The sequence below is a fragment of the Ruditapes philippinarum genome, unplaced genomic scaffold (genome assembly GCF_026571515.1).
Source record: "Ruditapes philippinarum isolate M1 unplaced genomic scaffold, ASM2657151v2 ctg421_1_1_1_1, whole genome shotgun sequence".
Classification (NCBI taxonomy): domain Eukaryota; kingdom Metazoa; phylum Mollusca; class Bivalvia; order Venerida; family Veneridae; genus Ruditapes; species Ruditapes philippinarum.
In genome coordinates this window covers 533,197-605,285 of record NW_026858341.1, presented here as the reverse complement: position 1 = coordinate 605,285, position 72,089 = coordinate 533,197, and the positions used below count along the sequence as shown (strand labels likewise).

The window sequence follows — 72,089 nt, the reverse complement described above, 5'->3', positions numbered from 1 at the left end:
ATACCAGTTATGTTGTGGTTCACAATGTGATGTTAAATGCCAATTACCGAATCATTTGTCATCGTAGTTTCACATAATAAGTATCAGTTATAATTTTTATATATAAGTCCCTGGGTAGGAGGCAATATTGAACCAAGGGACATGATTCATATCAGTTTTGTAAAGGTCAACCAGGCAATGCTACATGCAAATATCTAAGGATCTATACATTGTAGTTTCACACAGTGGAACTGAAATGTGTCTTCATATATAAGTCTATATAATAAAGTAATCCACTGAGTGTAGCAAGTTTGTTTCGCGGGAACCCTGAACCTGTGTTCTGTACACCGTCTCATTATGAGTAATATTTCTCCCAAAATGTTTTAAGTTATTTCTATCGGTTCAACAGATATAGTGCGGACACAGAATTTGGAATGGATACAGAAAAATTGGTCAAACTTGCGCTCTGCACATTACTCATCATGATAAATATTGCTGTAGTTTCCATTTCCGTCCACCTATTCTGAAGATACAGACCGGACACGAAAACTATTAACAGATGGGCGAACAGATTACCTGGCGCATAACATTATTTGAGCATACAAAAACACACGCGTTAATATTTCGTCACCCATCAGTAAAAAAAATGAAACTAATGAAATGCAAAAATGTGAATGCTAGTTATTGATTAGCTGAGTGAAAATTCGAAATGATCCTGAAGCCAAGCATTGCTTAAGAGAGCAAATCTTAATCATAATGAAGTTTAAACATTGAAACCCTTTACTCTTTGGTGACGGTGTGTATGAAGGAATATATTATTGATACATAAATTGCCGTATACCATATAAATCTAATAGTGTCTGTATTCTACCGTACAGTACACAGGGTTTAATCAAAACATACATGGCATGAAAGTTTAATTTTAGTTTGATGTCCTTAATATGAATACAAACACTTTGATTTCAGATATTGTCCCCATTTTAGTCCTCCTCTATTGACTGTCCGTTAGTCGACACCGTCCGTAAAATTAAAATAGGACAGTTATTGGTCAGTGAAAGGAGACCTTTTCCCAACCATTTAAGCTTTAGTATACACGAATAGATAGTGTTAATCAACCAATTGTCAAAACTCGACTGAACTGATTTACACATGTATTGTATCAATTAAAGCTTACACAATCATATCACATATGAGTTCGTGCAAAACGTGGTTAAACGCGAGAGATTGGCCTAGTTGCATTCATTTTTGTATCGTCAGATGATTAATAAACATGTTATATGATTTCAACAAACTAAGTTATGGATAATATTAAGACACGTTTATTTATTTGCAATGTGGGCATGCAATATCACATCGTAGCTTTCTTTTTGATAAAGGAACTACAAAAGCATTTTCTAGATCACTGCGATTCTCAAAAAGTGTGTTGTCTTCAGGAATAGGCATATTTTTCCAATTTACATCCTGTGAAGAATGACTCATAGCCAGTTCTTCATGCGATACACATTGGAGTTCAAGATCATCGTTCAAGCTTCTGCGTAATATTCTTATCCACAGTCCACATTGATAGCGATACTTGATAAACCAACCTACTCCATTTTCCAGTCTTAATGTTTCAATCTTATAAGTCTTAGAGAAGAATGGTATTGATAGTTTTGTCAGACAGAAACAGTTAGTATCATTGTAGATAATAAAGCCATTGTCAGACGGACAAATTTCGTACTCTTTTTTCTGCAACGTTAATAAGCGGTCCATCTTATAATTCAATACGTCATACAGTATCACATGAACGAAATTGTCTGATTTTGTTAGCATAGCCAAAACAGAACGATTATTCATACACATTTGAGTTACAATTTCATTCCGAAAAGAAAACACTGGTTGCGTTTCTACATCTTCTTCCGAAGTGTTTCCAATGAATAAGCTTGTGACATTTCTTGTGTAACTGGATGATGATGATCCTGCACTTGGTTCTACAATATCTTTTGTTCCTGGTAAATGTACGACGCATAAGGCATAGTCCCCATTCTCGTTTGAACTGATTTCGCGACAGACTTGTGTCTGCAAGACGGCATTTATAATATCTTGACATTCCCTTTCGTCACCGGAAGAAAAGTTATCCCGTACATCTTGGTGAATATCACAATGAACAAAGATTTGTACAGTTATTTGTACTACTGCAACTACAATATCGTTGCTTAAGTTAACATGAGCGATCTCTACATCGACAATATCTTCATCTTTATCTGTAAAATAGTCAAGTTCTAGTTGAAGCCTATATGTACGTATCTCATCAGATTCTAAGTCAACAGTTGTCATAATATCTTTACTAGAATAAACTTCCTCCATACACACTTCAGGGTTATCATTTCTTACACCGATAATTTCCTCACGATATCGGTATCTGTCGAAATATCTAGAATGTAATCTATACCAACGGCTTTCCTGAAGATCTAAGCAGGCAAAATAAGATTCCCCAGATGCCATTATCAGCACACGTTTTCTGAAATAATCTTGCTTCGATTGACAAACTCTGTTTTCTAAATCGATCAGACTATTAAAAGTAGCATTATTCTTTGCCTTTTCCAAAACATTAATGGATACTTCCTTTAGATCAATTGTGTCTATTACTTGACTGACACTTATTTTCATCGACTCTTTAGGATGCTTATTCGCCCATTTTATAAGAAATCCCAACTTTACGTCCATGTCTACGTACGAAAATCTTTTATCCCTGAAAAAGTACTCCACTGTTTCAAAGGAAAGGTCAACTGCCTCATCAAGGAGAAACGTCTCTGGTATATGACTTTCTATGTATTTTTTGCAAGTCTTTATATCAAAATCAAACTTTGTAGACAATTTGATGACATGCATACAATTTACTTTAGAATAATCTATTTGTTCCAGCCAATCTATGCAGGCATGTTTTAGGCTTGGTATTATTAGGTATTCTGCTAATTCCAGAAGGTCCCCTATATTACTGATAGTAAACGCAGGGACTTTTCCGTACAAGAACATAATTGCCATCTCCACAACATCAGGGGACGTGTCAATCATTATCTCAAGTTTGGTATCCTGTATTCTGCCATGTTTCTCAAGAACATTGCCTAGAAATTAAAAATACATCTTATTAAAATTATCATACTTTTGATAGACAAAAAAGAATGTTTCAAATAAGGTTTTTTTTGCCTAGATTCAAGTCACTGTAAATATTATTCTAATGTATAGTGTTACCTGTCTTGGCGTTGCCAATTTGTATGTCTACTATGGTCTGAAACAGTAGACTTGCTGTAAGCACACATCTATGAAATCTCTTCTTCTGAAATTTTAAATCAGTTAAAGAATTTAGCATTAACACTAAACACTTCTATACCATTTTAAATATTTGGTATTTTCTGACAATATCATTTCACAAAAACAAAAAATTTAGAATGCAGACTTAAAGATTATGAGTGAGTGTGTGTTTCACTGGGCCATCTCCATTGTCGTCTATGTAGGTTCACAAATCACATTTGCCTTCCATCTTTCCATTTGTTTTGCAAATTAGTAATAATATAAAATTGTAAATAGCATATGTATTTATCTTGATAAAAAGTGTGAAATAAACAACAATTTTCAGACATGTTTATCGTGGTTATATATTTAATTCATATTATAAAAAGAATATTTTTTAAATTATGATATTAAAGTACATTCAATTTATAAAAAGAACAACATTTTATAAACTAACCCAATCTCCACTAATGACTGTGACGTCACAAAATTCGGATTGTTCATCAACCTGGAGAACGAGGAACTCGAAATTTGACTCCGGATCATGTGTCTTTTCAACCTCCATTTTCTTGATAATATATAAATAAAAGTCTAGTAATTATCAGTAATTTCGTTTTTCAGTCCACTTTATTACATTTCACACATGCGCATGCGTAATAGTTCGCCTATGAACACGCATATGCATGCGTAAATGACAAACAATTTAAATAATCGAACATGATGAATAGAAGACATGTATAGAAAGCTTAAAATTATAGTACATAATTATAACCTATATTGTTATTTGAGCAAAGCAAATTATCTAATGACATTAAATTATCTTCTGTAAGTTTTCTGTAAAGAATACCATTATGGTTTACTTACATAGTCAAGTAATATTTATTTATAAATTCTTTTTTAATTCCGTACTTCACGTGAAGATTAGGACCTAAATGTATATTTTAGGTCACATGAAACTACGTAATGTCCAAATATAACTTCAATTTCCACGAAAGGAAGTATGCCCTTTTATCAATCTAAATCACTGATCAACCAATCAATCGTTTGCGAACCTAAATTACAATATTAAAACTTCAATATTAAAATTAAAACTTACGACCCAACAATAATTGATTGATTGAAAACAACTTCTCGGTGGTTATTAAAAATTGCACATATCTTATCTGTAGAGTATATATATTTAAATAATGTCTTCTAAAAATAGACCCAACACATACATGAAACAAGTGTACGTAATGACTATTGATTAGTGATTGTGCCAGAGTTAAAAAGGTGAATAGATATGGGGAGGTTAACATAATACATTAATTGAAATTTTAGTTCTTTGAACGTACGGATTTTCATCAGGTAAATGTTCTTTATGATTTATTTAATAAAAAACTAAAGTATAACATAGTCCTGTAAAATTGCTTTGATATAATTTCATTTTTAGTCATAAAAATTCCTAACTAATACGAATTGTTAACAATTCTATATCCTTATAAATAATGTTACACGTAATTATGTCTCCGTTGTGCATATTGTGGGCACGTTCCGCTTTGCTGCACACATTTGCCGCCAAAGTAGTTATAAATAGGAAAGTCATGGTCATACTGCAAGTGGAATTTCAACGAAACTTCACATAAGTGAAAGGTACCTACCTTAGACTTGCAAAACGCCAGCACGTTCAGCATTGCTGCAAAAGTCGGCCACCAGAGCTTCAAATAGAAAAAATATTGTCTTTCACCGGACAAACTTCTGGCAGGATTTCGATGTAACTTGATGGGAGTGATCATTACAAACCTTTGCTGTGCATACCTTTGCCACGTTTAGCTTTTCTGCAAAAAAATTGCAACTAGAGATTTAAATAGAAAAATCTTGTCCGGCTGTCAAATGTCAAACTGCTTGTGAACTTTCGAAAAATATTTCACAAGATTGATCACTACCTGTCTTTAGCGTGCATATCGCCGGCACGTTCCGGTTCACTGCACTAAATGGTCGCCAGAGTTTAAAATAGCAAAAATAATGTCCGGCTTTTACCGGCCAAACTGTTGGCGGGATTTCAATGCGGGTGACAAAAATCCGGACTAGTTCCAGGTTGTAATTTATGATATTTTAACTTTAAAAAGGCATATGTTACTACAAAATAAAAATAATTATGTTTTTTCTTAAAATAGGAATACAAACTCGTTCGAGTTTTATCTGAACTTAAATTTGAAAATTTTGCATTAATTCAAGGGTATATATCTCACAAAGTAAGCATTTTTTCTGCATTTTATTCATCTGACATTAATTTTAATTGAGTGATTTACTAAAATATCAAGGATAGTTATTAGTCGTTTGATTAAGTCTGCATTAATTGAATGCCACCCTTATTTGTTGATGCTGGTTTTCCTATTTATTACTTAAACTGTTTGAAGGGAACTTTAGCATTGTTTCCACTGATACGTATAATGAAAAGCTAATAGTAAACCAATAGATAGAATATGGTTTTTTAAACTTATAATTTATCTGCTCTTAAATTAAAAAATATAATAAATCATAAAATTTAAGAGCAGGCAAATAACTCAAAATCATGGATAGGAGGACAGGTCCCATACGGTTTACCATGGTTTACTGTTATCATATTCTAAGATACTTTAAATAAATTCTTATATGTAGTTTTCTGCAATATATTTATATGTAATCCGAGCATATTACTTGTGCATGGCGTATTAATATGTGAATAATGTATTAATGGTGCTTAAATATTTTAATAGGAAACTGCGTATCATAAAGAAGGATTAATTCTCATTCCAGTCAGGTTTAGATGGCTTGAAAAAATGGAGAAACATTTTAAACCAAAATCCAAATTCAGATACCTTGTTCAACAAGTTGAGGAACAATCAATGCTGTGTGACTTCACAGTGAACGTTGGATTATGGGTAAATTTTTTATAACAAGAAATGATTAATTGTTTGAAACTTTGCTATGAATTAGTTTATGTCAAATCATTCTGAAAGATATTCATTTTTACATGTTTACCAATTACTTTGATATATTGATATATCTATAGAAGGCACTCACTTTATCTTTATATAAGCAGGTAAAATTTGTTTTACCTTTTCAGACAAAACGATTTCACCGATGCGTGCTGGTCACTAGTCCTTATTTTGACAGAGCAATAAGAGCAAACTTTATGGAAAAGCAAAATGGTAAATAGGTTTAAGTATACTCAAAGAGTGTATAACATTCTTTTCACCTTCATTAATGTCTACAAACTTAATATGTCACTAATATATGAATTAATTTAAACTATAATATAATTCTATTTATTGATTAGAAATAAAAAGTGTTATCTGTTGATGATTGCATGACTTTAGGTGTAGATTTACTGAAAGTCAAGACGAAGGATATACAATCAAAATAATGTGCTTGTCAGTTAGGTATTTTTCTTTCTCTTTTTTAAGTAACAATCTGTAGTCCGTGTCTGTTTTGGCAAATTTATGCCTGTGTGCATCGTTCAAATTCTGTTTCATAAAAGTGTTTCTTTCAGTTTGCAAAGTTTTTTTGCGATTTTCGTTAACTGTTTTTAATATTTCCGATTTCATTTAACTGCGTTTGAAAGTGTGCATTTGTGTCCCCAAGAACGGAAATAACATTTAGCGGGCGTTTAACTAAGTTTAATAAAAAAATTATTATATATATTTTCCATAAATAATTACAGTTTTTTTTTATTTTGGAATAGAGGTAGTTAAATTACAGGATCTACCCTTTGGGGAGCACGGGAATATTGACGGGGGCTTGGTGGTCTCTCCGCATTTCCCACTTTGATCCTGACAATTTTGGCTCAAGAATGAAAGTCAAATTTCTAAATATAAAAGCATTTAATAGATTTAATTATTGAATTAAAGGAATTCATGTTAAACGACATATAAGTTAGTACGATACAGCACCGATCAGTCAGTGTAAGTATAGTCCTTGTCTTGAGAAGACGGATGGTGGTCCTGGAATGTGTGATCCTCCCTTCCGATATGGTTTTCTATTCTACAAAATATCCGTATCGAGATTGCCAGAATTACAATGTCTATCATTTGTTTACAATAGAATTTGTTTCTTTCGTGCTTTGTTTTATCTTTCGATATGACGGAAACGATGTTGACGTTATCATCGTCTATCGAAATAGAATATATTTATTGATATGTTTCAAGCCAGCTATATCATTAAGTGGATATCATTTATCGTCTTTATTTTTGCGTTTGCCTGTTTTATTGTTTGTTACAGTGTACAATGTTAAACATGATGATGAAGATGCGTAAGAAATGATAGCTTTTGTCTTGCACAAAATCTTTGCAAATTATAGACGATAATGGAGGAGTTTTATAACTATATCTTAAAATGAATTTTATTGCAGGTGTGGTGGAAGTGAGTGTTGGTACGTCCAATTCAGTTGAAATGGCCATCATGTATCTATATGGCGTGGTGCCAGATATAAACGTAGACAATGTAGAGCTTCTCCTTCAACAAGCAGAATACTTTATGATTGCAGGTCTTAAAACTTACTGCATTAATTGGCTGTGTTCCTCTGAAATTACAGAAGAAACACACATGTTCGTCTATCAACTATCCTCGGTATACAATTTTGAAGTTCCAAACTGTATGGCTTATATAGAAAGCCATTTGCCCGAAGTTTTGCAAAAACAGGAGGCATTGCAATTTTCAAAGGAATTAATCAAAAGATTTTTTACGGATGAAAGGCTTTCCTATGTAACAATGGACGAAAGGTTATCGTTTCTAATAAAATGGATCAGAGAAAACTCCGATGAGATAAAAACAAATATTATTGAACTATTTGAAACAATTGACATACAAGATGTAACAGATTCTGTGTTGAGGGAAGCATCTTCTGTTAAACTGGTAAACGAAATTTTACTGTCAAAAGATGTTGTAATAACGCCTCATGGAAGTGAATGCAAACGTGATGTACTGATTATGTCTGGCGAGAAAGGTTCTCTTTTGGGCCTTGATCTTCAAAGCGACACTTGGTGTAAATTGATTCCGGAAAACAGCTACGATATCCTTCATAGAAATATTTCTGGCATTAGGAACACAACACCTGAGGTATATTTTACCAAAAGTGACATTGTATATTTTAATGCCGAATGTCACTTGATGCCCATATTTACGACCTTGAATTTAGAAACTCACAACATACACCAGTACAAGTTTGCCCTGAAAGATGAGGACATATGTGACAAAACAATTACAAATGTATGCCTAGCAGATAACACTTTGCTTGTTCTCACCAGGAAAAATGTTCAAATTATAGAAACACTTGCTGATTATATACATATTGATGCAGAGTGTCCCGGACCTTCATCAAGTAACATTGGTATTGAATCATCACGAGCCAGAATAAAGATTATTTCTGATAATGAAGAACCATACTCAGCACTATTTCGTAGCGAGGATCAGAATTTGACTGTCAAAGATACGATTTATACCACGGTTTACATTGGAAACGTCAATATTGGAGATGTAGAAATTGTACCAATATTGTCTTTGAGGAACATTGAAATTTCACAAGCATGCTTAAATAGTACATGTTCTACAGTAGCATTGCTCTCAAAAGAGAACAATTCTGTTTTACTGTTTGATTTTGTAAATTACAAAATGGAAACATTTTGTTTAGAGCAGGATACAGGATATACATTGTCTTCGACAAATAATGGGTTTGTCATATATAACAACGATCGTTGCTATTGTTTGACGCGTACCTACTGGTCACTCACATCTCAAAGTTACCAGATAAAGCTACTTGAGCTTGAATCGAATGGCCAAATGATGGACTATCTTTTCTGTAACGGCTATTGGATCAGATTTTACAACAGTTGGTACTTATTTGATCAAGATATTAGCTATATTCGACATGAAGAACTTCTGGCGAGCACATTCCCCAAAGATTTAAGATGGACAAAGATATCGATACCAGAAGTAAAGGTCATGAAAAATATCTCATCGAGAAATGGACTGTTTGTTGTCCAATTAGCAAAGGAAAAGCTACGATGTCACATCCGATGTCCTCATTGTCAGCTTTCAAAAATACAAAACTGATATTCGGTTCTTGAAATAGTAGGAATAACTAGACAAGCTGAACAGGACTTCGACTGGATTTGAAAATTTTGTTACAGTGCATTAGAAAGTTTTATCATGAGTTAACGATAGATTAGAAATACATGTACTTACTAAAATGCCATAAGCTATTGGGTACCGTTCCTTGACATTTAATACGTCAGGAATTAGTCTGACAAAGCGGATATTCCGTTTCATTTATAGTTGAACAGGAAATTGTATATATATCTAAAAGTGTGCATTTCCATTTCTTCCTCTTTTATTCTTTAATTTTTTAAAGTCATACGACCTTTATAAGAAATATACATGCTTTGCATAAAATATTTATATTCAATGATAGTAATTAATTTACGTTGTTCATCGGAGAAACCGTAATAATCATATTCGTGTTGGTTTTGAAAAAAAAACAAATATTTTTTTGTTTGTTTTATAACGACAAATAAAGCGCTTTAACGCATTTCTTTAGATAATTCAGGAACGTTGTAAATACAGAAGAATGATATTTAAAAAAAACAATTAAATCATTCAATCAAAATAAAACTGTTGTCAGAAATATATGTAAAGGACATTTATATAGTAATTTTAAAGATATCTGTTATTATAAGAGACAGATGTACGATAGAAATATGCCAGTGTCGTTTAATTGGGCTCTTACAGATGTCATGTTTGGTAAAATTATTTTGTTTATAGGAAATACTAAATATTCAAACGTTATTGTAATATAACTTACTTGTTCTGTAAAATATACGTTTGATACACACCAATCAAGAACTACAATCCCCTATTATTTACATAAACCGTAAGTTAACATTTACATACGTTTACATAATCGAGTAATGAAACATTCTGCAAACATCTTTAACGACACTAATGCCATAAATAATTTTATGATAGTGTTAAGTATAATATATGCAAACACACTAAGAAAACATTATCATTATATAAACGTCGTTGAGAAATGTAAGAAGAAACATGATTCGATATTATATATCTATATATGCATGTAGCAGATAATAAATCGTTGTAGAACAATTATAGTATTATTCAATATATTAATATTCATATTCAGTGGATATAAATCTATCAACATTTTCTTTTCAAGAAAGAACAAAAGAATGAACTAACTATTTTTTTTATCAATATTTAAAATACTCATGGAAAATGTGACCATTTTGGGCGAATCCAATTTAAAAGTCAAACTATTCTTTTTTTAATAACAGCGGAGACTTTTGAACAGTTATCAAACACTATTCCTAAAATAGATCAACGCATACATAATCAATTTATCTCACAGTCACGTAAACTGTAAAGATCAATTATACTTTAAAGATACCGGTCACGTATACGAGAAATCGGTGTATTGAACAATCTTTTTTGTGGTAGATTGAATGCATACAGTCAATTCTTTTAACGGGAATGGCATGTTAAACGTTGCAAAATTCAATCAATCTATTTTTGGTCTTTATCCAATATTTTATACTGTATTACGCTAATTTTTATATTCTTTACCATAATATTTATTCTATCCTACTTAAAAGTTGTTCATCATAAAGGTATTTGTGTATTATAATTTTCTATATGTATGTTCTATATTAGAAAATATATATTGTATAATGAAAAATATTTATTGTATACTGAAATTTATTTATTCGATAATTTGAATCATGGGATAGAATCACAATTTTCTAACACTTGGCAAATTAATCCCCGCCTACAGATTAAGCACAAATTTATGATAAAGCATTATCATCCTGAATTAACTAGACAATAGTATAGTGGACTTGATCAGTGTCCCTCTGAATGTCACTTGTAAATATTGCATATGCTCAATCCTCTGTATAAATATATATGTATGTCTAAAAATGGAAATATAATTTAAAGTCTTTAGGACGTACAATCTTATAATAATGGTGTTTCACATGCCTAATAATTTAACAACGATATGAACCTATGTGAGGTTTTCATGTTTGATGACTAAAGGATCATCTTAATGTCCATATACTTTTATATGAAAGATATATGAGAAAATTATATCAAGATTTTTTTTTATAAAAGATGTATGAGGGGATAATGTAAGATGAGCAAGGGATCATCTAGATGTACATATACATAATTTGTTATGAAACATGTATGAGGGGTCACCTCAGATGACCAGGAGGTCTTTGAGATGTAAAAACACTCTTTTTAGACTAGTTCTTTTTTAACATATATGAGGTGATTAGGTGTGATGAGGAGATAAGGTAGTGGAATTTGGTTAATCACTTTGAAAAATATATTCTACTAGATTTACTATGTTGCTTAAGAACTAAAGTTACGAACAGCTTTGTCAAACTATATCATCTTGCACGAACCATTCATACATATTCTGGAAAAACAGAAAATGATCCTCTGCTCATCTAACGTCACTTAATAAGTTCAATATGAAACAAAGTATATGAACAACATTGGGGTCTTCCATGAACCCCTCATACATAATTCTAAAATGAAAAGAACATGTACATCTAGGTAACAACCTGGTCATCTTACTGATTCCCTTATACATGCTATCTAATTTTTGAGTATTTGTACATTTAAATGATCCGCTAGAAATCTCATACATGTTTGAACAGAACTAAAGTATATGTACATTTAAGGATCCCTGATCAGCTTATGTGATTCCCCCATAATTTCTTTTTATAAGACTAGAGTATTGAAACATTTTTATAACCATTTGGTCATTTTAAGTGATTCCCTCATACATATTCCATAATAATTAGAGTTTATGTATATCTAGAAGGATCCCCGGTCATCTTACTAGCTGCATCTTACGTGATCTCTTCATATCTGTTCAAAGAAAGAAAAAACAGTACATGTACATCTAGATCATCTCCTGGCCATCTTACATGATGGCCTTATGCATGTTCCATAATAAATAGAATATATTTATATCTAGAGGAGCCCTAGTCCTCTTACGTGATCCCCACATAATAAATAGGTTATATATACATATAGATTCCTTGATTATTTAAACTGATCCCGAAATATCCTTTTCCATTAAAAAGTCTATGTACATCTAATGGCCCTCTGATAGTCTTGTGTAATCCACTCATACATATGAATAGAGTAAATGTACATCGACATGATCACCAGTCATCGACATCGACATGATTGTGTTACGAGATCCTCTTACAAACTTCAGAGAAAATGAACATCTATATCATCACCTGGTCGTCTTACGTAATCCCCTCATACAATTTCCATAACAAATAGGGCATATGTTTCATCTAGATAGCCTGTCATTTAACCTTGATCCCACACATCAGTTCCGTGATAAAAAAAGAGTTTATATGTATATCTTAATGGTCATCTTACGTAATCAAACAATACATGTTCAATAATAAACATAGAATTTGTCATCAACACGATCCCCTTGTCTTACGTGATCTCCTGATATATTTTCGATAATAAACAAAGTATATGTACATCTAAACTAAATGATACCCTGGTCATCTTACACGGTTCCCTCATACATGTTCCATAATGAATAGAGTATATCTTCATCTAAATGATCCCCTGGTCGCTTAACGAGTATATGTACATAAAGATAATTTCCTGGTCATCTCACATGATAACCTCATACATGGTTCATAATGAATAGAGTATATGTACCTATGTTTTATACCCTGGTCGCCTAACGTGATCCCTTCATACATACTTCATACAAATATGGTAATTGTTCATGATCCTATGGTCGCTTTACGAGCATATGTACATGTAGATAATCTTCGGTCATCTCAAATGATATCCTCGTACATGGTCCATAATGACTATATGTACATATATGTGATACCCTCATGTATGTTCCATAAGAACTAATGTATGTATTTAAATAAAATCTTGGAAATTATTTAGGATCACATATTATGTTCTTTAATATCTACAGTACAAGTACATTTAGATAGATAAGATGACCTGATAGTCAGCTTTGATGATCCCTTCATATATATATATCAGAACAAAAGCAAAGGAAGTTTTTATGATCTCTTTGTCATTTTAAGTGATCTTCTAACATTTTCCTTTGAGAACCAGAAAATTTCTACGTACAGACGATAATATAAGCATTGTGTGATCCCCTCATTCGTGTTTCAGATAACTAGAAACTATTAACATCTTAAATACCCCTGGTCATCTTACGAGATCACCTTATATAATTTACAAATAGATATAGTATGTGTACATCAAAATCATCTAAATGTTTATCTAGATGATCCCCTGCTCATTTGCCGTGACCCCCTCATAATTTTACCATAATAAAATATTAACTTACATCTAGATGATGATCCCCTAGTCATCATACCTAATCCCCTTATATATGTTTTATAAGAATAAGTAAGTTTATACATCTAAAAGACGTCCTTGTCATCTAGGTTGACCCCTCATTTCTGTTCCATAACAACTAACGGATGAGCAGGGTACATTATCCTCTCAAACATCTTCTATAAATCCTATAGAGTATGTCCATGTATATGATCTTTTAGATCTCTAATATGATTCCTCATATATCTTTCATATAAACAAGAGAATATGTACATTTAGATGAGCCTTTGCTCATTTTACATGATATCCTCACAAAGGTTAGTATCGTGGTTATATTATTAGGCATATGACTAAAAAACGTAATTATACGAGTGTATGTCCTGAAAACTTTAAAATCTGTTTCCAATTTTTAGACATACATATAATGCGTTCCTGAATAATAAAGGAAATTCAAGATGTCCTTTTTTCCGGGGGGTCGACCTATAGGCACTTTTTCAGCAACAAATTTACATGCAGGGAGAGAGATAGAGAGAGTGTTGGCTGACATAGGGGAAAAACTCCCCTATCTTTTAAACCTCAGACGAAACGCATTGTACCTGTCCGTTCTGTGGATAATATTCTACTATCGTTTTATATGAGTTTATTTTTTAAGGATAATGTTGGAAACCGTTGTTCAGTGTTATTTGATGATAAGTCATAAAAAAATATTTCTCTTACTTTAAAACGGGTCAATATAACAGCCATTAATTCACATTACAAATGCCTTTTAATAAATTTTAGACGATTAATACTTTTTTCAAAAATATGAAATAGCAGGGTTAAAAACTAACGCAAATATCTGATATTTGTTCGGTACATGTTTTCATACTTTGTTTGAGAATATATAGTAGAGAAACAAAATTCATCCAATATTAATTTACATAAAATTAATAATATAATAATGGGCTATATAGAATACGATTACAAAAGGTAAACGTAAAGGTCTTGTTTATTATAGTGTCACCTCTACTGAAAGGGCCAGCCATTTCTGATTTATGAGACACCTTTAGCTTGAATACCATGTACCTCCCAACTCCTACCACTATCCCAGGCGCCAGGCCTAAATGATTACATTTATCTGTTAAATATTTCCTCTTATTGTTAAGAACAGAAATATGTTTATCAATGACCGTACATGTTTGATTCTTTAGGTAAATCTTATAAAAAGTCGATAAGCATGTTGATCTTAATTTTAATGTTTATACTATCCTAAACATGTGGTGTAAAGTATATTTTAAATTATTTTACATGTATGAATAAAACATTCAGAAATATTGTCGAATTGAAATGCGTATACTTTTGTATGTATCAGCTTTCTTTTACAGCAGTGTAACATATTTTTCCGCATTTCACTAGTGTCGTAACTACTTTCGTCAATATACATATAATAAATAAATAAAAAGAGGGCTGTTAAAGCTGTAATCATTTTAAAACAGAGAAAAAATATATTAAACAGAAAATTATTATTTTCTATACTTACGGTATTTGTTTTCATTATTATCTTTTTTTCATACCACTCGATAATATAAATCAAGTTAAAAGTAGGGAAAAAAAACCTTGATTATATTCTTAAATATCCTTAATAATGCATACCTAAAATGGGAAGATTATTGTTTCCGTTTTTGAACTTTTAGAATTTATCTTTCACTGCAGTGAAACATATTTACGTATTATCACTAGTTTCTTGCCGGACCACATTTTTCTAAAGTCAGCCACTTCACAACATTATAGAAGAAGTCCTTCAAATTCTAAAAAGTCGAACAGGAGAAAATGTATATAATAAACTGAAAATGTTTTTTCTATACAGGATTAATTTGCACATTGTGGCATGAAAGTTTTGATATTTCACTCGTCGTGAAATATCTATATTCATACTAGAATTACTGTATTTATAGCATCACCTATGAATCATCTTTTTCTATATCTATCGTATTTAAATAAAAACAAATGAAAATAATTCTGTCGTCACTTATATATTATTTATTTTTTAGTATGATTCATGTTGAATCTATTGTCCAAGATATGTCTGCTACTTGCTTAAAATAAAATAACAAAAATACATAAGCAGCACTTGATGAAATCTAGGTATGATGTGATATCTTGAACATTGAATTCTTCTATTACATCGGCTTCTTCACATTTAAGATCCTTTATCTGAAAACAAATATTAAAATAACGTTCAATTGTTTTATAGTACAGCCTGGTATTACATTAATCACTTGTTTTATGGATCACACGCCTTTAAATGAAATAAAAAACAATTCCTTCATTTTTGTATGGATTTATAAAATCACTTATGTATATAAATTTTATGCAAAATTAACGCTTTGAATAAATTAATATAAATAAATTTACGCTTTTAATCAATTAAAATAAATTAAATATACAACAAATTGTATATAAATTTCGGGGAAAAAACCCAATCAAGTTTAAGAGTCTACCATTCTAAAGCCATTTGACCAATTTCAATGCAAATTCGATTTTGTACAACTTGAGAGCATCTTATTTGCACATCAAAAGGCCTAAAGCCCTGACCCAAGTAATACGTCCAGGATATTTCCGCGTGGCTTGGTCATTTTTTGCACCGGCGATTTGTTCTTTCTCTATGTAAAGTTCGGGAAAAACATCATTTTGACGAGCCTACCATTAAAAACTATTTGATCAATTCCGTTTCAAATTTAATTCCGTTCTACTTGAGAGGATCTCCTTTGCACACGATAGGGCTTAAAGCCCTAACCCAAGGAACATGTCCAGGAGATTTCCGCATGGCTAGGTCACTTTCAAGCGATTTGCTTTTTCTGTATATAAATTTCGGAAAAAAATACCATCAATTTTACGAGTCTACCGTTCAAATGCCATTTGACCAATTCCAATGCAAATTTGATTTCGTACAAATTGAGAGTGTCTTCTTTGCACATGAAAAGGCCTAAAGCCCTAACCTAAGCAATATGTCCAGGAGATTTCCGCGTGGCTTGGTCATTTTTTGAAAACGGTTATTTGTTCTTTCTCTATGTAAATTTCGGAATAAACATCATATTCACGAGCCTACCATGCAAAAACCGTTAGATCAATTCCGTTGCAAATTTGATTTTGTACAACTTGTGAGGATCTTCTTTGCACATGATAAGGTTTAAAGCCCTAACCCAAGGAACATGTCTATGACATTTCCGCATGGCTAGGTCATTTTTCAGCGATTTGCTTTTTCTGTATATAAATATCGGAAAAAAACATCAATTTTACGAGCCTACCGTTCAAAGGTCATTTGACCAATTCCAATGCAAATTCAATTTTGTCCAACTTGATAGAGTCTTCTTTGCACATGAAAAGGCCTAAAGCCCTAACACAAGTAATATGTCCAGGAGGTTTCCGCGTGGCTTGGTCATTTTTTGCACCGGCTATTTGTTCTTTCTCTATGTAACTTTCGGGAAAAACATCATATTACGAGCCTACCATTCAAAAACCATTTGATCAATTCCGTTGCAAATTTAATTTTGTACATCTTGAGAGGGTTTTCTTTGCACACGATAAGGCTTAAAGCCCTAACCCAAGGAACATGTCCATGAGATTTCCGCATGTCTAGGTCATTTTTCAGCGATTTGCTTTCTCTGTATATAAATTTCGGAAAAAACATCAATTTCACGAGCCTACCGTTCAAAAGTCATTTGACCAATTCCAATGCAAATTCAATTTTGTCCAACTTGATACAGTCTTCTTTGCACATGAAAAGGCCTAAATCCCTAACACAAGTAATATGTCCAGGAGGTTTCCGCGTGGCTTGGTCATTTTTTGCACCGGCTATTTGTTCTTTCTCTATGTAACTTTCGGGAAAAACATCATATTACGAGCCTACCATTCAAAAACCATTTGATCAATTCCGTTGCAAATTTAATTTTGTACATCTTGAGAGGGTCTTCTTTGCACACGATAAGGCTTAAAGCCCTAACCCAAGGAACATGTCCATGAGATTTCCGCATGGCTAGGTCATTTTTCAGCGATTTGCTTTCTCTGTATATAAATTTCGGAAAAAAACATAAATTTTACGAGCCTACCGTTCAAAAGTCATTTGACCAATTCCAATGCAATTTCGATTTTATCCAACTTGAGAGAGTTTTCTTTGCACATGAAAAGGTCTAAAGCCCTAACCCAAGTAATATGTCAGGAGATTTCTGCGTGGCTTGGTCATTTTTTGCACCGGCGAATTGTTCTTTCTCAATGTAAATTTAGGGAAAAACATCATATTCACGAGCCTACCATTCAACAACCTTTTGATCAATTCCGTTGCAAATTTGACTTTTTACAATTTGAGAGGGTCTTCTTTGCACATGATAAGGCTTAAAGCCCTAACCCAAGGAACATGTCCATAAGATTTCCGCATGGCTAGGTCATTTTCCAGCGATTTGCTTTTTCTGTATATAAATTTCGGAAAAAATCATCAATTTTACCAGCCTACCGTTCATAAGCCATTTGACCTTTTCCAATGCAAATTCAATTTTGTCCAACTTGAGAGTGTCTTCTTTGGACAAGAAAATGCCTAAAGCCCTACCCCAAGTAATATGTCCAGGAGATTTCCGGGTGGCTTTTTTTTTGCGTGCCTCTTGCTATCATTTCCTTTTTTTGCTCTGTAAACACAATTTCAAGAGGGTTTTGTCTCCATGATTTTCCATTTGTATCGAAAACAGCAAATTAACGGTCCCAAAACGACCAAGCCATGTGGGAATTGCTCGGACATATTGCTTGGTTTAGGGTTTTGGTCTTCATTTTGTGCATAGAAGACCTTTTTTCATAGTTGTACAGAAACAAATTTGGAACATAATTAGACAAAATCCACCCTTTTGTTACGTAGCGTTTATTGAACGATTCTAAGATGTACTGAATTTCTGAATGGAAATATTATAAACGTGATGTGTCATTTAAACAACATCTAACTATATTACTAATTGAGAGACGACATTCAGTTAACATGTACAAAATAAATCCAGAGACAGAAATTTTTTTTCTAAAGATCTGAAGAACGCGCGAAACGGCAAAACCGAACTGTTGCAGCTATAATTAGTAAAAAATCATTTTTCCATTAAAAAATTGCTAATTCTATGGCCAGTGGTTGTGTTATTTGATAGTTAGATAAGAAAATGATCAACTACATCATCACCTGCACTAGATAACAATGCGTAAACCTTTCAGTCGTTTGCATAAAGTAGTTCTTAGAGTATGTCTTACCGTTGCCATAGTTAAGGATACAGTTGATAAAGTGTCTTCATCGGAACGCTGCAGGACGACACAGACGCATTGGTATAGGACTGGACACAACAAAACTTTCAACTGACATTATTCTCTGTTTTGGTGGATCATATTTTTATTGTGGTCATGTATAGTAATGTTGAAAAGCCCCACAATGTAGTAACAATGTAAATAACAACGTTTTCTTAAATAAAAAAAAACAATATTTCCAATATGAGTTTGTTCTCTTTTATACCTATACTTGTTGTGTTTGTATAACTAAATTCTGGGATTTTATAGTAAACTACATTTAATGCAATATCTGATGATTTGAATTGTGTTGTACCTGACACTACTTTTTATATTGTTTTATTGAAAATTGTATGAAATTAAATTATTTTTAATATATAAAAGATGTGTTTGTCAAACCAATCAAATTATGTTCTTAAAGAACAAAAGATTAATTGCCTTAGTCATAAAGTTGTTGTTTGGAGATTTGTTTTAAAGTTTAATGATGTAAACGTATTAAAAGTGTATACATTAGGGAAAGTCATCGTTAGCATTGCCTTTAGTTTCGTCGCTACAATGAGCGGTGAAGTTCAAAACATTGCTAATATGCTCAAATCATTGCTAAGTATATGTGAATCAAATAGCATGTATAACTGAATGATTTCTTACAGTTATTCGCGTGATTAAATGAACATAGTTAAATTGTTTTGTTGCACAAAAAAGAGTAGTTTACCTTCCAACAAATAACTGCAGTGACGAATTATTTGTATATGATTGACTGCAAGGTATTCGCTTATCGTGTAAAAATGTTTCATGATTTATCATCCTCTCAGAAGAAAGTAGCCTATCAAGGTGTTCGGGTAGATTTGTCTCCGTTACAAATCAATAAATAAAATATATATATTAAATAACCAAAATGTGTTTACTCTTTCACAAACTGTTCCAAGACGGCAGAACCGGAAATGACCAGTATCAACTGTAGCAAGGATCTTGGGAAGAAAAAACTGTCGGTTGATGCTGACTGATGGTCACATGGATATGATTATAGTTATGATTTCATGTTAGTGAAAAGAATTAGTTTGATAAGTCTGTTTTAATACATTACAAGAGAGCATTCTCATTAATATGTTTCACTGTTACATATTATCTTTATCGCTGTTCACATGTTATGCCCTTTCTGAAATACAAATGTATCATTTATAATTGCTGACAACATTTCTCCATTTTTCATCTTAACACTTTACACATACATTGCCACTTATTAGATATTTAAAGGCATATTCAAAATAGACATGCTTGAATCAAAAGAGACGCTCAAATAATCTTGCAAAAACTGTTATCACGGTCCTGCGTGGAAGTCACCAAATTTGGCAGGAAACTTTAACAAAGATATCGTATGTATTGTGAAGTTTAACTTCGTTTTTATTCGATAGCATGTTTTAGCACCTGTGATATAAGTATACTTAGGTATTTCTCCCGAGAATATAAAATAAGTATTTTTGAATAACAAAACTTAGAGTTATCACAAAGAAGAGGATTTAATTAAAATAGATACATAACAACATGATTTTTTTTATAACATCAATATAAGCAATCTTGGTTACGATTTTTATACACAGTTAAGTACAGTTGTTTTGTAATTAATATTAGTTTGAATCTACAGTTTTCGAAGCTTTTGTTTGTATGTTTTTGTTCTGTATGTGGACACAATCAATTTGGTTTCATATTAAATTCCATTCATTGGAAAGAGAATTAAGCAAGTCGGCACTATCATTAAAGTTTGTATAGTTATTACAGTCATCTCCCATTCCCTTGCAAATGAACAAGATGGGGAAAAAGAAGTGAAGCGTATAAATTACGTCCCTTGACAACATTTAGTTTGTTTATTTAGATATCATATATAGCGATATTCACTTTTTAGCTTGATTTGCAACAATTTTCGCGAATTCCTCATAGTTTATTTTATCCATCTTATCCTTGCTGAACGTGATGAGTAACTGAGACAAATTTGCCGCTTTGAAAGACAATTCTTCGTCTGCTTTGATGGCGTCTATTATCTCTTTCTTGGTCAGAAATCCACTCTTGTCTTTATCAATGTTGTTAAAGAGTTCCCGAAGTAATGTTGCAGTCTGGTTGTAGTGAAAAACTTGAAGAAATTCTTCGTAACTGACCTGAAGAACAGAAACGAGGAACAGTTCTACAGTTTGACAAACAATTCAGATAAGGAACGCTATCGCATTTTCAGCAGTTGTATTACCAAGTATATCTATTGAGAAAATGTACATTACTAAATGATAACTTACTCCCTAAAGTGAGTTTAAAGGAATGAGCTGCTCATACTGTTAATTAAAGTTAAACTATATAATAAGCTAATCATTGAGTGAAATATTTTAATCACAGAAATTTATTGGAATCTTTATGATTATTACTGAATATGCCTTACTAGAATACAAAATAGAGACAACTGTGTATCGGGAGCTGCGTTCGCTATTTTGAGAGAAGTGAAGTTGGTACTTCCTTAAAATACTGCAAGTTATTTAACGACACTATAATATTTTCCTATTGTATCCGCCTATATTATGTAGATTTGTAAACATAACATATCTACTTTGTGTAAAGTCAAAACATGTTTATTTTATATTTACAAAGAGACTGTGTGGAAATTATCAATATTTTCTAAACTTTAATTTGAGCATAGAATATCTTTATAATGTTAATTGCAGAAGGAATTGTGGTTGTGTAGATTATGTTTCGTAACATATGCGCCATTTGTCTGGCTTTTAAAACAGTAGTTCAGTATCAGAAATATGCTCTAGTTGCATACCTGTTGATCACCTTTGCCCTTTTCATGTACGAGACTGATGAGCATTTCGGATACTTTTTCGGCGGGAAGGTTTAACCCCGCCTCTTCTGATCCTACTGCTGAAATGACTTCATCACGTGACAGAAAACCACTCCCATCTTTGTCATACTTCTTGAAAGCTCTTCGAAGCACTATTTCCCTTGGAATGTGTAATATTGGATAATTATTGTGAAAAAAGTGTAACCAAAAATATGTATAAAACAGTTTTAAACAATATGATAGAATAACACTGTATTTACCTGAATGTTATATAAAATGCGGTATTCAGTTATAGTAGCATAGTATGCATTCAGTAAAAAAGCTAGTTTTTTTCACGTATTTTAGTATTATAAATTTGTTAATAAGTCTCTTCAATTAAAAAAAGACATTAAACTTATAATAACAAAATAACGTTTAAGTCTTATCTAGGTAAGCATGTTCACCTAAATAAAAATATATATCTAAACATACCATTTACTTACTTTAAACTTGTTTTCGGGGCTTTCTTCACTGCAACCATATATTCATTTCTTGAAATTTTAGCATCTTTATTGGAGTCAGCAAATTTGAATATTGCCTGCAATAAAGTTAACACGTTTTAATAACAGTATATCTACAATATTCCTATATCGATCAAATTGAATTGGATCATATATCAATGAAAGAAATGTAGTCTGCCTTGTACATGCTTTCGAAACATAACAGTAACTACATATATTCAACCCGCTTTCAGAAATAACAGTAATTAAAGGGTATAAAACTGTATCTTATGAATCCTTTTTTTATAAACTATTAAAAAGTGAAGGTTTGTTAGTCTCATAATATTGTGGTAGAAGCTCAAACGAATTATAACATAGATCATCTCTGTTATTTACACACATTGATATTGTACGCAAACCGAATAAAATGTTCCAGAACAAAATAATATGCTGCTATTTTAGGGTTTTATCCATTATCAATATTTTTGTGAATTTGTCATTCCCTCTCGAGGAAATAAACAAACACAATTTCTTTCATATATAGTACAAAGTTTTCTTGTTCAAAATAAAAAATAAATAAGTAAAAAACTTGATAATAAAAAAAATAAAAAAATAAAACAAAACACAATTAAATAAATAAAAATGCAGCAGATGTATGGCTTTATAAATATACTTTAAGCCACCCAGTTGTAAACCTTTCCTACTTCGAATTTGAATAAAACGCATGTCTCATATATATTTTTACCTTGAACTGAAAAGTACAAAAGTTATGTATGAACGGTTTTTTCTTGTTTGGTGATATGTTTTTCACCTAGTTACATACACTGGAACATAGAAGATATATCTTTCTAGATAAGTTGAAGCAGACGCTCGAAACATTAAATACAAAAATAGACTGTAAACTTATTTCGTTTGCGTTCATTATTACAATGATTGTTAATTACCTTGTACTTCAGGGCAGCTTCATTCCTTTACCACATAACAAGTGTATGCCTTCATCAACAAGATATTCTTTCAATATTTATGCAATCTGATTACACACTGATTACATGTAAAACCAAACATATGATCCTGTTATCACATGTTTAGCCTCACTGAAGTATGACTCATTTTCAAAGTTTTGATAAAATTCCTGAATTAACGGTTGCTTAGAAACGAAAGTTTCAGAGGAACGCCACAAACAGGATATCAGTATGATTATTAAATCACTTTTCATAAGTAGCTGTTTGTAATTTATTCATATAATGGCCTACCAAGCGTCTTATATTTATATATTATTGAATATATGGTTAAGAAAAGTATTATCATTCGTGGCAGGAGTTAAAAACGGTTTGATAAAAACTCATTAGATACCATTCCGCTAGTCATTTGAGAATCTGCTTATCGCAGTCATAAACTGATAAGTTGTTGTATCCATAAAATGTTTATTCAATATAAATTATTTTCTTTGCATTTCTTTATGAAAACAATCCTTTACGGCTTTGAAAAAAGAATATAATGACGTGTTATCCAAATGACCGTAAAATCAATCTTTATCCTAACAGTGTTCATTTGCTAATATCTACATGTTAAAAATGCAGGAATGGGGGTGATTGTAGATTGGCACAATGCCAACGCTTCTGATGATTTATTATGTTTAAACAAACATAAAACATGTAATATTTTGTAAATATATAAAGAACAATAAAAAACTATACAGAATCTCTTAACTTAGTAGTGACTACATTTCGTATTAAAAATACTTAATTTTACATAAAAGCGGTTTACCATATCTAAAACTAATTTTTTTAACAAAATGAGAAAATTGTCTAAAATCAAGGAAAAACCTACTTATTCCTTAAAGTTTTTAAGATCCTTTGTTATATAAAAATGCCATCAAGCTGCATTAAAAAATCTAGACACAATTAAATGAAAGCAAATGCAAAAACTACATCCATTTATATATACATATTTTTTTTTTGGCATAGCATCTCATGGCAATGAAATTTACAAAACACGAAGATAGTAAACAACTCACTTTTACGTCTTCTTCCGTGCCTTTAAATCCCGAATTTCGTAACACTTCACTTATTTCAGCAAACGACAAACTTCCATTTTTATCTTTATCTGCCTCGCAGAACTTTTCTTCAAAAGCTGTCAATTGTCTCTTCAGCCAAAAACTTAATTCACCCTCTGCGCTCATGTTTGAAAATATAAATATAGGAACTTTCCCACAGACAATTCTGCAAGCTCTGCCAAAATATGGGAAACGTTAATAACAGGGGAATGAGTTTAAAACTGAGAGGAAACTCTTCGCCTAATTAAAAGACGGATTGTAAAGAGAAATTAGCTGGTGGAAATTACCTGTAGGTATGTTTTAGTGATTATGAATACCTGCAAGAGTCGAAATGATTCAATACTGGATCTTTTATGTGTATAATATATTTTGTATGTGAACATGTGATATAGTTCTCGTGAAATGTCAAGGGTACTAGTAATTTGCTTTTGATTAGGTTACATAAATCTACTGTAAAAGTATAATTTATCAAGATTAGTCTTTAAAAGCGAAAAAACAACAACAAAAAAGAGAAAGAAACAACAACAAAAAACTTGCATCTAAAATTGAGTAATGATTTATAATTATGTTGATTCTAATATTGTTAATAACGTAAAATTGTTTCACTAAAAATAAACAATATATGTTTCGACTTAATTGAAAAAAATAAATTTTTAAAGATAATTTATTGAATACTATTATACTAATGAAATGCTGTTTTATTTCTTTTTATATTTTAAATTTGTATGTTTTTAAAATTTTAGAATTACTATACCAAGTAGTTAATTACCCTTTCTATGAGATATAATATATTTTTCTTTTGATAGAGACCATGTGAATAATTATTGTATATTAGAAATTATGCGTTCTGATTTATGTTTTTTATTTCTATTTTGCAACGTGTTTTTAGTCATGACGTACTACTATATGTGGCTATTTATGACTAAACTTTACAGATAGTACGGACGAAGAGATTACATGAACAGAACATATGAATTAGTCATATCATCAACAGCTGTGTTGCAAACCAATTACTCACACTATAAACTGCACATGGCTCTGTGTAGCTGAAGGATTTATAACTTACTTTAACACAATTTAAATAGTCAATGTCAATCTACAAAAAGATATAAATAGAAAACATAATAATGATAATAATAATGATAATAATAATGGTATAATAATGATAATAATAATAATAATGATAATAATAATAATTAAAAAAAAATAAATTAAATGATAAAACTAGAAAAATGTATAAGTTAGTGTCAAGATAACCTTGCATATTTTTTGGGTACTAATGACTTGTATAGAGATTTTGTAATTTCTTTCAAATATAAATTTAATCTGGAATATAAATAAAGTAATAAAGTATTTGATATATGGTAAAACATTTAAACGTTCTCAACTTTAAATACTGCAGAAGTACTGCATATATTATTTTTGCGTTGAGTTAAATGACCACTGAGAGGAAGAATGAACAACAACAACAACATACTTTTTGTATGCAATACAAATAGATTTACAATAATTCAAAAAGTTTAACATTGACATAATATGCTACGCTTCGGTAAAGGGTTTCATTGTATGGCGTTTATATGATTTAGCACACCGTTAATAATCAGATCCATGGTATTTAACAGGTTGTACTGCAATATAAAGCATGCAGTTTTAAGTTAATGAAAATTTATCATTTCTTGTATACGTGTTACATGTATTGAGGTTTTTTTGTGAATCTTAAGAATGTCAGTAGATGCTTTCGTTATACGGTGTTTTGATGTCTGTATAATAGAAATTGAGTACCAGGTTAATTATTACACATTCTTTGTTATCATACTGAAGATCTTTGATCTTTGGTAGGATCAAAAAACATTACTAGAGGTAAGGTTTGTCAGTTACTATATGTGGTTCAGAATTTTCAATGTATGTCTATCTTTTAATTAATTATTTTTTTTTTATCCTGCCTAACCTATGATATGATGGATTGGTTAATGGCTTATGGGAAACAAATAAAATGACAAAACTAATTTAAAAATAAAATACTATAAAATAAAAATAAAATAAAAAACAATAAATAAATAAATAAATAAATAAATAAAATTGTATACTAGTATATTCCGAATTCCAATCCATCTGTTAAAAACAAATTGTCGACTTTAGCCGTTAATTTTTGGAAGTTTTACAACTTCTGGTAGACTCATATATCAACGGTTGTACATTGCAAATTAGTAGTATGCATATTATGGCTTCTTTTGTAACTGATACTAAAGTTAATAGAATTTAATAATGCAAATGAACTCTGCCTTTCTTTCATTGCATTCCTCGCGTATATAAATCATATTATAATTAAACGACATCATATTTATTAATATTATCTACGTCAAATCAGTGATTAATTATTTAGTATGTGATTTGCATATTTATCTATAAGCTGATTAAAATACTTTTTAGAAACATGATATAAACTGCTATCTTACATCGGTTTATATTGAAATATATATCACTGCCTTCAGATAATATCAAATATGTTAACAATTTGTTACGATAAACATGGTTATTTTCTATCAATGGTTCTAAAGAATATATTTATCAATGCACTTAAAACTAATTATTAACTAGAAACCTTATCTTCAAGTTTAAGCATAGTGAATGTGTGGGAGAGACTTTTAATTTACATATGTTTTTCCCCACTTTTTATAATGAATAATGATGTCTCAATGATAACTGAAGATCTGGTAAATCGCGCATTTTGATTTTGCTATTAACACAATTATATCTATCATTTTGTAAATACATATCTCATTCCTTTTTAATGTACGCCCAAAATATGAAGTAAATATCTAAGTGCAAACAAAGATTTTGTACTGGCTTACATACTTGTGGTTTAATAATAGATAATAAACTTTAGGCGCTTTTTGCAAATAATTAACATTACCCCACCCATCTCCCTCCCCTCTTGGCTGTTGTTTATTTTTGGTCATTCTTATTATATATGTATCATATTCCTAAGATAAGATAAAGTTCTCTTACAATTCTAGCATATGTATGTCAGCTATATTTATAATATTAGACTAAGTGCTTTTACAATAATTTTCTTTACACATTTAAAGGGTAGATATTTCAAATAAATCATTTGTTAGATTTTTTTATTATCACATTTTGTCAATTATTTTCAATTTGCCAAGGGTCAGCTAAATATTTCATAAATACATGACTTTTCTATCTCATAGTGGTGTTCATTATGCGTAGTGAAGTTACATGTACTGCCTGTTGGTCAAATAAAAGGCGGGAAAATAATTCCAATGTGTTTAGAACTTGCAATGTCAACAATCAAACAAGAATATTCAGCTGATACACAACCGAACATTTGTAGGAAGGTACATATAATACATATATTGAACTTTAAATGACAAGAAACACCTACTATTCTTAGCTTAGTTGAAATAGTGTTTGAGGGGTAACATAAAAACATGGTTTGAACTTAAGTCTTAGAGGTATAATCATAATCTATTATGAATATGTTTTATTTTATGGAAACGTTTTGTTCAGTGGTATACGTTTCACAGATTGTATATATATGTGTGATATATTCCATCGTATAAATGACATTGCTCTTGCGTGACAGACACGCCCGCTCAATTTGACAGTCAAAAATATAATCGTTTGACTTTTGTAAAATTATGATTGAAAACAATAAAACTACTAGCCAGCTCATCGTCATTACCACAACCTCCTATTACACAACGGAAAATCTTAAATCCGGCTCGAATAACGCCTCGTTTGATACAGGTTTAAGAGCTGTGTACTCATCTTATAGAATTTAGCATTCAATTTGTATATATGATCTAAAGATAGTTGCAATTATATTGGTTCAAACAGTGGTCAACAGAACGTCAAATTATAAAATCATATTCACTAGCTGAATTCACAACCTATAATTAGAAAAAAAGGCTCATATTAAAAAACCACACAGCAAATACTATCCACTGTGTGTGCGTTAATCATATTCACTGGGTAAAGTATCATATTCACTGGCTGAATTAGATTTGCCATTTCTAAACTAGAATCAGACTCATGAATATCAAATGCCCATACAGCATAAACGATTAAAAATGCTGTATTTTGTCTTTCGTGGCATATTTTCCGATTAAAATTTATTTACTAAAAATAAAAGTTAAAATTATACCCCATTGATAAGTAACTTGATATATTTTTGATATAAGGCTTAATAACTTCTTGAGTTCTCATTAATTATAGGCTGATCATTTAATAAAGCAACTATTGACTAATGCACTATTGAATATGATGTGATGTTTACCTGCAAAATGTCATATTGACCTCGGTTATCACACCATATTCAATGGCTCATTAGTTAATAATTGTATAATAATTTCATAATATATTAAAACCTAGATGCTATTGAATGATTTATTCCCAGGCATTTATAACTGAAATTATAATAAAGTTGAAAAAATCTCATTTCGTCGGTGCATCACAACTGTGTAGTATTGCACTTACTGAGGTTTCTCAAACTGACATATTTTGAATATTCAGTACGCTAGACAACATGTATCTGATAAAATATTACAACAAATTCATGATTGGAAGTAACACAAAGACAAATGCTGAAAGTAAAGGATATAAATTTATTCATTTTTCAAACATTATTGCGATGAATCAACCTATTATAGGTGTTGATGCCGTCTGGGCGAAAACACACTAGACTCTGTGCTTCCGCACCTGTTTATTGCTCTACATTTGAAGACGTTTGACTGAAACTGAGCATGTGGTCCTATTTTCAGCACCTCATGATAATCTCCATGTATTTCTGTGTGAATTCCACTGGTATTCTGTCACAAGTGAAAAAGAAAATGTCTTAATACCATGGTATTCTGTGATAACATATAAATGAATGTACAGGAAATACAAAGTAATTTTAATAAGACACATAATACATCATCTTAACGGCGTTCATCCTGGTTTGAGCAGAACTGTAATTATTGTAATAGTGAAGCCGGAAATTAACTGCTAATTTTCATTGCATTTATTGAATTAAATGTTCTTCACAAATTGAATTGGAAAATAATTAATAAAATCATAGTATATGTAATTTGAGTTATAATATAATATTCAGAGCAGATAACAATTTATGATTGAATCAGCAAACAAAAAAAATATGGGTATGTTTCATTTAATGATAATATTATTGTTATACAGTTACAAATGAAAAGATTTAGGGCTGAGTTAATGAAGACTAGCGGACCAAAAGTTTTGTCAAACCCAGAAACATATATACCCATTAAATTCTTACCAATATCTGCCAATCTATCAACGGTATAGGATTCCCAAATACTTCACAATGTAGCATGGCGATTTGTCCAATCTCCAATGATCCAGTCATAGTTAGATTGACTATTTTTGGTGCTAAGAATATGTAAAAAGGTACAAAACTGAAACTGTGACATCAAGGAGTTTATTAGAGAACAACAGCAAAGAGTTTTTATGAGCGTTAAGCCACAAACTCTATATGTAATACCAACATTCGTAAAATGAAAATAAATGCTTTAATAATAAAATGCTAATTCTAAATATATATAAAAAAAACAATTTAAGTCAAGATAAGACATTTAAGAAATTCAAAGACAACATCTAAATATGTTATATTATTATAAAACTGGTCTTAAAAATGTAACGGATGAAATAGTAAATACCATGATGAAAAAATACTTACGCATGCAGGAAGGATTGTTACAGTAGGATCTGTCATATTCTATTGATTCATTCATACATAAAGACATATTCCCTTGGCTGTTGTCCGTAATACTGCAAGTTCTTGACCTTTTCTTAATTCCACCGTTTGAACAGGAGCCCCAACTGCTCCATTCGGACCAATGTCCAATATCTAATGAAATATCCCCCAAATGGTTACTTAATATAATGAACTCTCCAATAATATTTTTCAACAGTTACTTGTTCTTATATTAGTTTATAAAATATGTTTTACAAATACAATTTGATACTAAGTTGAAATTGTCATTTAATATTGTAACTTGGTCGTTCATTTTGAAGTTCATATGTAAACAGAAACAAGTATAATTATGCAAATATGGACACTGCACCGCACATGTTTTGGTGACTTTGCATGATGTATTCATAATGCTTAGAATACATGGTCGACATATTCATTTTTCAGAACTATAAACTGTTTCACGATTATTTTAAATGAAAATATTCTAACTGATAATTGTCGTTTGTTAAAATGTGTTAATTGTTTAAGCAGCATTCTGATTGCTTGACAAGTATTTTCTTCGACCTCTAGGAAATTATAAATCTTACTTACGGCATCTATTGCAAAATACAGGGCATGCAGTAGCTGAAAGTACTGGATCTGAACACACATTTACATGTTGTTTAGCCATTGCAACACATGCAGTATGGTCAAAGTTCTGACATTCATGACCAGATTGCGTTTCACCATGTACAGCCGTAGAAAACAATATAATAACAATCAGGGTAATGCCTACAGGAGTTGATTGTCATTTTTATAAATAATATATATAACAGTTATTAAATGTTTACGCTTTTTTTATGAAAAGTTTCCGAATTTATGAATGGTGTGGTTTATACTTAGTTTCAATCCCTAAAATACAGTTTATGTACTCGCAAAAGTAAACGTAAAACTCGTTTGTTATATATTTAATCGAAAGTTTTAACAAATATTAATGAAATATACAAAGCAAACACTTGCATTGTAATCTTGCCATCCTGATGACGATTAATGTATGCAAATAAAAGCATTAAACATATACTTCATAATTTGCTTAATAGGAGACTTACTTACGACACAGCATATTAAAATTGAGATAAAATAAACTAGGTTAAAAGTTAGAAAACTGGAACATGGTTTTATCAAAGTCTGATAAGTGATAGTCGGTAAATTAACAATTAGCAAAACATTTGCTCTCTAAGTTTCAATACAAGTGTTAGTGAACTGATTGTAGTTTAGACGGTTTAGACGGTTTGGTTCAAGTTCATTAAACAAAATATAATATAATTATAATTTACTTATTAATTAAAACATTTTAATAGGAATTGATTGAAATATTGACGTACCGATTATCAAATGATTTTAATCAGCAAAATGTATCTGTAGGTTATTGCATAAAAGTGACTTAACATAGCAAAGCATTTTTAGCTGATGATAAACAATAAGTAAACATAACATAATGAGGCATACTATTTGTTAGGCATTTGTTGTTATAACATTCACATCTATATCGTATCACATAAATAAACATATAAAACTATGTTAATCTTATGAATCAAGTAAACTCTAACTCAAGTTTCTTAAATGCAAGTCAAATATGACTTTAACTGCTGGAATGGAATGTTTTGGTGTAAGTTTCATGCTTTTTTGCCGTAGTGTTCTCCTTCCAATTTATGTCGGTTGTTAATCTCGTACATTGGGTCTTGGCAGATATCTGCTAGAATCAGTTGTAAAACATTGGTACTTCTGTAAACGCCGGACAAGAGACCTCGTACATAGAACACAAATACACCATTTCATATCCGAATGAAAGGACTTTTCATATTAAATAAAATGATACACGGGCTGTTATATATAATGCACAGAAAAGAAAGACACAAGATCTGTAAACACGTGTTTAATCTAATGCGCACGCATAGAAAAGAGAGATAAACGATTTGTCACGGATTGTTATATCCAATGCATAGAAATGAAAGATAAGATTTGACAAGAATTGTTATATCTAATGCATAGAACAAAATTTAATGATAATATTTGTCATGGATAATTATATTTAATGCATATAAAAAGATAAGATTTGTCACGGATAGTTATATCTAATGCATAGAAAAGAGATATGAGATGTGTAACGAATTGTTAAATCTAATGCATAGAAAAGAGAGATAAACGATTTGTCACGGATTTTTATATCCAATGCATAGGAAAGAGGGATAAGATTTGCCCCGAATTGTTAAATCTTATGCATCGAAAATAGAGATTTGTAACGAATTGTTAAATCTAATGCATAGAAAAAAGAGATTTAAGATTTGTCACGGAGTGTAAAATCTAATGCAAAGAAAATAGAGGTTTGTCACGAATTGTTAAATATAATGCATAAAAAAGAAAGATAAAAGATTTGTCACGGATTTTTATATCTAATGCATAGAGAAGAGAGATAAGATTTTTTCACGAATTGTTATCACTAATGCATAGACAAGAGCGATAAAAGATTTTTCACTGATTATCAACTTCACAGATAAGAAAGTCACAAGATTTGTCACGGATTATTAAATATAATGCATAAAAATAGAGATTTGTCACGAGTTTTTAAATGTAATGCATAGAAAAAAAAGATAAAAGATTTGTCACGGCATAGAAAAGAGAGATAAGATTTTTTCACGAATTGTTATCACTAATGCATAGACAAGAGCGATAAAAGATTTTTCACTGATCTGATTATCAACTTCACAGATAAGAAAGTCACAAGATTTGTCACGGATTATTAAATCTAATGTACAGAAAAGAAAGATACAAGATTTGTCAATTTGCAGCATATACTCAAAATCACTAATTCCGCGTCATCACTTATTTCACGGTAACGGAATATTTTCATGTGACCAGCGTTAAATTGGTCAGAATTGACAAACGTTATTATAACACTTAAACAATAAAAAATTGTGCAAAATACTTTAAAATCTCTAGATTTTTTTATGAAAAGCAGAACAACATTTTAAGTCCATACAATTTGCTCATACGTCTGAAATCGGTATTTTCTGATTGTTCTTGTTTGTTAAAAATCATGTTTTTAGTTACAAAGTTAAGATAGTTTTAATGTTTATAATTAAGCAATATATCATTTAGAAATGTTCACTTAAACATGGAAAACTATAGTGTAAATCCACTTACCGCGATTTAAATGATGACATACTGTTTTCAAAATGGCCGACATATAGTCTACGTCTGGCCCATTTAAATTGATTTTGACTGTATATATATTATTATTTACTTGTGTCATACAGCAGAAAATCCCTATATGTGACCGCTAATGACCATTTTTGTACCCTAAGTTTCATTTGTTGTTTTCTTTCTTGTTTGAAAGGATTTAGTACCGCGAACTAAGAGGAGCACAGTGTAACATTTGTCAAACGTACACGGTAAAAACCAAAATAAATCATATGGACATTAGCGCACAAAAAAATCTTTGGAAATACGTGTTGAAGACCTAGTTTGTCTACAACTTTTACACATTTTAAAATTGTAAGATTGTTTACATTTTTTGGCAGTCTGTGATTTATCAAAACCTGGACACAATTTTAAGGATCTTACAAAATAAACTTATATATTATAGCATGGTAAATATTTTATCAAGAGGATCTAAAAAGATTGATAAGGTTAACGTCACACCGGCAAAGTATAGGTCATTTGGCGACTTCCAGCTTTACCGGAGGAGGACGACCTCAGGTGCCCTTCCATGCATTATTTAGCTTCCTCACATGAAATAAACCAAAGATCCAGTCAGGATTCGAACCCACAGCGGTAAGGGGCAAGTGATTTGAAGTTAACGACCTTTACCAATCAGCCACGGGATCTAAATAGGAAGAATACTTTTTTTTCAAACTCAATAATTTATTCTAATTTATTTTCACCACTGATGACATCACCTTTTAAATGCACGTCTTACGTTAAACACATGATAGCGTGAATAGTTACTTTAATGATCACTCTAACAAAAACCTAATACATGTACTGATCATGTTTTAAAAGTTTTTTTGCCGTTATATATGTCCAAATATTCTAAAGAAGTTAAATTAATTTATAGGTGTTCAGAATGGTGTCCAGACAAAGATATAATCTTTAACAAATAAATGTATAATTTAGACAAATGGAGACATAAAAATTAAGATGATAATTAAAATAGAGAAAAACAAAAAACACAAAGAACGCAAAAACGGTTAAAATGTACAATGTTGCAGACTCGTTTTGATTGAGTCTGTCCGCGGACAGTTCTGGAAAGTGCAAGGTACCGTTTATGCTCATACACGGGTTTAAGCAGAATTCAGCATTTAAACATCAAAATGGTTATTTTATTTTTTATCTAGAAACATCAGCAGATATGTTCATATGGCGGTTATTGTGGAACCTTCATGGTGGCATGGTCTTGTCATTCCATGAAAAGCTCCCTTTGGTCCCTAAGTAACAAAGTCTTATGGTGACCAACCTATCTATCTCTATTTATTTTTTTTTTTGCTCCAGACCCGCAATTTTACATTATTCATATGACATGTCTTTTATGTAATATATAAAGATTGCTTAAAACTTAATTCATAGTTTTGTTACATTACTAATGTATGATTTAAATAAAACATGATTTATCACAATAAAGTTCTTAATTCCCGGTGAAGTAAAAGTACATATACGAGGATTGTTTAAAAAGAAATTGGACTAAGGCACTACTGTTAACATCCTTTGATTAACTTACACGTTCAAATTTGCTATCACAAGCTACTGGCAAAATGTAATAAGCAATGCCGCTTTAAAACAAAATAGATCACTATAAGAAATTACCACGTAAAATTTTGATGAATCGTTTAAATAATTTGTAAATGCTCTTAGTTCATAACAAAAATACCCCCAAAGCCACTTTTTTTATTTAAGTATTTGAATGTACTCTGGGTTGTTACATTATGGTACAAAGAAAAAACGTAGTTCACTTTAACGGGAATATTCGGTGTGTTTGAGTCACAAAACAACATGCTTCAAGTATCCATCATCAAAATACCACACGTAGTATCTTGTTTCTTTTTATATCCTTTAAACTTGAGAAATGGTAGCTATATCCATACATTAAATATTATATGACACGACCTTAATGCATTACACATTGATATTTACTTATAACTTAAAACGATACATTATACATATTATGTATGGGTGTTTTTAATTTTATACAGGAACTGTTATAATATTGCTCTTTCCCATTTGTAAAATATGAAAATAATTCAACAAGGAAGGGCGACATTCAATGAACGTCATTGTTGTGAATAAGTAGTATTTGTTTTAATTTATTTTATATCATCTTATATCATCTTAGTGTTTATATAATTGTTTCATTTTTTGCCAATTTGCAGTAAACAGATTAGGAATAAAAAATTGAAGGGCATACTAATAAGCATTCAGTATATCGTGTTTTTTCCATACATGAATTATATATAATTGCTCGATTTGAGACGAGATTAAGTATTGCTTTAACTTCCACACTACTAACAAATTTTAAAGTTTTGGGCAAATTGAGTTCCAATGTCAACTTATAGAGGAATGAACGAAATCCGAAAAAAAGTGATGTCTGTTAAAGGTATTCCTGGATTGAGAGTTGTTTTTTACTGACAAATCGGGAGTGGAAATTTTTTTTATCAAGATTTGTTAACCATTTGATGAACCTTTGAATGAGCAAGTTTTCAGACTATCATTGACCCTGCTTTTCTGGAATAATCTTTTTCATTGTTTAAAATGACATCAAAAGGATCGCTAAATGTCACACTAAGTAATAACATGAGACAGTAAAGGTGTTCCATAGAATGCCTTTCAGATTATTTATACGATAATTGCTTATATATGTCGTACAAATGTAGGAAAATGTCTTACATTTCATACAAACTCCTACACATTTATCTAAGTTAAATGACGTGATTAACAGCCATTCTTCCACAAATGAATCATTTTTGGTTCACACAAAATAAAAAAATCTCACTTTAAACAGCGGTTTCTATGGCTTGCTTTAAATGTTCAATACCTTGGACAGATTGTGGGGTAGTTTAGCACACACCACTCGCTTTGTATACTGAAAGCTTTTAAAGTGATTTACTGAAATATGTCGTTACTGAACATATGTTAACCATTGGAATTATTTGGCGATATTCCTCTCGTCATTTTATATTTGGTTAAATCAAATGTCAAATTTTTTAAAGGTATATTGATGTTTAACTTTGGTTTAATATTAAAATATAGACATAAACATAGTTGACCCATAGGTTAATGTTTCCTTGCTGTAAGTACATATGCATAATCATTTTGTAATAAATTCATGTTGTGACATGTATTTACCGTCGAGATTGAAATAAATGTTAATATGACCATATTAATTATTATTATTATTATTATTATTATTATTATTATTATTATTATTATTACATTGTAATTTTATTTGGGGATTAAAATTGTAAAATCTAAATGATATTTGATATCTGACCATTGCAAATATGTCAAGAAAATTTCTTACCATAGACACTGTACAACTCCGTCTTCATTATTTTTTGTAATAGATAAAGTATAAAATTATCGATCCTGTACAAGAAGTAAAATATTTCACATTTTCACAAATCATCGGAAATAAGTTCGGCAATTCTAAAACGATTGACCTTCTGTTTTTGAAATTTGAAATCATAATTATCTAATCGGTTGTTTAAATCGCAACCACAGCTTGAAAACTTGTCTAAGGGTAAATTGAGCTTGCCAAGGAAGACAAAGACAACAAGACCAAGACAATTATTGCGTAAAATTTATGTGTTTTTTTTTTGTATTTTTAAACAATATTTCCAATTAGCCAATAATAGGTGGGGCTGATGTCGGAGCGGAGTATTCACGAGATTCAGATCTCCCACATCTGTTTATTGCTTCACATTTGAACAGATCAGGATGTAACTCGGTAATTGGTCCAATGATCAGGAACTCATTATTATTTCCATTTATTGCCGTTTGTAAGCACATTGGAGCTCTGTTACATGTAATAAGAAGATAGAACATAGATAAATATATGTTACTACGATAACTTTTGATTGTTGCTCTCTATACTTCTGTATTTTTATTTTGTGCTCGAAAATGTACAGTATGTTAAATTATTCAATAAAAAAATAATTCAATGGAATAATGACAAAGCATAGTGACTTTTAACAACTGTCTGTGAAGTTTAAGAAAAAAAATATCTTTCAAATATAATTTAAGTAGTTTAATCTGCAGAAAAGGCACCTTATGTCAACCAACAAAACAAATTCATGGATTAGAATTGACCTAGATAAAACTTTAGTAATAAAACCGTACATTCTAGACGAAGTGGATTGGTCTACAAGGGACATATTTTCTGTAAGTAATAAATATTGACGAAACAAAAGGAAATGAAGGTACGTATATTTTAATATCAAACTTCTTGAAAGAAATTGTTATAATAGTTCTAAATGATTCAGTATGAACAATTTAATATGAAGAATGGTGATAATTATTCTGTTCGAGAACAATTTTTTATCTGCAATATATTAATAACTACCATATGAATACATGTAATATCGGATCTTATCTCATACTTTCCAACAACAATAATATATAATTCATTTGTGGTTTGTTGTTTTGTCTTGATACTTACGAAAAACATACGCATTTAGTGTATTACAGACCTTTCGTTGTAGACCAATTAACATGAAAAGTTACCCGTGCCATCCAGCTAATAGATGGTTTAGGATCCCCTGATACCTCACAATGTAGGATAACCATACCTCCCACTGTCCAAGAGCCACTCAAGGTTAGATTTACAATTTGTGGTGCTAAAATTTGTAAATATGCAGGTTTTTTTTTCTATAGTTTCGCTTAAGTTTATACTATCATAAAATTTCATTTTTATAAAGCGATTTCTAAATAGCAGTGAAGATTGCAACAATCCCGGTGGTACAACAAATTTACTGGTGCCTTATTAAGCAGTATATAAGTAATAGGTGGTAAATTTCAAACAATAAATATGTTTTATACATATTTTACACAAATTTAGTTATACATAATAATTATTCGATCAAAAAGTGATCTATTTTTGACGTTAAAGGGATTCAAATCAGACATTTTGGCATGAAGGTAGTGGAAATATTTTTAGTTGAAATTGGTGAACCATTTGCCGAGGTCTAAACAGTATTCTTTGTGCAAATTGTCAGGTTTTTCTGCAACCTTTTATTTTCCGTATATTCAATATTATTGTGCAAATAGATCCAAAAATGAAAAACGTATTAATTTGACTTAGACAAGCATCTAAAAACAAATCAATTTTACTCAGAGTATATTTCCTTTTTATCTTTTCCCAATTGTCCATTTAATACTCTTTAATAATTTATTTATCAATGTTAAGAATCTTGATGTCTGTTCTTAAGTGTTATTGTTGGCGTCAGTTCCTTTTATACAATCAATGTGAAATATGCATGTTAACTTTACTACAATCAAAATATCCTTAACGAAGGGAGCTGTTTTGTGCCGAGGCAATGAATTGTGTAACACTTAGAATGGTATTTCCAACCAAGATTAAACTTTTATTGAACGAACAGGGAATGAATCTACTTAATTTAACTGGGCAAATACCAATTATTGTACAACTAAATTCAAAATGACATTATTCATATAAATGCCTCGACATAGAACGAAATAACATAAAAAAACATGTAAGCAAAAGGAACAGAAACATTTAAACATAATTTACTTAAAAGAAACAGATATGATGCGAAAAATGTTTAGAACACATATTATGCTATAATTGTTAAGGTATCATAAGAAAATAAAAAGAAAATAGTCAAAGGTCTTCGGACATAAAATTAACGTGTTTCTTTAAATCAATATGGAAGCTTAAAAAATACAAAAATGAACAGGAATACTAACGTGAACAGGGATTGCTACAGGGTGCTCTGTAGTATTCGGTTGATCCATTGATACATGTCGATGCCGATAGATCAAAAGTGTGTGTAATGTTGCAAGTTCTTCTTCTTTCCTTATACCCACCACTCGAACTTGAAGTACAAAATCCCCAATTACTCCACTCTGACCAATGACCACGATCTATAATATAAAATGGTCAGGTTGATACACATAATATAATTTTTCTTTTAAAATTCTAAATATTATCTATCAATTGTGTTTCAATCTTCGATCTGTTCGTTTAATCTAGGTCAAAATATTAAAAAGGTACATTTTTGTACTAATATGACGCAAACAAGGAATGTTAACTTTACTCATAAATGATATTGTATATCATTGAATAAACACATGCTTTACTTAAATGTATAAGTCAATTAAAAAGATGGTCTGTACCAGTTGTAGAAGTGGTTTTTAATGTAGATAAGCGTGACGTCGTGGTCGGTATAGATGATGATGGAAGATTGCATAAATCAGTCAAACAACAGTCAATGTAAACAGATCGGGAATGAATAGACCGCTTTTTCTGACCATCGCAAACCTGGAGAATAATATGTAATCTAGGTACCGCATTTTACAGTGTACAATTTAAGTTCTGCATTACAGTAGCAAAGACCACAAGTTTGTAAATTTTAAAATGTATAATTGATATAGAATTTAAGGCCATTTTATTTTACCTGATACATTTTGTGCAATTGATTAACCCATTACCAGATAAACACGCCTTTTCACGCCTTTTTGTTGTTTTAAATGATGAAAAATCGCCAAGATATTTTGGACTTGTTAGAGGCTAAAAATGACCTCAGGTCGACCATAAGGTAAGGTAATCATTGCAGCTATGTTGATGGAAAAAAATCAACGCACAAAAAGTGCAATTTTGAGATTTCCCCTCGTTGCCATGTTACCAGGAAATTAGACTGAGCATGTTGTTACAAAGGCAATGGTCCAGTCAACATTTGTCCAAAGATTGATTAATATTGAATTTTACATGAATCTGAACTTGTAACGGGAGACTTTTCGATGAAAATAGCTATTTCTTTTTACAAAATACTCATGCAGTTATGGGTTAAGAGGATTTTTCGTGTGAAAAAGTTTTCGTTTGAGTGAAATATGGAATTTATTTTCACGAACCATGATAAAATTTAAAATATATATTTATGAGTCGGATCGGTCCCTTAAGTCTCAAAAATCGATGTAGGTTTTTGCTCCGCCAACTTTCAAATTTATTTTTCACTTTTGTTTCTCACAAATATATATTTAGCCTATATAGCACGATTTGTCATGGATAAAATTAAATAAAGTCATATATTTTTCTGACCAATTTCAAAATATATATTTCTATAATAATCACAAAAATTAGCTGTGATTCAGTGTTAATCTTTTTTCAAGATCTATTTCCGATTTCAAATAATTTGAAAGACTGACCAATTTCTTTTCACAACCAACGTTATAAGTTGTCGATCCGTTAAATGTAGGCTTTATTTCCCTAACCATACACACCTGTAACGAAGCAAAATTAGTTGTGCATTTACCAAATCTAGATGTTTGATTGATATTTCTAATTAGGTAATCAATACTTAAGGTAAAAAATAAGAAGTAGGTGTGATAATTGTTCTGGAGGGTGGCGAAGATTAAGGTTGTCAGGTTTAACCACTTGCCTCTTGACGCTTTGGATCCGGACCCGCCAACGACTATGGAGAGAGTTGTACGTTTGTTAAATTAATTTTCGCTCAGAGTTAAGGGACAGTTCTAGGATAAGCACCCAGTATGTAGCAACTGGTTTTGTCAACATAAAATCGATATTTATTTAAGTACAGTCTAGGTTTTGTTATGTGCTTATATGCTCTGGTACACTCCATTGGTTATAGTTAATAGGTCGATTTCTAGGGGTGATAAAAGATCGCCACTTTTAAAAGATTAAAGAAGTTCTCGTAAGAAAAATTTAGATATATCAAAAACTTGTTACTTTCCAGTTCAACTTCTTTTTTTTCAAGTAAGGCATTTACTTACCTCGTCTGTTTGACACGATACTGTTTTACAAGTGTTGGCATTCGGATTTGAAAATGAGCAATTATAACACGTTAATCTTGTTGCTGAAATACAACAATAGTTATTATGATAAAAATCCTTGTATCACGACATTTTCTGAGTTGGTACACTTGGATAAGCACTTACATTCTCTGCTAAATCCCTGTTATGCTTAATGTTTTCAAATTATTTAATATTTAAAAAGCTATTCATTCAACTGCCATTTAATTTTTTTTATAGATTATCTATTTCTCAACCTTCCGAATCGGTGACTATAACAGTAAAATAAAAGTCATTGCCATTTTCGTAATAATTTCACGTAAAATAATTATTTCTTACGGCATTTGTTACAATAGACTGGGCACGCAGTAGCTGCAAGAACAGGATCTGAACACATTTTGGCATTTTGACTAGCCATCACAACACAGGCGTTATGGTCAATGTCTGAACATTCCTCTTGAGACAGTCTTTCTCCAAAAACAGTAAAAGGCACGAAAAGTAACAACAATGGTCCTAAAGAAAAATACAAAAACAACAACAACAACGAAAGAACAACAAAAACAAAACCAAAAGCAACAAACAAACACACACACGCACGCAAGCACACGCACATGCACACAATTTAAACTTATATTGGCATGACATTCAATTTTGATTAATACATATCAATTTTTTATTTATTTAACAATTTATGTTCAGTTAACTGAAGTATTTAAACGCTTGTTTTTATGTCTTCGAATCGGGATTACAATTTTTTTATATATCAAAATTAAATTTTCAATTTATGTATATAGTATGTATATATTAACATGTATACATGTCACAGCATCATAGTGATCTTTGATTCTTCTTATAAAGACATAATACAAACAATGTAATGTTTTTGAATTCCTATTGTCATGCATATGTTTTGTATTGTTAATTCGTCAGTAATAATCTTAGCGTGAACAATTTGCCCTAAACCCAAATAAACAATGACATGGAAGCTATGCATGTGTGGCAAATTCTTTTTAAAAGAATGATGTATCAAACAAGCATTTATGTCAATATATACAGTGTCTGGTACGTGAAACGGTGCGGGTTTTCCGTGTTACGGTGCTTCCGTCAAATATGGAAGAACGATAAACAACACGTCGACAAAAGTCATTTTATTATCTATGTATCTATACACATGCATGTTATAGTAACAGGAGAATAATTGCGTATGACGTCAAAGTAAATTCACCATAAGATCAATGTGCACCATGCATGTTACGTATGATTTATACTTTTGTATTTTGTATCAATTCTGAAAACTTAATGATACAACTGTAAAAATAATTGTGTGTATTTAAACCGTATACTTTTTTATAACAGGTGTATGCACATTTGCCTAATGTGTGGCCTGCACTGTTTCATTGTATCAGGTAATGTCGGCACCGTTGCTTGGCATCAGCACCGTTGTCGAGTCGAGCCAGAAGGTAGACGGGTATCGACACAAAAATAACGGAGTGGGGAAATGTTGAAATTACACATATATTACATGTTGTGTAATAAACAAGCGTATTAACTTCAATATAAGTGCCTCTTGTACGGAGATTGTCTCAAATATTAACCACGTTTCCATTCATTTATTCATTCGGCATTTATTCACCAACGTGTATAAAAAAAATAATTGAAATAAGTCATACATAAGATATATGGTGAATATATTGATATTATAGGGATTCTATTTTACCTTATATGCAACTATTCTTCCTTTTATTATAAAACGTACTTGTCTAAATACATAGATGATAAAATGACATGTTCTTCCTTGTTGTTTATCGTTCATACATCTTAGATGGAAGAACCTTAACACCGAAGATCCGCACCGGTTCACGTTTACTGATTGATTATTATATTAATTTATTCCTTTAAATAGAATTTGTCAAACATACATTGCTTCCATGCCATTTTGTATTTGTTTTAGGCAAATTATTTGCTGATGATATAACAAGGCAAAACATCTGCTTTGAAATGATTCGGTAAATAAACAAAATGGTTACAATACGCAATAAATTCCAAAATCGTGGTTCACACACTATTACAATATTCATGAAGCCAAGGAATAAAGAAATAAAGTGAAAATCTTACCAAACAGCATATTGGAATCAAAAATAAAAATCTCTCAACTAATGAAAATGATAACAAGTTTTATGCATAGTAAGTGAGATAAGACTAGTTGGTGAGTTGAACATATACGCGGTAAATAAGGACACTTATCTCGTGTCACAAGACAATTTTGTTTCAAAAGCTGTTCTATAAGGCGAGTTATGAATTTAAAAAATGTTGGAAAGCAGTTGAAATATATTAAACTGGCAAGACACAATTAATGCATAAACATTTTCAAGTAATATAATACGATTAGAAGTTGACAATACAACGTTTTATTAACACAACGTTTTATTCTTATATGTTATCTTTATCATGTATCTGCTATAAAAAATATGATCGGTTTAGTATGTAAAAGGTTTGAATTTGTATGTGTTGAAAAATAAATGCTTTAACATTTTTTTTCAAAAGCATTGTGTGTTCACGTACACACTACAAAACACTTCAAAATTTGAATGTATGAAGATGAAATCTGGAATTCGTTACATTGAAATTTTGAAATCAGTATGTTCGTATCGCGAATACATTAAATTGATATTCTGAATTGACAAATTCATGAAGTTTAAATATTCCATCCCGTCTAATGTACGACAAATGTGGTGTAAAGTAAACGTACAATGGCTGCGGTTGAATGGTTTCACACCCCAGCTATGCACAGCAATTACTTGAGAAGGGCCGAACAAAATGCAACCTTGACGAATACCTGATAAGATTTTCGCAAATTATAGCAAAAATCCATTATGTCGTTCTTGTACTTGTACTCGTTATATATTGTGTCGGGACAAGTACGCTTAAGTCAATTCCGTACGGAAATTTAACAGATAAATGTAGCACGTGACTGACACTACGAGTCATATTATATTTATATAAAGACAGTTCTGAAAGTTCACACTCTATCGCCTTCTTGACAAACTTGTTATAACGAAACGAAATTGACCTTGTCGCAGCAGTTAACGAGCGCAGACGGTATGTGATTTTTTATCTTGAATTATAAAAAGAAATAATATCTTTGAAATTATAAAAATGTAGGTTTATTTTGTTTCATTTTCTACTTCAGTAAAGAAGAAACACGATGATAGAAAATAAATGTTTAAATGTGAATTTTCACTGTAGTAAGCGACATCTCGCGAATGATTCTTGTGGCCAAAAGTCGTTTTAAATGATGTAATGCAAAGAAGTTTATTATGTTACTGTTAAATAATTCGAATGGTAAATAACGACGTTAAAGTTGATCCTTATTCATTAAATAATATACACGCTGTTTGATTTGTGAAGTTATGCGAGGTTATACGTTGTTTTTTAGTCAAGATTTGGTTACGGGTCTAATTCTATAAATGATTTATCAACAATCATTAAGAGGCGGCTATTTTTTTAAACCAGAACTACGTCAGCACAGTACTATCCAAATCATTGCGAAAGAAAAAAAAACTCCAGATATCTTCAAAACAAACTTGTTTTCTGCTATATGAATAGATATACAAACTTCACAATGCATTTTGTCCAATGCAATACAGTGTCCCTTTATATGAAAATACATTGTATTAAATTTGAGCCTGGTTCAACGATATTTAATCTCGGTAAACAACCATCATAACATGAGTATTAAGTATTATCACATAAACCGCGGCGCGGGAGTGTAATAGAGCCATTTAATAAAAACGATATTACACTAGACGATATAACACACGTGTAATTACACAGACGTGACTTCATTTGCGCTATAAACATAGCGTTAAAGTGCGCTAATCAATGTGAGCGTTACACTATCAGTGCGTCAAATAAACATGACTCTTGTTAACAGTTTACCATTCTTTTTATATTTGAGATCAATAGAATATTATGTCCGTGTAGATTCAAAACTTAATTTATTGAACTCGTTGAGTAAAACAATAATTTGCTTGCCAGAGGCTCGCATAATATGATTTTATTCAACTCATTCAATAAATTTAGTATTAAACCTACACTCACTCCATATCCTCTATGTATTTCAAACCAAGTAGATGCATTAAGCTCAAATTTAATCTGTTGTATTTGTATTGAATTTAGAAACATATTCAAATGTTGACGTTTAGATCTCGAGCCATGATCTTATCTATTAAATTGTTTTTTACATGTATAATGTATGATGTATCCTGGCTGCACTTCTACTTAATAAACTACCCGTCTGGTATTGCATTATTGAGTTTAGAACGTTTTATGTAAGAAAAAGGCATTAGTTGCGAGTCAAAAATTTGTATACGGATATATATCGTCTTTCCATTCAACAAAATATGAATAAAAATATTTTGCAACAAAACAGTACATTAAAATATGATCCAGAAGTGTAACATAATGTATATGAATGTTTTAAGTATTTTTCAACTTTTATTGGGGACTCGCAAAACAAAGCGGGTCAATTCGCGGTAAATAATGCATCACATGTGTACAAGACTGGGCTAAAATAATCAAAGCAAAATGAAAATTTAAGCACTTAACAAGACACTTTCGTTTTTTGAGATAGTTGATTAGTAGGAGTCATTGTTTAACTCGCTAAATTAAACGTGTAATTTTGCGGCAAATAATGAGTCATATGTGTACAAGACTCGGATTATAATAATCAGAATAAACTGCTATCAACTCATGGTGTTACCTTACATATGTCTTGTTTAATTTTATTACCTACGGCCTTAGGCACCAGTTCAAAACACTACCCCCTCCACCTCGGGCCAACAGTTCGACTGTTCCCAAATCACATAATTATGAAATAACTTATTAATATACACAGCATGGTTTGTCTTCATCTTGTAATAATATACAATTTCAATTATATTTGACACTATCATGGTTATGCTGCAGGCGGCAAATGCTTCAGTCCATGCTACCGATGATATTTGACCGCCGTTTGCATTGTTCCGCACCCAATTGATAAATTTAAATAATGCGTTTTCCAAGTTTGAGAGATTGATAACTCAATTTTAGATATTTAGCATTGAAGGCGTTGTTATATTGCATGACTTAAGATCTCAAGATACCCGGTTTATAATGGAGCCGCGTGTTTTCATCAACAATGAGTAATAAAAGCTTTTGGTCATTTGACTGATCCTGGTAAAAATCATAATTTAGCACTCGCCCCGTTTTAACACATAATGTTTTAAAAAGTTCTAAAGTTAATTAGAATAATTTGCTCATATCATGTAAAAATAAATTATAATAGGTTTACTCAATTTTATCACAATTAAATTTATTGTCGAATATTCTTGATTTTTTGTGTTAAAACAATTTTAGTAGAATCTAACATCATTTAAATACCGAAATGAAATAATAACAAAATCAAATAATAACAAAGGCACGATCATGCTGAAGAAATATTGAATATTATAGCAGAAAATAACTTTGGTCACATACAAAATATTGTTTATCAATTTAAAATAGTTTTGCCCTTCAGATATACATTTTTGTTTATTTTTTGTCCGATTGCCTTCCTTTTAAAACCGTTTTACTTGGCTAGTTAAGCACAGCCATATTAAAAACGAGTTTAACAATGGCCAGGTAATTAGAACAGTATGGAGTATGTATATAATATCACTATCTTATAAAAATCCTTGTTTAGTTACTATTTCATGTGGGCAAGATTTTCTTACATATAGATTGTATTACGATATTGTATCAAAATCTGCAGTCTGTGGTTATTTCTTTCGGCAAATTTTATATCGTCATCACATAAAAGGAAAAGCATTCTTACCTCGATGTCAAAAAAGTCAATGCAATATATTTGTTAGTAAACTACATGTAATAATGAAAACAAGTACGCCGTTTTCTTTAAATTTGTTTATCAAATAGAGAGAAATAAAGAATCCATAAAGAACGTCCATAAACAACAAAAATGAAAATTTTGCAGGCACGGTTATATTGAGTCTGTTCGAAAGTGCAAGATACCGTCCTCATTCCCTTGCCAACATGAAATGGTGAATAGTAGAGTTGCAATATAAAAATTATTGTAAAGCAAATTAATAGATTTAATAGTAAATCTGTTAAAAATTTTGAATTGTATAAGCATCTCCAGATGTGTTCATATATGGTAACAGGGTTGTTATTAGGAAATCAGGAAATATAAGTAAAAATAACTAACTATATATATCTTAGGTGAGGATCATTTCTTTTTCATTCCATAGTACACACCAACTATTTATCTAAAGCAATAGATTTGTCGGTGACGAAGCGATAAATAAAAAAGATAAATAATTTTAAACAGTCACATCACATACGTTTATCTCAATCATCCTAAGTTTCAAGCTTTGCAAAATATTTATTTCTAAATTTGTAAAAAGGGAAACAAAAACTAAAAAAAACAAAAAACAAAAAAAAAAACAGTAGCAAGGACACAATAAGCTGAAACGATACTATTCCACGAACTTTAACAGTATTTACAAAAGCAATGCAAACAATCAAAGGTAATAAAACTAAATCAATAAAAACATAATAAAAACACAAAAGCTAAGCCAGCTATTGATATCAAATAAACAAGTTCATAATAATATAAGAAAAACATGGACGGATATTAGATAAAACAGATAATGCTGCAGACATAAACACTCGAGACAGTTTTCAAATATTTGCAAAAGTACAAGAACAAGATACATATAAATAAATATAATACACAAGAACGTAAAAAAATGAATATTTTTATACCATTAAAATCATTTCCAATAAAAACATAAAAAATCAACGCTCTAAATTTTTTTAGAAATCTCAGCATGAAATATTTATATAAGATGTCAATTACGTTGACAAATGGACTTTGTTTTTGAATACTTAGTCGCGTTTCAAAAACGTGATAATGCTGCCTGGCTTTTATCTGAAGCAGAGAATCCATTCCAGTTTTTAGTAATCCATAATCATAAATCATATATGTTCCGCTCAAAGTGATTCACAAAACCATCTCCTGTGAATTATAAGAAATTTACTCATTACACCTTGTGTTTCAAACATTTGATGAAAATATCAGTACGAATTATCAAATATTTGCTTTATAAGGAGCTCTTAAATTAATAATATTAGAGATAGATATGAACTGAGAACATGATTTAAAAGTAATTTTTTAAACCGGGACAGTGTAATTGCCAAATCAAAATAGTGTGGTCAATGCAACAATTAAACATATAATACAATGTATACGTTTACTTTTAAATTAACTATTAAAAAAATAATACAAACGAATATTATCGAATAGCAAAATTCATTTCTTTCTTGAATAGTTTAGTAAGCGCTTTGCTTATTGACAAAATACACATGTAAGATATCATATAAAATAATAACATGATTTTATATGTTACAATTATAATGTAGATGTACATACTCACCGGTTAAATCGAACAATTCCGCTACCCACATATCCAATTGTCTGCCTTTACTGTTACAAATCTGCTCCATTAATTGAGATATGAATTTACCTGTTAAATGGAAAAAAGAATTATATTATTTTAGCTATTGCCATCTACATTTGGTTTAAAGCAGTGGCGGTATTATCCTGTCAAGTTATTATATACTTTAAACTGTCAACGATACTATATCATTAATTAAAACCCCTACCTACATAAACTGTCTTCCGTTACATATTTTATTTTAAATTTGAAAACGATATTTTACTCGCTGTTAAAACTTTTTTGATCCTCTACCAATGACAAAGCATTTCATAAATTTGTCATATTCAAATATGCTGCAGTTCCAAGTACAATAAAATATGTCATGCTAAACAACAACGCATTCATTGACCAAGAGTTTAAATTTAATATAGATATGAGTGTTGAAAATTAAGTATCGCTCACGCCTGTGCTAGAAGCGTGAAGGATGCTGCACCTTTTCATTATCCCTCATGTACAGACTCAATACATCCGGGTCTGCAATTTTCATGTAATCTTGTTGTGATTAATGCTTCTGAGGGATCACATCTTGTCCAGAATTTTAATATTCATGCACTTTAATTTGATTGTTGGGCTTATCTGTTTTATGTAAATGTCAATGTTTTGTTATCTTACTATTTAACTGACATTAGGTCGTTAACAGTATAGAGTCTTGACAAACTGCATGGATATTATAGGTATATGATTACCATTTTAAGCGCTTAAAAGGTTAAACACTTCAGATTGTTATTTAAAAAAAAAATAATAACATACAGAAGACAACAACTTACTGCTTGTGTAACATAGATTATTTTGCAGAGCTGTATAAAATCGTGTTTTGTCCTTTGTACACAGATCATGTCTTCCGAAATGATTCAGTGACCTTTTTGCAAAATATATAAATAAATTAGTTTTAATAAACAAATTTACTTGCACTTATGCAAAATATTTGAAAACTTTTAAAGATGTGATTCAATTAATATTTTTATCGGTCATTTGAAACGACTTCGAAAAGCTTTTATCAATTAAAGTTCTTCCAATAATATAATACAAGAATGCAATGCAAGTAAATATTCATGTACCTACACTGTGGCAGAATGATTTATCATAGATATATAGGAGAAAAAACAAAACAATATCTTACGTCATTTTATGAGTTGAGTGAATGTCGTCATCTGCAAACATCTTCATACTTTTCAATCTAAAGTATGGTGTATTTTCTCTATCTATCCTATGTCTGGCCATTTTAAAATCTCCATCTGGGACATTTAAGTCGTTGGAATTCATATCTGATAACAATTTGTTTTCTTGCCCAATAATTCGACCGTTAACATAAGTAATGATTGAAGACATTAAAAGAAAAAACACGGATTTACAGCCTGCCATAATTCTTTTCAAAAGAAAGAATAGTCCTAGCTTCAATGGACACGTCTGAATGCTGTTGTGATATTATAATGCTCTTTGTTATCGACCAAATCGGTGGGTTTATGGAAATCTCCTCTGGATATTGCTGTTCTATGTTAAAGATATTGTATATCAGCCACAGCTGCCTTTTTGTATATCAAGCTAAAAACGGGTGTATAGATTTTCCCTCTAAATGTTGTTATCCTATTCCACTGCTATTGTATGACAACCAAAAAGGAGACGCATTCAATTTTCACCTGAAAGTTGTTGTAAAAAAAGGTTAAAGCCTTTGCACTTGTAAAATTACATACAAAACAGTTATAAAATATTTGAAATGATACATATTTTATGAGCAGCCTAAACTTATTTTCGTTTATTTGTTTGATTATGTTCATATTTAGCATACAAAAGAGAGTACATGAATACAATAATCAAATAATTCGTCATATAGTGTTTCCAAAGCTTTTAAAGTTGGTATCATTTAAAAAAAATGAAAATGTTCCATTTTAATATTATGTTAATTTTAGCATACAACTTTAGAAAAAATGAAAGTACATGAATACAATAATAAAACAATTCGTCATTTTTTAAACTTGTGAATTTGCTAAGATTTAATAAAATTTGAAAATATTCAATTATTACACCATAAGTGTCCAACGTCTATTTTTTTTTTAAATAAGAAGTACTTACTTTTCAAATAATATGCAACAAGTACACAGTTTAAGTCTCAGTTAAACAAGCTACACGAACAGTCTTCGATGTCAAGTTTCATGAAGAATAATTTTACGATCATCTGTCGTGTCTCTTAAATACCTACTATATGCACAAACAAACCAACAAGATATCTCCCTATTGTAGAATTAGAACGTTGTTGAGGACCACTAATTAATGCATATTCATTATATTCACCTGGCGTGACGTTAGCTATCTTACGTATTATATGAATGAATACTTTCATATAGGAAGTGGATATCGCTATTCTGTTTCGTGGGTGTATAGATTAAAATTAATTTCATTATCAAAAGTACACTTTGTGGCTCTAAATCCTATGTTTGGACCCACTGAAAGTAATTCAATGCCTTGAGATAGAACAAGAATAATCACCTTGCATGTCACTGATGATGAAACACAGCATGTCCTTAGGATGAGGAGGGTATAATGATAAAATAAATGTTTGCCATTCTTAAAGAAAGTTGTGGTTATTTAAACTTACAGAGTGTCTTTTTACGACATCCCATCGTATCTATTTCAGATATTAACGCATAAGTTTAATCAAAAATGGACTTCCTGGAATTTACCAAAATGTATGAAATCATAAATTATATTGTATATTTTGTCATGCACAAAATGTAATTGATATTTGACTAAGTTATGTGTGAACCCAAGTGCCAGGTTGTGGTTAGCACCAACTAGAGGGAGTTTTACATTGTTTTTAAGGGAAACATTTTGACCTCCAATATCAAAACCAGCTTATGATACTGAACTTTAATTAATTTACAAAAATAAACAGCAAAATAAAAGAACAAAAAAATGTGTCAGTTTTTGTCGTGGAAAACAGATTCAAAACAAATTCGTGTTTTACTGACACAATTATAGTATACAGTATATTTAACTTTATATCATCTTAACACTGTATATGAATATCTTTATCTCACTTTCTCTATTTTGTAAGAGGTTTAATTTATATACCATATTACAATGTAGATCTACAATAATTTCAAATTAAAGTTACGCTATTTATGCAAAATATACACGTCAAATTTATGATACCAGATATTATACTGTGATCATGCAAGTTGTTTTACTATTTGTATCTATTTTTTTATTTATTTATTAAATAATTTATCTATCTGTCTATTTATTTATTGGAGGGGTGGGGGATTTAAATAAGCCACTCTTTGTGTTACTATGTCCTTTGGTTGAGATACATTAAGATATTTTTTCATGCAAAACACTGAATCATTTTGAACATTTTTTATTTATTTATTTATTTTATTTTATTTTTTTTTTTAAAAAAAAATTTTTTTTGGGGGGGGGGGGGGGGGAGGGGGGTATTGTCATGTAATATCTACAACATACTGACGCTGATTTTGGCTCTGTACTTGTAAGAACACCTAGAAAAGAGGTAATCACTTGGAAGCAACGAAACAAAAATATGATATTTAAATTGCAAATTCGGCTTTATTAAGTAATGAGAGAACAGACAGATAATGTGTAAAAGTGGAACATCATTCACGTCTCCTACCACCGGCTTAAGTGGTATTCAATCTTCACCATTAGTATGGTGGAATTAATGACCCCTAAGGACGAGAAAAATGTAACAAAACTAAAATCAAGTAAAGGGCGACATTTGACATTTGACTGCGGCCACAAGGTACTTGACACCTGCAGAATCGTTTTATCATACATATGTTTTGATCACCATTGTACAATAACAATGAATATGCTATATGCTGAAATATAAAGATGTATATGAAAATAAACAAGATAATCAACTATAACCGTTCAAACTGCACAATTGTTGCTTGTCATAAGTAATAAAATATATAATTTATTTTATGCTGTCAATTTTTTTCATTGTCGGGTATTAATAAGCCCTCTTGGTACTATGTCCGGTATGTACATTTAAATATTTCAGAAAACATGAATGCATGACTTAATTATATTATTTGTTTTGCCGGCATGTCAGAATTACACGTGAGCCGACCCATTTTCTCGTACTTGAAGACCTAGAAAGAGGCTCGGAACACGAACTATGCAAATTAGGCTTTCAAAGTCATCCAGAAGGAGAAGAAAGTACTCCTTCACGTTCTAGCACCGGCTTAAAGGGTTATATTACCATTTTAGCATGGCTGGTATGACCCCTAAGCGAGAAAGTACAACTAATGATGGCGCATTTGACTCCACAGGCTTTAATGAAATCTTTTATCATACATATGTTTGTTTCTTTTACGACGGTGTTCTAAAGTGTTCTCAGCTATAACCTTACACTGCAAATTGAGCTGTTCAAGTAAAAGTATATCTTTTTTGAATTTGCTTTTAGGTTACCTGTTTTATAGGGTGAAAAATAAAAAATAGCACTTTCATAATCTTCTGAGTATGTAAAGCTATGAACATGAACATGTACGACAAGAACACACGCTTTCATAGGAATGTTATATAAATCCATATAATTTTATGTGATATATTTATAACCAATCATATCAAACATAAGCATACACGACTTAATTTATGTCATTAGTAACGAGATCAAAGTGGCAACAAATTTAATAATGAATTTTATAAATTGAACTATAATTACAACTTAAACCTTAGTTATCGGTTAAATTTTAAAAAAAAGAACGTGTACGAATATTTTACATATAAATTACTATTTATCTAACATTGAAGGGAAACTACTGTGGATTATATTCTGTATGCCAGATGATATGATACTTTCCCTTTATCATACGCTCACTTATGTCCATTCGCAGATGTTATGCTGTTTCGTTCATGGCCGTTTAAATTTTTGTATAATCATCTAGATAAGTTACAAAATTTTGTTTGTTAAATTTCATAAATAATTGAATTATTTTTTTTTTAAATTGAAGAGAAAAAAGATAGCAAACAAATTTCAGTATGTGAAATACGTATAGTATGGTTCAGTATATTTACATATTAACACTAAATTGAACACTTCTCGTATATGTATAATCTATATGTCATAATTAACAGTCATAGTGTTCTAGATATGTAGTTAGTTACACGATTTGGCAAATTTACTTCTGACATCACCAAATCACACTTTTTTCACGATGCTATCCATACCGAAGCCCATTCAGTCAAAATTTGTACTGCAATAAGCACAATTGTCAATAATAGTGCTAAAAATGAAGTAGGAAAACGATGAAAGTCTAAATAATCATGGCAAAGATTTTTACAAAGTACCATGTGCATTAAAATATTTAGAAACGTCAGTTTAATGCAACATTGATAGATTGTATATACATGTTTAAGATGGATTGCTCTCTTCATTCTCTTCATTCTATTTACACATCTATCATTACATGTGGTAAAATAAGATGAATACGAATTGTCTTACATGGAAGGACAGTTTTTACTAATAAATAAAGAAAACACAAACATTATTCGATCGACAATTTATCATAATATTTCCACTTTTTAAATTTTATTTCCATAAATTTCTAATTGCAAAAAGAAAAGAAAATGTACCTTAAATTGCATACACCAATGTTAATCAATGCAATCATGACATTGTCATTTCTTATTGTTGGAAACGTCAAATTCGGTTGATTATTGTTGATTTATTGAGCTGTGAATTAACACGGAATGTTTGCATAACCATTATCAGAAAAACACGTTCTTATTAAAGGTTTTTTTATAGCTAAACTTGTATCCTCTTGTATACATGTACATATATTACTTTTTGGCTTATCTATATTTTATCAATATCCCACTGTTGTTCATGATTGGCGCATGATACATTTGTCAGATCATTATTACTTTTATCTTTTAAATTTATTTGATGAGGTAATCAAAAAAAAATAATGGTGTAAACAGAAATGTATGACTTATTTATCTGTACATGATATTCATTGCATAAAAGATATGGGCAAAGATTTGGTCAGTGTTTCAATCCAGACTGTTAGATATGAACAAATTTCTGCTTAAATCGTTTTAATAAGCTACCTAAATCGAATCGTAACTTTTGAGCATCATCTTTTTATTTATTTATTGAAATACTTCTACATCTGAAACTATTTTGTCATTTGTACATACATTTAATGATTTAGAATTATGTTAATACATATTGTCGCTACTATAATGTATTTTCAATTCAATAAATGGCATCACTACCTAAAATAAAGAAATAAAACAAAATATTACTGGCAGAATAAAAATAATAATTTGGCACCTTCGAAACTGACATCCGAAAAACGGAACAAGGCTATTAATAAATAAAAGTAAACATAATCATTATATATAAGCTATAAAGCTAAAGAGTTTTATTATATTTTTCCAATTATTCACGACAGTTACGTTAGTTAATCTAATGACGTTGGATAATAAACATCGTAAATATCTTTTTCATTCAGTAATATTTGATAATTTTATCTCGCTTTTGTACTTCAGAAAACAAAAACTATGAATTTGCAGTTTCATGTAATAATCTACGTTTCTAGTGTAGGAACATTATTATGCTTACTATCGTTTGTCTCTCTTGTTTATAACGCCAATTTTGATTTCGTACAGAGTCTAATAAATAAAATTATAGTTTTATACTTAAAAAAATAATAACAATTTGAGACAAACCTCGTACTTACAAAATTAACACGACTTTGAAATGATTTAGCAGAAATTAATTCTTAAATAAATGCATCATATGTACTTTACCTCGTTTAAATAAAGCAATGATCTGTTGTCTGACATTACTCGTCTGTTTCAAATTCAACGTCAGCTGTCAATTTTGCTATATATAATGATAAAAGGTGTGCAGTGAATAATCAGCAAACAAATACAGTCATACTAAGAAATTTATCTTGATCTAGACATTTATAATTAAAAAGTTAACAAGTTCTTTAATAGACAATAAATTAGAATATATGCACTTAATGTAAATCATGATAATGATAAAGATCTCATTGTTACGTACAATAACCTTCATCAATCTTATTCAATGCTATGACAATATTAAGTCCTACTTTCAAACACGTTTTTACAAATCGAAATTCAGATTAATAATGCTTATTGAACAAGGTTATTTATTGACTTTTAAATTAGCATTAAAGATTGAGAAATGTATGACATAAGTTTGATCGAAGATTAAGATGAAACATATGCAAATTTGTAGGTATAAGTCATTTACAACTCCTAGACTAGCAATTCGCATAATGGTTGAACACAAATATCTTTAAAAAACCGCAGAAAAGAGAGTCCATGAATAATTAAGATTAAGACATCTTTTAAAACGTTATATACTCTTTCAACGATCAGGAAGTATAGACAAGAATCTTTTTTATTTAAATTTATTCTTCTTTATGTCTTGATAAACGTTGGTGAATCTGTTAAACATTTACAGGAAAAAAAAAGAATTTGAACTAAATGTTTCCATAAAGGGAGCACTGGCGTTGTGCCGCCAACATCTTAGATGCTATTTGCATGCTTGTTTCTAACTGTTTCGATTCGAGCTTATGGAGATTTCCTTATTTTACTGTCATTCATGTTTGACACATTACACACTGGTCAAGTTCATTTATTACTTATATCTATCAGGGTAATATGGATACAAAGGTGAATGGTTAAACCACAGGAACGTTAAGTAGGTGTCAAGTTTTGTTTAATCTCAAATGAATCATTTTAGTCTAATGGGTCTTGACGTAATATTCTTTAAATTACGTTAAACTATAAAAGAAAGGGACTACGAATTTATCAGTACTACAAACTAGTCGGATAGATATGAACAAGTTTCTGCTGCTAACGTTTGTAAGTGTTACAATTTAAATTTGTATTGTCATATACTTCTTGAATATTTTCACTTTGTACATTTCCTTGTTTAGTTTTTAAATAAAGTTTTATTCTTATTTTTGATTTCGAATTTTGTGACAGGGAAATATCAAAACAATAGGGTGTGATATAAATGCATGTTGTTTTATCATTTCTGATTTTGGAAAAGAAGCTCAGATGCTTTGTTAATTTTACACCGAAACAGGCAGGACTCTTAAAAAAGACAGTAAATTTCTTTACATTGCATTTGCTTTTGTGTTCATTGCTTTATAGAAATCTCCAAGTGTTTTACTTATCTCGTCTTATAAAAGGAAGTGATTTTGTCTCCGAAAATGTTCTATACAAAGGCGTTTCTTATCCGAAAAAAAAGACTTGTTGACCATCATGCTGAATTTAATGTGTAATATATTTGAAAAAAAAGACTATTATAATAATGATTTCTATTTTAATGATGATTTACCAATACATGATCATAAACTAATGTTCACCATGATACTATATAAAAAGGACCTTTATCATAAAAATACTGCCCCATTGCCATACTCGTTTTTAAAAATGACGTTATTGATACAATCTGGACGCCATGTACAGTAATGTTCGCTGGCCATGCGGCTTATTTATCATTGTTAAAAGAAAATTATAGAGTTAAACACAAGTAGGGAAAAATGTCAAGTTATTTTTATTTTTACCTGTAAACGGACAATTTACACTTGTATATTTTTAACTGATCATTTACACTTGGATGTTTTTCAATTATTATTTACGCTTGGATGTTTTAACTGACAATTCACAATTGGATATTTTTAATTGACCGTTTACTTTCGGATGGGCATTATGTCATTTTAACTTTTGCCTGGTCAAAATAGTGTTAAGTCCATTTCAATTAGAATATTTTAAGGAAAACAATAAACTCAAATTGATCAAACAAAGAATACTCATTCGTATCAATGAACAAGTGCAAATTAAATCTACTTTGTTTTGAATCAACTGTTTTTTGTATCACATATCAACAATATAGAATCCAGGGATAACAATCGTTCTTCAATCCGTACACAAATATGTTATGTTTTGACTATTCCGACATAAAGACGAACTTAATGCTATGTTTTTTTCAGGTGGTGCTTGCTCTTCTAGTGTCGTTATCAAGGACTATGCCTTGGTCTGATGAAGATGACGGTAAGATAAAAATACGCATGCAATAAACTTCCCATTACTAGAAGTGTTTAATCATCAATTCATTCATTCACAAATAGATTTTAAAATAAGCATTAAATTTTGTTTAACATGAAACGACTTGCTGTGCACAAACACTATGTAAACAGATAAAACGGTGAATGTGCTACCGTAAAATGTACTTTGATACATAAGTATGCATTGATGTATCTTTTCTGGTCATATTTTTGACAAATTGTGAAATAATTGGATGGATATAAGAATATGTATATAATATTTGCCTATGTTTCTGCTCATGTTATCATTGTAAGCCAAATATCAACTGTTCCTCTTCTTGGACGTACCCAATTGCATTTGTCACTTTGACCATTTTTATCTTATTTTATCATAGATTCATGTGAAGACGAACAGACCGTTGGAGACGTAAGTTTGTTTTTGGTTTGATTCTTTAAAACATAACGCAGCATGAAGTATCGGTTTATAAATATAAGAATAGACTTAAAACAAACATAGTGGTCATAAAAAAACATGACAATAAATTAACGTAAAAGCACACTTTTAACAAACATTTCAATGAAATCAATGTAATAATTATACCGACTTTGTTTGCATCATTTATTTCCAATTTTGGTTACTGTTCTGATTCACCAACAGTCGTTCCATATCAATTTAAAGCTTAAGTAACATAGTTTGTTGTTTTTTGAGCGCCCTGGTTTAAGAAATTGTTATAATTTCAATTAAATAAATACTTACTAGGTTTGTGGAGTGGGAAAGACATGTCAAAGAGTAAAGTGTAAACCGGACTCTGATTCAGACTCCAAATATGACGAGTCTGATGAAAGTAGTGAAAGTAATGACTGTGAACTGGTTTGCAAGAAATCTGGTAAATAATTTTATTTTTTATAGATTTGACTCAATTTTGACTCAGTCCAATCTAAAATCCATTTAAAATCATTTGTTTTCCTTAAGCTTGCTCTAAATTGATATAATTTAACTGTTTTTAAGCTTTAAGTTAAAGTCATGCATTAAACTTGAAACATGGTCCTGTAATATAAAAGCAGTGAGATAAAATCTTGTCTCACTATGCATTTTGTTTTGACTTCCTGACTTTGCATTCATCATATATACTACATAACTTATTTTTGTTACTGGCATTTTTTTTAATTTCCTTGCTTTTTATTCATATGAGTATTTAAATATGTTATAGGGCGGTGATCAGGTGGTTGTATGTCAACGAGATGGCCACATCAGCTATTGTGTTCCCGATGAAATGAAACAAGCCACTCATGCTTTGAAACGATTTGTTACAATGAATGTTTGAATATAAATGGCAATGTTGCTGAAAGTTTAGTTTAATCGTTTTTTTTTTAAAATCCATGAAACCTTAAACATGTTTTTTACTATTATTTCTGAAACGCAGTGATTGAACGGTTTTTTTTAAAGTTACATATTTTTCATATAGTTTGGTCTTCGTTTGCCTTTTTACGTTTGACAAATGTTTTAGAAATGTAATCATAGTAATTAACTATTTTTAAGGAATTTAAATTACCACATTGCTGCTTTTATGACTTTTACATTCATAGCTTTTATAAAGCTTTTACAATACCATTTTATGATGTCATAAATTAAAGTAACTTATTTTTTAAAACACATCCGAACAGTTGAATCAATTCAACAACAACAAAAATTGTATTTATCCTCTGAGCATCACTTGTATTGTCAAGCAATGAAAGCTATTACTTTGTTATCTAATTTAAGCGGTGTTATACCGTATAAGTGGTTTTTCTGTGGTGTCATTATTTTTGCGTAATCTGCGGTCAGTTTCACACCGCAGAAATAAAAACTGCAGACTATTTCTCAATGTTTTGGTATTTACCTGTTACGATATGTGTCCTACAACATGACCTGTGTTGTCTAAGATAATAACTACTAACGGATTATAACGGTTGGCGGGTCATCGAGCCCTCAGAAAAAAGAAACACTTATACGTTATGTTTACCAAAATCAAATGATGAAACAGAAATACAAACCGCAGAATATTTCTCAATGTTTTGGTTTTTTACGTGTTACGATATGTGTCCTACAATATGACCTGTGTCGTCTAAAGTATTAACGACTTACGGATTATAATGGTTGGCGGGTCATCGAGCCCGCCGAAAAAAGAAACATTTATAAGGTATGTTGACAAAAATCAAATGATGAAACATGACACACTACTAGATCAAAGTCATACCCTAAAAGTCTTGAAACAAAGTGATCCCTCTGAAGCATTAATCACAACAAAATAACATGAAAATTGCAGACTTGGTTAAGTTTTATATTTTGAAAAAAGTAGAACCTTTTCAAGTTTCTCTATTTTTTCGTTCAAACTTTTAAATGAAAAAAGTAGAACCTTTTCAAGTTTCTTTTTTTCGTACCATATAGGTTTGTTCCTAGCTTTATATTAAGTACGTCTACAAGAAGCCAACCATTGTATGTGTTTGCTAAATTGAGCGACATACTAATGAATCTCCATCATAATGTACGCGCGAATACTTGGCACTTTCTTAAAAAACTTCGAGAATCAGTATTCTGACTGACTAAAAGACTTTTAATAGAAAAATCATGATTTCTATATCGCATAAGTTGCAAAGACGATTCAACAAATTATATCATAATAGTGAGAGATGAATTATATAGATAATGGAATAATTGAATATCATCATGGTATAATTGCAAATTAATCATTACAGTAATTAGTATTCTGGTTGAACAAAAACAATAAATTGTAATATGATGTATCGTATTTAGACAGCTTTATTTTGTCGTTATTCCCTGCGGTCTGGAGACCGCAGGGTATTGGTACGCGTTTAACTTTTGAGGCATGGAGGAGCACGTGAACCCTTTTTTTCGGTTTCCCTTTGGGGGAAACATGTGAAACTGTAAACCGTCATGATTTGAATTGAACCCTTTTTGAAAAACCCAAAACTAAATACCGTTTTCCGTAGTTTCATTTTCCTGGGAAAACTTTCAATATGAAACTACCCTAAAAAAACGAGGGATATCGAGTGAAAAAAAAAAGCGAGTTGCTTTTCCCTTAAACTTCGAGGGAAAAACATATCGCTTATGCTAAAACAATACCAAAAAAAAGCCCGTTTTTTAAAAGCCCAGTTTTTTTGTGATTAAATGTCCGATTTTAAAATGTATTATACCAATAGAAAGCTTTGGATCTTAGCTTCGTCACTGTATAAAATTCAACACATCTTTGGACTTCAAAGTATTTTAATTAACTGTTAAACCTACCATATGTCAGACCATTTTACATACGATTTATACAGTGAGATACGCAATCCGTTATCTTTACTCGAAATTCTACTGATATGAATAGCCAGTCGTCTGCTAGTTCTGAAAGTGTTTATCGGTGTTTATTTCTAATTTTCTATAATTATTTTACCGTTAAAATTGGAAAAAACTTGAATGATATGTTTGAAAATTATCAATGTTTCTTTAATATCTATCTCAAACTTTATAAACAATAAATTCTTTATACTGAAAATCTACAAAATTAAAATATTCGTAGTGGCATCAGCCATAATAAATAGAGATATTTTCTGCGTAAACTTGTGTGTTTACTTTATTTATTTTTTGCTCGGAATTATTCATAAAATGAAGGCCTATTTAATCATTTTCTTAAAAAAAAATAATTGTTTTATGCTCGACCTTCTCCGGTCTTCAACGGTCACCAGTTTCCAAAGAGATCGTTTATTCAACTTTATCCCTGATACAAACGTTTATTTATTCCCCCCCCAAAAAAAAAAATGTTGAAAATAGTTAAAAGAAATATCTTTATATATATCATTAAAATGTTCACCGCAGGAAACCATTATACTTGTTTATTCTTGAATCGTAACAATACGGGAGCATATGTTCTCAAGCAGGCGTCTTTATTTATAATATCTTAATTTATTTAAAGATGAAAAGAATTCCATCAAAATACGAGGTGCTCATGCATATTCTATTAACACTTACATATTTAATTGGTTGAATATTTTTGGTAGGTGTTATGTTGTGAATATGATGCGTGCTCAGTACTGTATTCAAATATGTATTTCCTATGTTTAAAACTGCCCATGTGTGCTTCTTAGGCAGAAAACAGGTAAATAAATCATTACAATTTTAAGTAAAATTGGGCTAACATTACGTATTGATGCTACGTTACTTCATAATCGTGCAAATATTTGACTTCACATTATGACAAGACGTGGAAATATTCCAAATGCCTATGAACAGTGTAATATAAAAAGAACGCATGAAGTGTATCAAAAGGCCAGTGCTTCAAGAAATGCTAATTGGCTTACAATACAATACTGAGGCCATTATTTGGAAATCTGAATGAGCCGTGTGTGTTGCGAAGAGTGTGTTTGTTTACAAATTAGCTATGCTTTGTTCCCTGTGAACTTCACTACAATGTATTGTATGAATATTGCTATTGTTTTATATATGTTATAAAGTGAACGAAAAAAATACCGTTTCCCGCAAAATATTTGAAAGTGTCTTTGTATAATTTAACTTTCATAAGGAGTGCATCAACACAAACTGAAATAGTTTTTGTATTGCTAATTTTCTTCACCCCCTTATTTTTATGTTTGAGGATTGTGGTTCGCGACTGACGCATCATAAACTGGTCAGGTTCATTTACAAAAAAAATGTATTACTTATATCTTAGACTATCAAATTTATCTTGAAATAAAGGTTAAGGGTTATATGTCCCTTCTTAAAATTCACAATATAAAAGAAATAAAAGTAAAAAGTGATAAAGTATAAAAAAAATGTGAGCTTCAATTAAATTAATAATTAGGTCTACTTCTGGTAAAGTTTCAATTGATGATTTTTAAAGAAGTCCAGTTATGTAATGAAAAGGATTTTTAATTGTGAACAGTATCCCAGCAAACAAAAGACGTTGTACCAACGTTGTACTGACGTTAGACCCTGACGTTGGGTAAACGTTGGCAGAAGGTTGGATTTGAAAGTTTTTAGACGTCAGAAACCGACGTCTATACAACGTCATAAAATGACCTTTATCCAACCTTTTCTGACCATAATCCAACCTTTTTTGACCATTATCCAACCTTTTCTGACCATTATTTGGACACAATCCAACCTTTTTCTGACCATAATCCAACCTTTTCTGACCATTATCTGACCATATGCCAACCTTATCTGACCAAATTGTCTGACCATGATTTAACCTCATTCAAAACTTTTGGAATATGATTTTTTTTCAATTTAAAGCTCTTTAATAGGGTTAATAAATAAGCATTCTTATGATTTTAGCAATTTATTTTATACTCGGAATCACAAGTACAAAACAAGAAATGTGGTACTATAACAAATGCAAGATTTACATAATATTTTTTGAAACTATTAAACTTGACGGTATGTACTTTAATAACGCTTCATGTATTAATTAAGCATGTTTTAGAAATAAGATAAACAAAATCCTTCTTGAATATTAACACTGACATTTTATATAGCAAACATCCATGCATGTGTTTTTTCTTATATCACCACTTAACTGATCACTCTGAGTTTGGGATTTTTTCAATCATCTATCAAACTCACTGATTGTATATTTGTCTTTGTATTTTATAACTGAATCTAGATCTGAATGTTAAATGGAACAATATTCTGAATATTTTGTTATAACTATAAATAGCAATGTTCATGTATCTTCATTAGTATTCTAGCTTCTTTCGTCCTCCTACACTATGTCGATCTGGGGCATACTTTAAGCGTATCATTACCGTCTCCAACCTGAGATCTCATCACACTTTCTGAAATTAAAAAAAAAAAATAATCAGTTACAAGTGCAAGAAATAAATCACTTTTACATATTATAATTAAACGAAATTCTAACAAAACTCTCCAACTACTTAAAAAGATACTTATTATTTTTAATTTAGTTTAAACCATGTAGTTTCGTGTACCTACTGTATATATCTATTAATTTTGATAAAAATGGCTTCGTGAATTTCATTATATCACTGTATTTTCTATAATATTTTGAAATATACCTGTCACAAAATCTTGGTAGGTTTTCATTTTTCTTTTCTTCTAAATATTTTCATCTTCCTCCTGAACTTTTGACACATGTTGAATTATCATAATTTTCACAATCTGAAAGACGAAATATAATCGTTTTAGAATTTAACCATGTGGTGGAAGGATGTGTGTCTAATAAAATAGGCAAAATCCAATTACTATCAATCTTAGTTAACACATAAGCGCATGAAAAACTGATATAACAAATACCAAATTAATACTTCTCCGGCAAAAATTGATATTGTTATTTTTTATATTTAATGTACTTTGTACAAATGCTCAAACAACAGCAAAGAAATTCACATGTTACTGTCATTTTTATAGATATCATCTCTGCCCAGCATGATCTGGTCTGCTAAGTGTATATAGGACAGACTGGCTTTGTGTAAAAACGTTTTATGAAAGGAGCATACAACTTGTTGATAAGCAGGCTAATTAACAAACTATTACTTTTATTGATTTATATCTATGATAATGTGTTTTCTGATTGATAATATGTTGTTTGATTACATTAATAAGAAGATAGCTAGTCAAATACAATGTTCTTTTAGATATATCTTACCAAAGTCGTATCATTTACATGTATCAAATGCCATGAATCATTATCATAATATAAGAAACACATGGTATGCTTACAGTATGGGTAAAGTACTTCAATTAACAACGAGTAGTTTAACAACTACACAGATATCAAAATCAAACTGCATCTGATACATGTGTAAATGACTGGCCCCTCATATAAGGGAAATTCATGTTGATAAGAAATAAGAGGAAATTTTATTTACCAGCATTTGAATAATAAGAGTCTTACGTACTGCATTTAACTTTTTATTGATTTCAATTGCTAGGATATTTCCTACCATTGATTGTGCATTTATTTGGCATGGCGATATAGTGTGGGAAAATGATCCGATTATACAGACTGTTCTATAGCAAATGATATTTAAAGTGTTCTTACGTGGAAACAAAAATATTTATCTCGCGAAATCACATGACATTAAGTTTTACCAGTCAATCATTTCAATGAATGATCAAATAACCATCGAATCCATGCAAACATGCGGTAAATTAGCATTTAAAAACAATATATAATGTTTGCCTACCTTTTTCTTTTGTTTGGAATATACAACTTTGTCTGTCAATCCGTCGTTTTTTTGTCCGCTAATACAATTGAATTTCAAATCCGATAAGTCGCAAATTCGAATTTACTAAATTATTTACCACTATAAAATGAAGCCCTCAAAAATGATAACAACTTCATTGTAAAATATATAAACACTTCTTAAACTAATTCGAGGAGATAAGATATTATTTAAACGAAAATAGAGCAAATATATTTCATACTGATCTGCGACTATCCGTTTATAGAGCGCCACCTATCGAATATCGTACGTAAGCCACCCACGTGATACTGTTGTTTTGATGGAGAAAATAAATATATAATGTTCCCTTTCTAAACTTAAACTTAAAATTCTCGCTGTTTATGCTTTCATTTATATATATATTGGTTTCATAAATTAAATTCACCTATTGTCAGATTACTGACCAAAACCCGACGTCGAGACGACGTCAAAATGAAACGTCTGTTAGACGTCGGGGATTCAACGTCGATTTGACGTTGTATGAAGGTCAACGACGTTGCGACCAAAATTCAACGTTGATCCAACGTTGGGCCAACGTCGGGTGTTTGCTGGGATCAATGGAAGTATACAGTCATCACGCACCTGCAAAATGCTACAAATCGGACTGTTCTTTTTTGTAAACATCCCGTCGACATAACGGTTTACTATGTTTTTATTCAAATATATCGTTAGAATATCAAAAATAATGTAGCGCACCAAAGAGTGTCTTTAGTACTTGTTATAATTTAAAAAGAAAATTTAAAGTTTAAAATTTTACTACCGAGTTTAGTCCTGAAAACGGGATAAAGTGTTCATTTCCTAAATGCTCCCATTTGAACTCTCAAACAAATTTTGTCCCGTTTTCAGGCTTAAATCAAACAGTTATCTTCGATATGACAAAAAACAGTTCGACCGGGAACATTTTGCAGGTGCTCGATGACGTAGTATCCTACCACAGCAACGACATTTGCAATTACCCGTATTTTGCAATAATCCGAAATCGTTATCGAAGAACGTAAATTATCATGACAATGTCAGAAGCCAGTGCAAGTAACGTTTTCCCTTTTTTATTCCATAATATAAAGCTCACATCAACGAAAGTAGAAATTTGTTGCAATTAGTCCAAAACTCGACAGAGCCTTATTATTAACTGGACTAATAACATTATTTTCCGTTTGTGATATTCTAAATATAATTAAAATTAAAAAGTAACTTCTATAAAAAGTGTTGAGTTATTATTTGTTTGTGCAAGTTGTATAAAAGATAAGCGTACAAACTTTGCTTTGGGTTGATAAATAAATTAACTGTTTTTAAACAAAATAATATATTTTCTGTTTTATAATGAAATGCAAATAAGAAAGTAAAGCAGGTATTAAGAATTTATTTTGAACTAGACAGACATAAATAATTACATAAAGAAAAGATAGACAAGTAGACACGTTTTTATAATCTTTGTACTTGTTGAAAATTTGATAGTTAATTTAAATAAATAAAAAAAAAAATATGAAATAAAAAAAAAACAAGTACACCAATCTTACTCAATGCTGTAAATAACGCTGCCATTCTTATTGTAGTTAATCTATATACTTGAATTAATATTTATTTGGAGCTTACCTAAATTTATATCAGTATCTGCTGTCGCCCATTCTTGCAACATGACACACTTGTAATTAACAAATAAAACATGGCCTTGAGGGCAATATGCAAGTTTACGGACTGGTCAGACTGAGGAAGGTATCTGGCCCGAAGCGCAGCTGAAAAACATTTACCTTCCAAGGTCTGACCAGCCAGTCAGTAAACTTGCATTTTGCCCGAAATGCCATGTTTTGTTTGTTATATTACACCGAATCTAAATCCTTTCATCCCTTTTGTTGCTGTCAATTTTACTATAATTTGCTTTCAAAAAAAGAATTATTTGTTCAGTGTGTGAAATATCTCAAATCCTAGTCGGAATTATTGTTATTATTTTCAAGCAAAAAAAAATCATGCTCTTCTTTTGTTATTCACTTTTTGTTAATCAATTTACACATGCAAAAAAAACACTTTAAGATTTTCACAAACTGTATAAATAAAATTTATAATCAATTAAAAGACAATGACTTTTGATCAACATGTAATTAATGTATGTGAAACAAAACAATAAATTCAGTAAAAAGAATCATTTAACAACAAAATAAAATATTATACTTCAATTGCATAAGCCCTTCTATATTTAATATGACGTCATCCAGTCCATATAAGAATTATGGACCGCCCCCGGTCTGAATGCGGTTTATGGATCGGATGACGTAATATCAAATATAGAAGGACGTATGCAAATGAAGTATAATATTAAGAAATGATGTTAGATTCAAGCAAAATAACGTTGTCTACAAACTTCGTGCTTGTCAACATAAAGACTTCTGTTTTATGATTTAGTAGGATAAGCGCATCGTATGTACTTTAACTCGTTTGAATAAAAGATTGCTCTTTTGTCTGATATTTCTTATTTATTTTAAAATCAATTTCAACGTTGTCAATATTGATAATATAATGGTAAAATATGTGCAAAGAAACATGAATCAGCAAAACAAATACATACTAATAAATTTATCTCTATCCGGGCATATTAAACGAAGACGTGAACAAGTTGTTAAATGACAATTAATTAGAATATCTGCACTTGATTGAAATCATGATAACGAAAAAGATCTTATTGAAATGTGAAATGACCTTCATCAGCCTTATTCCATGAAATGACAAAATTAAGTCCTATTATATTAAACATGTTTGTTTTTTTCAAATCAAAATTCAGTTTAATAATGGTCATTGAACAAGGTGATAAATTGACTTTGAATTAGCACGGGGAAATATATCATATTGTTTTTGATACAGAGATTAAAAAAACGCATATTGGTATAAACAAATTTTATAGTATAAGTCATTAGCAACTCAAGTAAACAGCACCAAACTCTTTTTAAAAACGCAGAAAAGAGAATCATGTATTTTAATTAAGACATCTATCAAAACGCTAGTTTTAATCAGAAAGTATATACATATTTTTATCAATAGTTTATTTATGTCTAGATACACGTTGACGCATTGGTTAAAGAATAAAACAATAGAAAAAAATTAAATGTTTCTAGAACAGCACAACCGGCTTGCGGCACAATATAAGATACAACCTGTAGTACTAAGTGTACCTGCCTTATTTCTATCTGTTTGATGTCCATATTCCACTGTCATTCATAGTTGACACATTTCACACTGGTCAAGTTCATTTATTACTTATATCTATCCGAGTAATAGGGGCACAAAGGGAAATATGTAAATAACAGGAGCTTTAATGAGGTTTCAAATTTATTTGATCTCAATTAATTACTATATAATGATGTATCTTCACGTTATAGTTTTTGTTTATGTTAAACTATAAAAGAAAGGTAAACGAATTAATCAGGGCTACAAAGTAGTCGGATAGAAATGAACAAGTTTCTGCTGCTAACTTTTGTAAGTGTTTTTAGAGATTACATTGTCAAATGTTACCTTTTAAAATTGAGCTTGATTCTGTCATAAATACAAATTGACATACACATGGAATATTTGTGGTTTGTATTTTCCTTGAGTGTTCCATTTGTATATAAAGTATTTGCATTTTGATTTTTTGTGTGGCTGGAAGATATCATTATACTATGTAAATATTTACTGCGTGTGTATATAAATAAACGTATTTGTATTATCTGTAAGCTGGAAGAAGGACTAAATGATGTGATGATTTAACATAAAAATATCATGACTCTAACGATCATCGATAATAAATATACTTATAAAAACTAAGGCTATAAGTTACGTTGTTTTTTCCATTCATGGGAATGGACGTGAAGTTGTTTCACACTTGGTTCAAGCCAGAAAAATCATTGCAAACTTAACAAATTGCTACCTAGTCATGAATATTTACAATACCGGCACGTAATTGCCAGAGGTAAGTGTGTTTGTTTGTTATTTTGATTATTTTTGATATGTCCATTCCTTAAGGCAATTTCTACGACACACTCGTGTTTGTGTATCAGCTTCCTACTTTTTAATTGACGACATTATTGAAGATATAAACTGCTCATGTACACGTTTGTTTCCATTGAGAAACGGATTTTTATCTCATTTATTGATATCTTCAAACAAGACAAAATATATGTATATTTCTGTCAATACTGTGTGAACGTTTTAGTTTGAATGTTCCGACTATATTTCAATACGCAAAAATATCTTGTGCAAGCACAATTTGTTTGCAAAATTATTTGCATGAACAAACGATCTTTTGATGAAATAATTGTTCAATATTATCATGGTATTTTGGTATTTATTGCCAGATTATTATATAATAATCAAATACATACACAATGATGAAGTATTTAAAATTTGTAGATTCTAGATGGAATTTGAAGAAAATTGTTAACCTTTGTGCTACACAAAATAAATAAAAAAACATTTTTCCCCTTTTTAATTTGTATTTCCAGTCTTTTCTTCAAAGGACCACGGCAGCTGTAAAATGTTTCCCCGTATTTCAGTGATATTGTTATGGTACTTCGTTACCATGAATTCCAGCACTTTAAGTATTACAAATGGTGTACATCTTAAGCCGGGGCTAGCGGGTGGGGGGCTTGATCTCGAGAGGTTAAACTTTTCTCTTAATCCCTCATGTACAGACTCAATCAAACCGAGGTTACAAATTTCCATGATATATTTTTGTTATTAATGCTTCTGAGGGATCACCCTTTTCCAGACTTTGATATATTTTACTGCTTTCACCTAGTAGCATCAGAAGCCCTTACTTATACCACGAGAACGTTTGTTTTTTTCATAAGTAACCTGAGAAACGTGCAATTAAAATAAATACGCACATGCATTTTTGTTGTAAAACCAGAAAAAGAATATAACAAAATCAACATTACAAAGCAAATGTCACAGGGTGAGAAAAATTTACAGCTTGACCGGGACTTGAGCCCGGGACTTTCGAAACCTATCTTTCCGTGGCTCTACCAACTGAGCTATCCAGCCGCTTACACATCTTTTCCCCTTAATAGTGAACAGTTCTGAACCCCAACATAATCAATATCAGTAATCAATAAAGTCATAATCTTATCAGAAGATTTGAAGCTGATAACTAAAACCGATTGTGTAATCAACTGTGTCTTAAGGAATGGACATATTAAACCTTTTTGTTTCCAAAATAACATACAAGCCCACTTTTCCGAAAACCATACGTATGAGTGTTATAAATAGTCATGACTCGGTAGCCATTTTGTCAAGTTTGCAACGATTTCCTCGCTTGAAACAAAAGTGCAACACCTTCACGTCATGCCCCTTGCCATTGCTTTGAAGGGGTCTCTAGACCTTTTACGTAATGACAAGTGACCTGCTTTGGTAGAAAAAGAAGTGTCTTTTTCCGGAAGGGCATTATACTGATAAAAAGATTAAAATGATAATTTGATAGCATAGTTCCCCTTAAAAGTAGACAACAATATATATAAAGCATAGACGTTCTAAAGTAATGTGTATAAAAAGCGTTGTTGGCCTTAAAACTTTAGAGGCACATTATACCTCAGAAACACATACATATTTACAGCGTTAGAAAATACACAGTTGATTTTAAATGCTTACATAATGGCTTAGAGGATGTGGGATGCTTGCAACATGAAAAAAGAATGATAAATGTGAAATAAATTGTCGTAGAAGTATCAATATGTAATAACTACAAGTGTTTAAATTGCCAAAATAGTTAGAGATTATTAATAAACCATATGGTCTAGACAATGGGATAATATTTTATAAATTATAAAATATAAATATACATAAATAATATATAAATAATTAAAACAATAAACAAAACAGTGTGAAATAAAAGTAAAGTCTTTCCGAGAAATGTTTGTCCTTTAAAGTATATTTTGCTCTTTTTGTACCATCATGTTGACTTAAGTTAGTAATATATTTTTGAAAAAAGACTATTATCATAATTGTGACGTCACGTAAACAACTCTTTAAACGTCTGTACAGCGTTAATGACTGAATTAAAGATAATGGTGTTCGGATTTATTTTCTTAGTTAGACAATTTTCTATCATTCTAGATAGTTTTCAAAACAAAATTCAACAATTTTTTTAGTATTTTTCAGATTTTTCAAACACAATGGCGAAAGATGTCCCTTCAATTAAATATGAATTTTAACTCCGCCCACTTTCATATTTATATTTCAAATTTATTTTTAAAAAATATGAAATTAGTTAACTGATATAGCACCATATTTGATAGGTAAAATTAAATAAAGTAAGGTATTATATGAGAGTATGAATTTCAAACTATCGCACATGAAATATATGAACGAAAAAAACCACATTACTCTGTTTTGACTATTCGGAAATAAATGATAAAATGTATGCCTTCTTTCAGGTGGTGTTTGCGCTTCTTGTGACGTTATCCAGGGCTCCTCCAGGCCATGGTTCTGCTTATGACCGAGATGATGACGGTATATGAAACAATATACAATAACAGAATAAAACGCATGCGAATGTTTCTAATTCATTTATTGTTGAAATGGATTGTCTAAATATTGCAGCACAAAGGATCGCTATTGAATCACCCAAAATATGTTTCAAACTTTACTAGACTATGGGGTGCTTTTCCTTTATTATGACATCAAAAGTAAAAACTTGACTGAGGATAATGTCAACATACCAAATAAGATAAAATGTTCTTCATGAGAATCTTTCTATATTTACTTTTAAAAAGATATCTAGTAGCACGAATTTCTTTTTGCATAATCATTTTACAAAATTCTAGTTAAGATATCATGTTGATAAATAATATAAGAGATATAACCCCGGTTTTTTAAACGCATATAATTTTGAACCAATCATAATCTTACGATAACTTGCATATACTTTCTCAATATCTAATCACTTGTTTACTTTAACGCCTCTTTGCTTAAATTTGGGGCATTTAGGCATTGCAACGTCCCATCGTCCGTCTTTCTGTCCGTCTCTTTCAGCTAACAATGGTGCATGACTTGCAAGCTGTCCTGAGAGGAATGTTTCATATATGATAATTTACACAAAAATATACTTTGATATCAAAGGGTACATGGATGACTTTTTTCTGTTTACAGTTTTTTTGCAAAGTACTGATAATATAAGAAAGTATAAATGTGTTTATATTATTTCTCTTTTTTATAGTAACCATTGCATTGTTGTAACCCAGATATCACTGTTAGACGGGGCCTTCTTTTTGGGCGTTTGTCTGACA

The 72,089-nt window shown here is 30.6% G+C and overlaps 6 protein-coding genes and 1 long non-coding RNA gene across 10 annotated transcripts; 1 reads left to right on the top strand and 6 right to left on the bottom strand.

Annotated features, from left to right (window-relative positions):
• Positions 1 to 763: 763 nt before the first annotated feature.
• On the bottom strand, positions 764 to 4,414 carry LOC132752896 (uncharacterized). Of its 2 annotated transcripts, none has more exons than XM_060743302.1 (4): positions 4,346 to 4,414; positions 3,707 to 3,817; positions 3,211 to 3,295; positions 764 to 3,083 (listed from the first exon to the last, which is right to left on the bottom strand). In XM_060743302.1, exons 2-4 carry the CDS (start codon positions 3,812 to 3,814, stop codon positions 1,303 to 1,305), a joined length of 1,974 nt encoding a protein of 657 aa, XP_060599285.1. In that variant the 5' UTR covers positions 3,815 to 3,817; positions 4,346 to 4,414; the 3' UTR covers positions 764 to 1,302. The 2 variants fall into 2 exon arrangements, with proteins under 2 accessions (XP_060599285.1, XP_060599284.1); XM_060743301.1 differs by lacking the exon at positions 4,346 to 4,414 and adding an exon at positions 4,114 to 4,333.
• A 47-nt stretch (positions 4,415 to 4,461) lies between these two features.
• On the top strand, positions 4,462 to 9,406 carry LOC132752895 (uncharacterized). 2 transcript variants are annotated; one of them, XM_060743299.1, is made up of 4 exons: positions 4,462 to 4,596; positions 6,028 to 6,152; positions 6,338 to 6,422; positions 7,622 to 9,406. In XM_060743299.1, exons 2-4 carry the CDS (start codon positions 6,051 to 6,053, stop codon positions 9,319 to 9,321), a joined length of 1,887 nt encoding a protein of 628 aa, XP_060599282.1. In that variant the 5' UTR covers positions 4,462 to 4,596; positions 6,028 to 6,050; the 3' UTR covers positions 9,322 to 9,406. The 2 variants fall into 2 exon arrangements, with proteins under 2 accessions (XP_060599282.1, XP_060599281.1); XM_060743298.1 differs by having other exon boundaries at positions 4,518 to 4,596; positions 5,988 to 6,152.
• Positions 9,407 to 20,419: 11,013 nt separating this feature from the next.
• Positions 20,420 to 24,537, bottom strand: LOC132752894 (calmodulin-A-like). The gene is made up of 4 exons (XM_060743297.1): positions 24,239 to 24,537; positions 22,225 to 22,319; positions 21,725 to 21,902; positions 20,420 to 21,071 (listed from the first exon to the last, which is right to left on the bottom strand). Exons 1-4 carry the CDS (start codon positions 24,401 to 24,403, stop codon positions 20,811 to 20,813), a joined length of 699 nt encoding a protein of 232 aa, XP_060599280.1. The 5' UTR covers positions 24,404 to 24,537; the 3' UTR covers positions 20,420 to 20,810.
• A 4,334-nt stretch (positions 24,538 to 28,871) lies between these two features.
• Positions 28,872 to 30,906, bottom strand: LOC132752906 (uncharacterized). The gene is made up of 4 exons (XM_060743313.1): positions 30,597 to 30,906; positions 29,988 to 30,158; positions 29,568 to 29,680; positions 28,872 to 29,106 (listed from the first exon to the last, which is right to left on the bottom strand). Exons 1-4 carry the CDS (start codon positions 30,673 to 30,675, stop codon positions 28,942 to 28,944), a joined length of 528 nt encoding a protein of 175 aa, XP_060599296.1. The 5' UTR covers positions 30,676 to 30,906; the 3' UTR covers positions 28,872 to 28,941.
• Positions 30,907 to 36,823: 5,917 nt separating this feature from the next.
• Positions 36,824 to 43,259, bottom strand: LOC132752893 (uncharacterized). Of its 2 annotated transcripts, XM_060743295.1 has the most exons (8): positions 43,140 to 43,259; positions 41,364 to 41,537; positions 41,007 to 41,089; positions 40,422 to 40,496; positions 39,393 to 39,537; positions 38,964 to 39,140; positions 37,761 to 37,873; positions 36,824 to 37,053 (listed from the first exon to the last, which is right to left on the bottom strand). In XM_060743295.1, exons 1-8 carry the CDS (start codon positions 43,147 to 43,149, stop codon positions 37,015 to 37,017), a joined length of 816 nt encoding a protein of 271 aa, XP_060599278.1. In that variant the 5' UTR covers positions 43,150 to 43,259; the 3' UTR covers positions 36,824 to 37,014. The 2 variants fall into 2 exon arrangements, with proteins under 2 accessions (XP_060599278.1, XP_060599277.1); XM_060743294.1 differs by lacking the exon at positions 43,140 to 43,259 and having other exon boundaries at positions 41,364 to 42,069.
• Positions 43,260 to 47,877: 4,618 nt separating this feature from the next.
• On the bottom strand, positions 47,878 to 50,765 carry LOC132752905 (uncharacterized). The gene is made up of 5 exons (XM_060743311.1): positions 50,630 to 50,765; positions 49,680 to 50,196; positions 49,327 to 49,418; positions 48,497 to 48,586; positions 47,878 to 48,078 (listed from the first exon to the last, which is right to left on the bottom strand). The coding sequence occupies exons 2-5, from the start codon at positions 49,919 to 49,921 to the stop codon at positions 48,032 to 48,034; spliced, it is 471 nt and encodes a 156-aa protein (XP_060599294.1). The 5' UTR covers positions 49,922 to 50,196; positions 50,630 to 50,765; the 3' UTR covers positions 47,878 to 48,031.
• Positions 50,766 to 62,914: 12,149 nt separating this feature from the next.
• Positions 62,915 to 65,026, bottom strand: LOC132752904 (uncharacterized). Its single transcript, XR_009628869.1, has 3 exons — positions 64,801 to 65,026; positions 63,670 to 63,772; positions 62,915 to 63,429 (listed from the first exon to the last, which is right to left on the bottom strand). It is a non-coding gene; the product is annotated as an uncharacterized LOC132752904 (long non-coding RNA).
• Positions 65,027 to 72,089: the final 7,063 nt, after the last annotated feature.

Coding starts and splice junctions, on each gene's coding strand:
- LOC132752896 (XM_060743302.1), bottom strand. CDS start 3,814: ATGGAGGTTGAAAAGACACATGATCCGGAGTCAAATTTCGAGTTCCTC. Junction 3,296..3,706: donor CAGTCATTAGTGGAGATTGG/GTTAGTTTATAA, acceptor TTAAAATTTCAG/AAGAAGAGATTTCATAGATG. Junction 3,084..3,210: donor AATTGGCAACGCCAAGACAG/GTAACACTATAC, acceptor TTTAATTTCTAG/GCAATGTTCTTGAGAAACAT.
- LOC132752895 (XM_060743299.1), top strand. CDS start 6,051: ATGGAGAAACATTTTAAACCAAAATCCAAATTCAGATACCTTGTTCAA. Junction 6,153..6,337: donor CAGTGAACGTTGGATTATGG/GTAAATTTTTTA, acceptor TTACCTTTTCAG/ACAAAACGATTTCACCGATG. Junction 6,423..7,621: donor CTTTATGGAAAAGCAAAATG/GTAAATAGGTTT, acceptor ATTTTATTGCAG/GTGTGGTGGAAGTGAGTGTT.
- LOC132752894 (XM_060743297.1), bottom strand. CDS start 24,403: ATGAGCGCAGAGGGTGAATTAAGTTTTTGGCTGAAGAGACAATTGACA. Junction 22,320..24,238: donor GCACGGAAGAAGACGTAAAA/GTGAGTTGTTTA, acceptor ACTTTATTGCAG/GCAATATTCAAATTTGCTGA. Junction 21,903..22,224: donor GCCCCGAAAACAAGTTTAAA/GTAAGTAAATGG, acceptor ACACATTCCAAG/GGAAATAGTGCTTCGAAGAG.
- LOC132752906 (XM_060743313.1), bottom strand. CDS start 30,675: ATGGCTAAACAACATGTAAATGTGTGTTCAGATCCAGTACTTTCAGCT. Junction 29,681..29,987: donor TAACAATCCTTCCTGCATGC/GTAAGTATTTTT, acceptor ACATATTCTTAG/CACCAAAAATAGTCAATCTA. Junction 29,107..29,567: donor TGATAGATTGGCAGATATTG/GTAAGAATTTAA, acceptor CACTTGTGACAG/AATACCAGTGGAATTCACAC.
- LOC132752893 (XM_060743294.1), bottom strand. CDS start 41,637: ATGTGCGTGTGCTTGCGTGCGTGTGTGTGTTTGTTTGTTGCTTTTGGT. Junction 39,538..40,421: donor TTGGTTGTGAAAAGAAATTG/GTCAGTCTTTCA, acceptor ATTATTCTCCAG/GTTTGCGATGGTCAGAAAAA. Junction 37,874..38,963: donor CTGTAGCAATCCCTGTTCAC/GTTAGTATTCCT, acceptor TACAAATTTTAG/CACCACAAATTGTAAATCTA.
- LOC132752905 (XM_060743311.1), bottom strand. CDS start 49,921: ATGGCAGGCTGTAAATCCGTGTTTTTTCTTTTAATGTCTTCAATCATT. Junction 49,419..49,679: donor CACTCAACTCATAAAATGAC/GTAAGATATTGT, acceptor TTTTGCAAAAAG/GTCACTGAATCATTTCGGAA. Junction 48,587..49,326: donor TAATCTATGTTACACAAGCA/GTAAGTTGTTGT, acceptor TCCATTTAACAG/GTAAATTCATATCTCAATTA.